Below are 71,452 nucleotides of genomic sequence, written 5' to 3'. Positions count from 1 at the left end.
AACAATAAAATACAGTACAGTAACAAAAAATAAAATACAGTAGTTTGTACATGAACATTTCTCAGTTTCCACAAAACAATTCAACTCCCTCTAGGTCCTCTGCCATCATGTTCCAGGAACTGAGCTCTCCACCCCAACCCAGAGTTCTTCACTTTGGTGCAATATACTGACTCTAGTCCAAGGTCTGATTTATGTTTTTTTATTTTTCAACTTCTTTTTTTAAAATTTATTACTGGTGGTTTAATAATGATTGACAAGGTTGTGGGATAAGAGGGGTACAATTCATACAATTCCTACCACCAGTGTGGCATATCCTATCCCCTCCATTGGAAGGTTCCCATTCCTTATCCCCCTGGGAGTATGGACCAAAGATCTCTAATGGGTGCAGAAGTTGGGAGGTCTGGCTTCTGTAATTGCTTTTCCAATATTCATGGGTGTTGGCAGGTTAATCCATACCCACAGCCTGTTTCTACCTTTCCCTAGTAGGGTAGGGCATGGGTAGGTGGGGTTCCAGGAAATATTGTTGAGGTCATCTGCCCAGGAAAGGAAATCTGGCATCGTGGTAGCATTTTCCAATTTCTGCCTCTGAGTCAGATCATCCCATATTTATCCTTTTCTTTCTTACTCATCTCATTTAACAAGACTCCTTCAAGCTCCATCCAAGATTGGCTAAAAATGGTGAAGTCACCGTTTTTAATAGCTGAGTAGTATTCCATTGTGTATATAGACCACAACTTGCTCAGCCATTCATCTGTTGTTGGACAGCTGGGTTGCTTCCAGGTTTTGGCTATTACAAATTGTGCTACCAAGAACATATGTGTACCCAGACCTTTTGGATGGATGTGTTGGGTTCCTTAGGATATATCCCCAGGAGAGGGATTGCAGGCTTATAGGGTAAGTCCATTTCTAGCCTTCTTATTAAACTCTTGTCTGATATATGGCATATAAAGATCTTCTCTCATTCTATGAAGGGTCTCTTTGTTTGGATATTGGTTTCTTTTGCTGTGCAGAAGCTTCTTAATTTGCTGTAGTCCCATAGGCTTATTTTTTTATTTGGTCTTCTTTGTAATTGGATTAATTGAAGATGTCTTTAAATTTTATGTGGAAAAGAGTTCTGCCACTATTTTCCTCTAAGTATTTGATAGTTTGTGGTCTAACATCCAGGTCCTTGATCCACTTGGAATTTACTTTTGTTTTTGGTGAAATTTAGTGGTTCAGTTTCATTCTTCTGCATGTTTCAACCCATTTTTTTCCAACACCACTTGTCAAAGAGACTCTGCTTTCCCCATTTAATAGTCTGGGCCCCTTTGTCAAAGATTAGATGTCCATAGGTGTGACAATATAGTCTTTTTTTAGCTACCAAGTAGTACTCCTTACAGTATATTTCCCACTGTGACTACTACTTCTCCTCTCCTCCTCCTCGAGCTCCTCCTTCTCCTTATCGACCTCCTCCCCTTCACTTTCTTTCAAGAAAGCTTTGGTTGCAGTGGTTTCTTTCATTGTCTCTGCCTTCTTTGTCTCCATCTTAAAATAAAAGTGTCTTGAAGCAAACCTCCATTCTCACTCACCCAAACCTTTTGTGCCATTTACTTGTATACGTAGTATAAATTTCACAGTACATTAGTATTTTTGCTTTAAACAACCAAGTATGTTTCAAAATTAAATATCAAGGTTGTATTTTATTTTTATGTATGCTTAATTTTTTATTATTGATGCCTATGAATGTTTTTAAAGGTTTTATTTTTCCTCGATATAGTTCATCACTTACCTACCATCTCTTACTCTGGTAGAATCAGATTTCTACTTTATTTTACTTTTCTTCTGTACTAAGTTTCTCCTTTGACTTCATTGTAAGATTGGCGGTTAATGCTTTCAGGGAGAGTGCGACAGAGCGGGGACAAGAGGCAAAGGGAAAGACACCATAACACCACCCCACCATTCATGATGCTTCCCTAGGTGTCATGCATGGTGTTCCTATGTGGTTCTGGGGCCCAAACTTAGATCCTCACACATGGCAAAATATATGATCTTTTGTAAATTACCTCCTGACCCCTAGATTCTTTCCTTCTTCTTCTACTTCTTCTACTTCTTCCTCTTCTTCTTCTTCTTCTTCTCCTCCTCCTCCTCCTCCTCCTCCTCCTCCTCCTCCTCCTCTTCCTCCTCCTCCTCCTTCTTCTTCTTCTCTTCCTTCTCCTTCTCCTTCTCCTTCTCCTTCTCTTTCTCCTTCTTCTTCTTCTTCTTCTTCTTCTCTTTGTTTTCTTCTTTAAATGTTTTTGAGCTTTATTCTGGGACTTGGCTAGTTACTTGTCTAGTTACTGGGAAGCAGTTATATCTTTTTAAGACTTGTTTTCAATCTTCTTACATAGAATCAAGACCACCTCTCATCTAGGATCATTTTCCTCATTAATGGGGAGGCAGTGAGGTGTTACCAGTGATTTTTTAGAATGAAGTGCTGGGGAGAGAATCCAGAACTTTGCATGTGTCCCATGCCACTGAAACGTCTCTGTGGCCTGGTCTTTTGCCTTATAATCTGAGAAAGAAACAGAAAGCAATCAAAGCACTGCTGCACCAGTCTTGGAGTATCCTTGGCACTGCCCACGGCGGCCTCATGTGGTGCTGGGTCCCTAGTCCAGGTCCTCACGTTTGGAAGGCATGAATCTTACAGGCTGAGCCACCTCCCAGACACCACACATGATGAGATTTATATTTAAGAAAACTGCTGGTCTCCCATACCTACGGACATCTAATCTTTGACAAAGGAGCCCAGACTATTAAATGGGGAAAGGAGAGTCTCTTCAACAAATGGTATTTCAAAAATTGGGGTGAAATATGCAGAAGAATGAAATGGAACCACTATATTTCACCAAACACAAAAGTAAATTCCAAGTAGATGAAGGACTTATATATTAGACTAGAAACTATCAAATACTTAGAGGAAAATATTGATATAACTCTTTTCCATATATATTTGAAAGGCATCTTAAATGATACAAATCTAATTACAAAGAAAAACAGATAAAAAATAAACCTATGGGACTACATCAAATTAAAAAGCTTCTGCACAGCCAAAAAAAACACCACCCAAAACAAAGAGACCCCTTACAGAATGGGAAAAGATCTTTATCTGCCATACATCAGACAAGAGGCTAATAACCAACATATATGAAGAACTTGTCACACTCAACAAGAAAACAAATGACCCCATCCAAAAATGAGGAGAGGACATGGACAGAATATTCACCACAGAAGAGATCCAAAAGGCCCAGAAACACATGAAAATATGCTCCAAGTCTTTGATTACCAGAGAAATGCAAATCAAGACAACAATGAGATACCACTTCACTCCTGTGAGAATGTCATACATCAGAAAAGGTAACAGCAACAAATGCTGGAGAGGTTATGGGGTCAAAGGAACCCTCCTGCATTGCTGGTGGGAATGTCAATTGGTCCAACCCCTGTGGAGAGCAGTCTGGAGAACTCTCAGAAGGCTAGAAATGGACCTACCCTATGATCCTGCAATTCCTCTCCTGGGGATATATCTTAAGGTACCCAACACACCCATCCAAAAAGGTCTGTGTACACATATGTTCTTGGTAGCACAATTTGTAATAGCCAAAACCTGGAAGCAACCCAGGTGTCCAACAACAGATGAGTAGCTGAGCAAGTTGTGGTCTATATACACAATGGAATACTACTCAGATATTAAAAACGGTGACTTCACCATTTTCAGCCGATCTTCGATGGAGCTTGAACAATTCATGTTAAGTGAAATAAGTCAGAAACAGAAGGATGAATATGGGATGATCTCACTCTCAGGCAGAAGTTGAAAAACAAGATCAGAAGAGAAAACACAAGTAGAACCTGAACTAGAGATGGTGTATTGCACCAAAGTAAAAGACTCTGGGCTGGGTGGGAAGGAGAGTAAAGGTCTTGGAAAAGGATGACAGAGGACCTAGTAGGGTTTTTATTGTTATGTGGAAAACTGAGAAACGTTATGCATGTACAAACTATTGTATTTACTGTCGAATATAAAACATTAATTCCCCAATAAAGAAATCTAGAAAACAAAACAAAACAAAAAAAGACTATCTTGTATCATTTGGGATTAAATGGATGGAACTGGCAGTAATTATGTTTAGTGAAAGATAACTACCAGAGAATTTTACTTATACATGAAGTATGGAGAATTGAAACACATTTATTTGGTAATATATATATATATATATATTCAACCCATATCTATAATTTTGGAAGAAATATGGTGGCTACCTTTGGAGGAACACAGAACTTTGTGTTGGGAGTAATGCAGAATTATACCCTATTATTTTATAATCTTGCAAACCACTATTAAATCATTAATTTAAATGGCTATTATAAATAAACAAATTGGCAAGTTCTAGCTCTGCTTTGACTCTCAGGCACCCGCTTGCAGTATGCAGGCATGCAGGTGGGTTGTAGAAAGTCTAAAATCCTCTCCCCATCCTAAGGAGAAGCCAGAGGGCAGGCAACAGACAGAGCAAAGAGCCCTAGAGTCCTCCCACACCTGTGTCACAGGCTCCTCCTCCCTCCATGACCTGCCACATGTCTCTAGCCCTCTTTGTGACCCAGTGTCCCAGGACAGACAATGGGGAAAGTGGAGGAGAGCAGGCATTTAGGTGAAGACTTATTCTGCTTCATGTTGGGGCAGGACTGGCTTCTTAAAAAGCACCCATAGGGAGAGGTGTGGGTGGGGCGGCTGGGAAAGGTGCCCAGCCAGCTCTTGGTTTGCGGAGGCAGGTGGGGGGTGGGGGGCATAGGAGCTGAGTCAGGCACACCCCTTTGGGTCACTAAAGTGCTAGTGTCATTTTCTATGAAACAAATCATTTCTGAAACAATTGGGTGACTCTTATTGATACATCAGGGGTGCTGGGCCCTGGAGAGATAGAGCTTTTCCTGGGATTCTGGGTGTCAGCTCAGGTCCAGTGGAAGGCTATTCTGCCTACTTTGTCCAAACCACATTGGCCTTTCCCCTACTCACACTTGGCCACGCACACAAGGCCAAGGGTAAGCTTACTTACTATCCTGGCAGCCGGTGTCCACAGGGACCACCGTGATTGTGAAGGGGGTACCTCTCTTATGTTTGTTGATGAAATGGGAAGCAGGACAAAGCCCTGAACAATGAAGTCAGAGGCAATGGGCCAGATGTACCAAGGAGGCACCACCTGGCTCTGGGTGAAGTCCTTCCCGTCTTATGGTGACAGAGTTCAAAAATGAACAGAAATTCTCAGGTTGTTGGCCATTATGGAAATGTTTCACTAGAACTGGCATTCAGGGTCTCCCCTCAGAGGAAGCAGGAAGATCTCCATGTAGGTGGGTGGGAGGTGGACCTAAGCAGATGGCAGGTCAAAGACAGGTAAGTTTTTACAGATGGGGGGTCTCACTTCTGCCCCTCTCCCATTGTTCCTTCCAGAAAGGAATGCCCATCGGAACACCAAACAAGCCAGTACCCAAGGTTGCCTGAGCTTCCCAGCTCTTGCCAGACCCTCTCTCTGGACCAGTGTCTCACCTCCCTCTGCACCTCCCTCCCCACTCCCAACACCAGCCAAGAGAGTTGTCTTCCTGCAAATCCCAGTCCCCCTTCTCCTAGAGCCACACCACACCCTTCAGCCTGAAACTCTCTGCCCAACTTTATTTTCACTCAGCAGAAGTGTTGGGCACACCACTGGCCTGTCTTAGATCCCAGGTGTAAATCCAGGTCCAGGGGGAGGGAAACCTGGGGAGTTCATGCTTTTTAGTAACATAGTTCTTGGGAGGCAAACAAAAGCCAAGGAATGGGGCAGAGGCGTGGGAAGCCAGGAGAAGCAGCACGGTCACCATCTATTTAATCATCAACACTCTGATCTTGTGGGGTTATCTGGGAAGAGGCTATGAGAACCTGAAAAACAGCAAGACTCCCCCCAACACACACGCGCGCACACACACACACACACACACACACACACACACACACACACACCAGGCCTTTCAGCAGCTGCCAGTAGGGAGGAAGTGAAGGCTTGTTGGAGTCTGCTCAGGCCAGCCTGAGCTGTGTCTGGGCTGGTCATCTGAAAGATCCTGGGGCCCAGACGAGGAGGCTGAGAGGGCTCCCACAAGGGGTCCTGCACTCCACAGACAGAGAGTTCTCAGCATGCAAGTGAGGAGGGCTGAGTCCAGTAATTGGCCTGCTAACTGTTCAGTGCAGTCAACCTATAATTAAACACCCATCACCACCAGCCATGAGCTTTCTTATGGGCATCCTCAGAACAGTCTGGCCCCAGGCTTCTGAACCAGAAGAGGGACCTCTTGCCCACTGGGACCACTTGCTCCTGCCTTCCCCACTCTCTCTCCCAAGCTCCCAAAGGCACAGCTGCCCTTCCTTCTCGGAGACCTAACGGCCTGTCCCTCTCTTGCTCTGGGAGCTACTTGCTGGGGGTTTTCTTCCTACCACACTGTGCTCCACAGTCATGGCCCCTTCTTCTAGAATCTACAGCTCACTTGATGAATGAATGAAAAGATACCTGAGCTAGGGGGATCCCAGCATCAAATCATAGTTTTTAAAATCATTTTATGAGGAGATGGGGGCTGGAGAGATAGTATAGTGGTTATGCAAAAAAGGCTTCCACGATGGAAGCTCTGAAATCCCAGGTTCAATCCACAGCACTACCATAAACCAGATCTGAGCAGTGCTCTGGTAAACAAACAAACAGACAGCACATATTATGAGAGGGAAAGTATTGGTTTGCATTATAGCTGTGGACACATGGGTACAATTTCTCATCTCCCTATGACAGATGTCTGCAAACACTCATACCCCCAACTTAAGTCCTCATCTCCCATCACGCACCAGGATCCCAAGGTCCCTCACTTCTAAGACTGCCCCTACTCTCCCTTCTCCTCCTTCTTCTCCAGAATCCTTTTTTTTTTTTTTTTTTTTTTTGGTGCAATACACCAAAAACAGTCCAACTTTCACCTTGTGTTTTCCCTTTCTGTCTTTGTTTCTTAAGTTCTACCTATAGGTGATATCATCCCATATTCATCCCTCTCTTTCTGGCTTATCTCACTTAACATGATTCCTTCATGCTCCATCCAAGACGAAATGAAGGAGATGGCATCATCATTGTCAACAGCTGAATAGTAGTCCCTTGTGTATATGTACCACAACTTCCTTAACCACTCGTCTGCCAGTGGGCACCTGGGTTGCTTCCAAGTCTGGGCTATTGCAAATTGTGCTGCTGTGAACATTGATGTGCATAGATCTCTGTGGATGGGTGTTTGTTTCCTTTGGATAAACCCCCAGAAGAGGAATTGTCTTTCATACAAGTCATGTACATACTTAGGAATTGCCCTGTCATGTGTGTGCTAAGCTCTGGATCACATGTAAAAAAACAAAACAAAACAAAAAACAAACCTGAAGCTGTGCCCACTCTGGCTGCAGAACTGCAACTGTCTGGATTCTTCTCCTGAGCCTTTCCAGATAGCCCTGGAGCTGTTCTTTGATGCAGATAGCCGGGTGGACTTCTAGCTGGGGAAAGGCTTGGGGCTGTCTACTCCTAGGGAGTGGGGAGAGGATGTGTCCCCCCAGCTCCTCACCATCTCCCTTCTACTGCTGCTGAGTTTTTTTCCCCCTGGGGAGGCTGAGTCTGCTTATAGGCCTCACTGGAGAACCAATGAACTGTTTAAAGTGGCAGGTGGTGGGTGGAGGCCTGAGAGAGGTTCCTTCCTCCCCACCCACCCCACCCCCACCCCAGTATGTGCACCTGCCCTCACCACTCTTCCTGTGGACCTCCTTGGAGGCAAAGCAGCCCCTCTCTCCTGAGGGCTGCCCCCCCCCCTTCCTCTCATTTCCCAGGTGGAGTGAGGAAAATACTCTTCATGAAGGATGAAAGGCTAAGGGAGGAGGAAGAGCTGCTTCAAGGCCAGGCTCCTGTGGGCCCTAGATGGGAGTTCCCAGCCTTCTCCAGGAGGTCCTCCTTCCTTCTGCAGGTCCTCATCCTGGACCCTGGAAGGTTATAACCTCTATGCATGTCCATGAATCCAGCTGGGCCCCTGCTATGTGGTTCACGTCTGCTGACCAAGTGGAGAGAAGCAGAAGCAGGGCAGGGCAGGGTTAGGGAAGTCACCCAGGTCACAGCTGACAGCCCCCCTCCCACTCAACCCCACCCTATGTGCCTGCCAGCTCCACTGTTGGCCAGGGGCACTTGTGAATCTTACAGGTGAGGCCAGGAGCAGGGGCCTCCATGAGGGCCAGTGGGTGCTGCTAGAGCAGGAAAGGCTACTGTGCCTCAGGGAATTGAGAAGACACTGTGGAGCAGGTTTCTAATTTGGGTCATAAAGATTACAATGGAGTTTGCCAACAGGGAAAAGGAAGAAGCTGTGGATGGGGTTGTGGCATTGCTGGCAGATGGGGAAATGTACCACACTGTAGGACTATGAAGGAACCAGTTCTTATAATCATCTCATAAATTTTATTTTAGAAAGTGGGGCCAGGCAGTGGAACACACATTACCAAGTGCAAGTACATGGGGCTGGAACCAGGATCTTTACACTGGTCCTCGCGCTTTGTGCCATGTGCGCTAAACCCGCTGTGCTACCACCCAACTCCTTTCCTGTCTTTTAACCTCCACCCCGTCTTTCCCAATAACATTTCAGGCCACTCAGTTCTCTCTATCTGGACAAATATTTCCTTGAATCTACTACCTTCTCCCTCATACACTTCCTCTTCTACAACCAATCCCCTGATGTCTTATCTAGACTTCCTTCCTTCCCTCCCAAATACTCCAGCCTGGCTTTTGCCCTAACCACTCAACTAAAAGATATCTTTGTAAAATCGTCAATGACCCAGAGGTTGCTAGCTCAAATACATCTTTTTTTCTTTCCAGACTCATCTTTTTGATGTTCTGGAAGACTGAGATGCTAGGCTTCAAAACTCCCTACCCTTTTTTCTATAAATTCTGCAGCCAAATCCTCTCCTCTCCTCAACCTAGGGCTATTCTCCCACCCCACACACATTCTTTGGCCAGGCGATCCTAACCACATCTGAGGTACTAACTCTACATCTGGGACTTTCAGACAGGTACCTCAGGCCCAGACGTCACTGAGCTCCTGGCTTGGCTCCTGCTTGGGTAGCTCAAAGGTACATAAACTCAACGTGTCCAAACTAGAACCCCTGTCATAAACTCCATAACTGGTGCATCTCTGGTGTTATTTTTCTCAGTGAATTTCCCAGACCACAAATAGAGCTGCCTTTCTGCCCTTGTTGGTTAGTGCTATTTATTCTGCCTCTGAAAAGCATCCTTCCTTCACTTTTCATCTCCATCCCTACAGGGTCAAGCAATCATTGTGTGATCTGGTGACACCTGTCATGGGACAATACTCTCCTCTCTCTCCTCCTTCTTTAAATTAATATCATTTTAATGCCAGGATTTCCACCCCCTGGAACCACATCAATGTCACCACAGAATTTAAGATCATAAAGGTCTGAGTCTCACTCCAGACTCAGTAAAAACATCTCCAGAGTTGGACTCCAACCTTCTTTATTAAAGACTTCTTGGTTAATCCTCACCTTTAGTGGGGATCCAGACTCACTGGTCTAACTGGTCTACCCACATGCAAGACTACTTCGCTCCATTTTCCATTTTCCATTTTACACACCTCAGCCTGAAGGGTCTTTTCCTAAAGAACACATGACATCACCCCCTTGCTCTTGGGGTAAAGATCAAAGCCTCCTGGGCCTGCACCTCACTCTGCCTGCCTCCTGCCACATTGGTTTCTGCCCGCTCTGGAACACCTTCAGAGATTCCAGACCCTTGATCTTTTCCGGGTGCTTTCTTTCTTTTCATCTTCATTCCTTTATTTTTTTCTTTCTACTTCATTTTACAGGACAGAGAGAAATTGAGAGGGGTGGGAGAGATAGAGAGAGACAGAGAAAGATAGACACCTGCCTCATTGCTCATGAAGTATCTTCTGTAGGTAGAGGCTGGAACCCAGGTCTGCAAGTGTCTATCTTTCTCTCCTCATCTCTGTCTTCCCCTCCTCTCTCCATTTCTCTCTATCCTATCCAACAATAAAAAGAGAGAGAGAGAGAGACAGGAAAACTCAAAGTGTAGAGCAGGATCCAGTGCCCTGGGAGGTGTTTTTGGGATACCTCCTCTATTATAGCAGAAGGAAGGATGAAAAGATTGGTTGCTGAGGTGGATAACTATGTCTTCTTAGACAAAGGAAGGGAATAGTATTAGTATTATTGGTCTACTGGGAATTAAGAGAGAGAAAGGGAGAAGGAGAGAGGGAGGGAAGGAGAGAGAGAGATCTGGGTGGGTAATAAGAGGACTGGGGATCTGAAGAGCTGGGTTGAGCTTGCAGGGTTGGTTGTGGTGAGATGAAGACTGGAGAGTGAATAGGCCAGAGAAGCAATCAGTCAAATGTGAGGTAACATGACAGACCTATAGAACATGCAGATTAAGAATTTATAGTAAATTCTGAAGTGACTCTCTGAAATTTATAATGACTATATTATATCTATGATTTATTTCTGTGCATCAAGTTATCCCCAAAATTTGGAGGTAGGACTTTAGGCACAGCTTAGCTCAGTGCCTATGCCTCAAAGTCTCTCTCAAAGTCATATCCCAGATGGCAGCCAGGGCTGGGTTCTCATCTGAAAGTTCAACTGGGGGAAGACCTGTTTATAGTCTGAGTAGCTGTGGTTCATGTTGGTAAGATCTGGGTTCCCACAGGTTGTAATCACAGGGGTCCTCAGTTCTTGCTGCTCACTGACTCAAGTTCTCCTTCAGTTTCCTGTCATGTGAATAGTTCCTAGCATGGCAGCTAGCCTCCCTCAAGGAAAGTGAGAGGGAGGGAAGGGATGTAGTCAGAAGCCATTTAGTCTCCTTACGACCTCCTTCAAAATTGTATCCACCTTAGTCACACAATAGAAGCAAATTGCCAGGCCCAGCAAGTATCAAAAGGAGAAAATTGCACAAGGACAAGAATAGCAGAAGTAGGGTGATGGGGGGCCATCACATAGGCTGGCTGCATCCTTGTTGCACACCATGTGCCAAAGAAGGGCTCCTTTTGTGTGGAGCCGTGGGTACCAAATAAAGGGATCTGGGTTTCAGCCAACAGATGAGCATCACCACTGATTTAAAGGCAGGAGGGGGAGTGGGCATATTTTTTAAAAGTTTTCTCTTAGGGTGAATAGTGGCTTGGCTGGATGAAAGTTTAGGTAGACTAGTCAGTCAGCATTAGCAATAGTCTTAATAAAAGATAGTGGGTTAAACTGGAGGTTGAGATTCATTATGGGGAGAATAGATTTGAGAGAAAACTGATTTCATCTTACAGAGTTCTCAGCTAAGCCCCAGATGAGCCCTCCAGTGAGGAGTCAAGAGGTCTTGGGCACTTTAGATGTTGGAAGAGAGAGTAGCATGGAATCTCTCCAAGGAGAGGGTCAGCTATTTTCATGCTGGTTATGGGGGTGTGCAGTGGGGGTGTGAGGGAGCCTCTGAGAGGCTGGCATCTGGAGATGAGTTGATTGATTCAAGTAATGTGAAAGTTTTTATGTTACAGAAGGAACTTTAGGACAACAATGCAGAGTTCGTGAGGGGTGGGCTGATTCATAGTCTCTAATTCAGCAGGAAAATTTAGAGGATAAGAAAGAAGGAAGGAGGATTGTTGGGTAGGAAGAAGTCAGGCAGGGCAGACTAATGTAGGGTTCAGTCACAGAATTGTTGCTGAGGGAGCCAGGCTGGAGCAAGGTTCTGGTGCACACTCTCATGTCATCTGGCACTTGAAAATTGACAGGACACTTCTAGGCAGATCCTACTGTCCAAATATCACAGCAGAGTGGGGAGGCAAGCTGGGCAGGAGGTGCTGCTGACCTCCAAGTTAGAGAGAGAGGCTCCTGGCATTCAGGTGACTTGTTCAAGTTTATGTAGCTGGTGTGCAGTGGAGCTGGAGGGTGAGAACCCAGGGAACCTGGAGCCAATTTAGGCTTGTCCCTGTGTCACTCTGCTGATGCATGTGCCTGCAGGAAGGACCCATTTCTCTAAGGACACAGATGACAAGCTGGGAGCAGGACTTCTATATCTAAAGAAACAGAGGAATCCCAAAAGAACAACTGGTGAAGAATCCCAGAAAAAGTGCCCCAAATTAAGAATTCCAGAGGAAGAATTACAGATTAAGGATTCCAGGAGAAAAATTCCAGAAGGAGAAGAATTCCAGAAGATGAATTCCACTATTCTAGTCCCAGAAGAAGAATCCCAGAAGTCAGGCTCTGGATACCGCTTAGGAGAAACAGGGAGAGACATGTGTGATTTTTGAGGATAAGGGATATCTGGTGGAATCCGAGGGTAGCAAGCAGGTGGGGGGAGACTAGGAACCTGTAGTCATTGTCTCTGGTCTCTTTCTTTGCCTCTGTCAGTGCCTGTCTCAGGGCTCAGCTCTCCCCTCTCTGTATCTGCCTCACTCTCTCTCCTCACTAGGACTCTTAGCCTCTGCCTGTGCATATACAAATGAAGAGCCACCCCAGGGCTCTAGGATAATGACAACAGTGAGAACAAACCATAACAGAAACTCCTAGATGTCTGACCAGCTGAAGCAGAGTAGCCTCAACCAATGCCCCTGTGGCTTGACTCTTGGGAAGGTCACTGTGAACTTGGACCTGAGAGCTGGGTTCCTGGGATGGGGTAGAATAATGTCCATTCTTAGCAGAGGTGGTCCTCAGGGATATGATGGAAACTCCCCCTTCAGGGATGCTCTAGCTCCAGGGCCTTTGCATTTGTTGTTCCTCCCTTGGCTTTGCTTCACACACAGCTCCATAAATTATTCCATCACTAGTCAAGTTTCTGGACAAATGTGACTTTTCTTAGCTTCTCATTCTCACCAGCACAATTTGGCACCCTTGGCTTTGCTCACCACCCACCGGGCCTCACCACACTCCACCAGGCCGAGTATGAATTTTGTTATTAACTCACTTTCGACTGGGTATCTTCTCCTTCTAGAATGCTAGCTTCACCAAGGCAGAGATTTTCAAAGGTTTTGTTGTTCAAGATGTTCAAGCACATCCTAGGTACCCAGGGAAGATGTGCTCAGTGAGCTAGCAAACAAGTAGAGTTTGTCATATCTTCCCATGCCTGCAGAAGCGGATGTATCAGGACAGATAGTATGGGTTGGGAACCTGTGGAGGGTCCCCGAATGGGTGGCAACACAGGACTTTGTATCCTGAGCTTGACCGGGAGGAAGGAAGGCTCTCAGAGGTGAAGTGAATGCATATAGACACTCTCTAGAACAAGGGAGAGCAACCAGGTCTCAGGAGATAGTTCATCCATTGATGATAGTTCATCCATTGATGGTGGACTTGCGGGGCTGGAGCAGTGAAGACACAGGTGCTGGAGCTGTTTCTCTCCCTCCAGAATAAGAACAAGTGAATAAGCTGGGCCCTGGAAATAAGAACAAGTGAACAAGCTGGGCCCTGGAAACTGATTGGTAGTATCACGCCTGTGTGAGGCCCTGAGTTCATTCCCCAGGGCCACATTTAATAAAAAAGTATTGAAAAGGCAAGGGTTCAATCCCCAGCACATGAAGTTCCTAGGGCAGAAATAAATGGAATGCCATGGACAGTGGAGCAGTGCCTGGGTATCTTTATTTCCCTCTCCCTCTCTCCCCATAAAGAAAAATGGCATGTATAACTGAAAACTCGATTCAGCAATGGAGTGTATACCCGAGGCCCTGGGTCCATTCCTCCACCCACTCACCCCAATATTAATACAAGCAGTAGAAATATCTACTATATGTATCGTTTTGCAAATAAAAGTAGAATTACCTTATGATCCAGCAATACCACTGTTCGGCATTTATCCAAAGATACTCAAACACTAATTCAAAGGGGCATGTGCACTCTTATGTTTGTAGCTGTGTTATTCACAAAAACTGAAGAATGAAAGCAGCCTAAATGCCCATCAACAAACAACTGACTAAAGAAGTGATAGGATATATACTCCATGGAATATTACTCTATAATAAAAAAAAACACAGTATTGTCCTTTGGAATAAAACAGTTGGAACTGGTGATTACGCTTATTGCAATAAGAGGTGAAAGACAACCTCCAGATGTTTTCACTCTAGAGACCTGATGCACATGAAAAGAAAAAAAAATCAGAATCAAGCTAACAGTTCCTAAGATTTTTGAAAGTTATGGTGGTTATCTTTGGGAGGTGGAAGGGCAGGGACTCTGGTGGTATAATCTCACAGTCTTCTAACCTCTTAATCACAAATAAAAAAATAAAAATAAAATGCATTTTTTGAACAGAAGTGTTACAAAGGCAGATTAGATCCTATTTAGTCATTCATTCTGATGTTAAAAGATGACTTTCTCATGGCCCCAGGACCGTCCTGGGTCCCAGGCACCATGCTTACTGTTCCCAAAGCCTAGGTGGTCCCCAGTGAGGTCTGTCCCTCAGCCATCTTGATTCCCTCACCCTGGACCCAGCTGCAGTGCTGGGAGACAACTACAGACTGATGTCATTTCCTTCCTTCTCTGACCATTAGCACCCTCAAGTTTGGGATGGTTATAATCAAGTAAAAGTTGTTTGTCATGATTTCAACAGGAGAAAAAAAATAATAATAATAAAACCTCCACAGGCTCCAGAAATTTCATTCCAGGGAAATGCCTGCAAAGAATTGAAAACAGGGACTCGAATGGACATGTGTGTCCCTACGTTCTGGTGTCACCATTCAGACGTGGGAAAGGATGAGAGGCCAAGAAATGGAGAGACCTTCCTGTACATGAGGTCCTGGGTTCAGTCCCCAGCACTTCATGGAAACACTGTGGGACACATAGATGGTGGGATGGTACAGTGGTCTCTCTCTCTCTCTCTGTGTCCCTCTCTCTCTCTCTCTCAAAGAAAGAAATGAAGGGGCTGAGTGGTAGAGCAGCAGGTTAGGGTTAGGGCAGGGGCTGGTGTAAGGATCCGAGTTTGAGCCCCCAGCTCTCCACCTGCAGGGGAGAAGTGGTGAAGCAGGTCTGCATGTGTCTGTCTTTCTCTCCTCCTCTCTGTCTTCCCCTCCTCTCTTGATTTCTCTCTGTCCTATCCAACAACGGCTATAACAACAATAACAACTACATCAAAGGCAACAAAACTGGAAAAATAGCCTCCAGGAGCAGTGGATTTGTAGTGCAGGCACCCAGCCCCAGCAATAACCCTGGAGACAAGAAGGAGGAGGAGGAAGAGGAGAAGGAGAAGGAGAAGTAGAAGGAGAAGAAATTCACCCTCAGAGGCCACTTAGTGGTATTGCATTTAAATGAGACCCTGAGTTCATCCCCTAGCACCATTTTTTCTACTTTTCTTTGTATTGTTTAATTTTTTTATTATCTTCATTTATTGGCTAAAGACAGTCAGAGAGGGGAGGGGGAGAAAAGGGAGGGAGAGAGACATCTGCAGCCCTGCTTTACCACGTGCAAATCTTTCCCCCAGCAGATAGGGACCAGGGGCTCACTTGCACACTGTAACAGCAGCTGGCCCCAGCATCATTTCTTTTTCAAGGTGTACTTAGAGATTGCATGGTGGTGTACCTGGTAGTATGCACATGTTACAATAGTCAGGGACTCAGGTTCAGGCCCCCAGTCCCCACCTGCAGCAGGGGGAAGCTTCATGAGCAGTGAAGCAATCCTTCAGATGTCTCTCCCTTCCTCTCTCCCTCTTCCTTCCCTCTCAACTTCTCTCTGTCTCTATCCAAAATTAAAAAGTAAAATGAATATGTACATTCCTATTATCTTGTAGTCATATAAATCACTATTTAATTAATATGAGAAGGGAAACATTGATGGAATGTCTCCAACTTTTCAATACACAAACCATAGGCTGAGTCTTTGAAATGTTGACTCTCCTAAAAGCTTAGACCAAGAGAGCAGAAGCAACCAGTGGTGTTACTTTATAAAATACATACATATATATATATATATATATATAAAAACAACATCAAAGGGAAAATTATGGTGAGGTCATGTATGATACAGCAAATCCTAACAATGGGATTTTCAAAGTCAATCCAATTGTCAAATAATTTGATTATAGCAATAACTATATATTGCCTTCTTAAACCCTAAGACAGCAGGAACCTCCCACTTCCTCTATAAAGCCCAAATTTCCCCCAGTCCTGGAACCTCTAGGATGGGTCTCCCTTTCCAGCATGCTTCTCTCAGTTCATACCAACTGATACTGCATCTGCTGATTCCATCTTATTCAATGCTATGAATACCACCTCAGCATGCTTCACTTCAGAATGTATCCAGAGACATCAGGCATGGAATGCCAACCCTTCAGCATCATTAATCGGGTGAGACCTTTCCTTTCTCATAGGACTCCTTAATTCCTTTTTGGGTAGTCCACTTCCTAACAAAGCTTCAAAACCCAGATATAGACCAGGTCCCATGAGATAGGGCAGATGTACACATGTATCCATAAATTAGGGCAAAATATATACCTGAAAACAAAAATGTGCAATAGTCTGCAGTGAGTCAATCAATGAAGCAAGCAAGTAGAAAGACCTAAAAAGACACCTTAAAGTACCTAATGAAATAGTTCCTACTTAGACCTAGATACCCTCCTCACCTACTTCCTATTACACTTCCCTCAGTCACTCCAAAGCTAACCTTATCTTACTTTGGTAAGAACTACAAAAGCTGAATAAGGGCAAAAGACTGGCATAGTTTAATGATGAATCTTTAGTCCCTATCAGACCATCCCATCAGCTGGGATCCTAGCCAGGGATCCCTGGGATTCCCACAGACATGATGGGCCTAGATCTCGAATAGATTCCTCTCTCCATTATCACTGGTCATCTCCATCAGGAACAACCTGATGAACCCCTTTGGGGGTCCCCATAGGACCTTGCCTTCAATGTGGATCAATAATGATAGAGAATGTTCCATCCTCCAAAGGGGGGTTGGATAACATACTCTATCTACCACCTAAAGAAGATGGGTCCTGAAATTGGTGCAACTAGGAACGTTCCTATTCATGACCACAGAATGCAAATTCAGACCTACAGGGATGTAGAGGTTACATAGGCTCTTATGCTGAATATGGGCCCCAGATCAGATCAATGAGGTTTACAGTCAACAATATTTATACACTTTTCCCATATTTGGGAGCTATTTACTTCCCTGCTCCAGCTTTCTATCCCTTTTTCCAGTCATGACATCATCTCCTCAGACAATAACCTAAGTCCACCTGCATATCAGATGTCAGGCTCAGGCAAAAACTAATGAAGTCATGGGTCTTTTGGAATATACTTAAAGTAGACCTACTAGCTATTTCCAAAATGGAGACCCCAAATCTTCATCTGCGATATTCCAACCCTTAGGTTCATGATTAGTCAACAATTTATATGGCTTTATATGTTAAATTTTTTTCTGCCTCCAGGTTCCAGATGCTACCATGATGCCAATCAGACTTCCCTGGACAGACAACCCTACCAATGTGTCCTGGAGCTCCTCTTATTCAGAGCCCTGCCCCACTAGGGAAAGAGAGGTAGGCTGGGAAGATGGATCAACCTGTCAATGCCCATGTTCAGCGGGGAAGCAATTACAGAAGCCAGACCTTCCACTTTCTGCACCCCATGGTGACCTTGGGTCCATACTTCCTGAGGGTTAAAGAATAAGAAATCTATCAGGGGAGGGGATGGGATATGGAGCTCTTGTGATGGGAATTGTACCCCTCTTATCCTATGGTCTTGTTAGTGTTTCCATTTTATTTATTTGTTTTACTTTTAATTTCTTTATTGGGGGATGAATGTTTAACATTTAACAGTAAATACAATAGTTTGTACATGCATAACATTTCCCAGTTTTCCATATAACAATACAACCCCCACTAGGTCCTCTGTCATCCTTTTAGGACCTGTATTCTCCCCCCCAACCCACCCCAGAGTCTTTTACTTAGGAGCAATATGCCAATTCCAGTTCAGGTTCTACTTGTGTTTTCTCTTCTGATCTTGTTTTTCAACTTCTGCCCGAGAGTGAGATCATCCCATATTCATCCTTATGTTTCTGACTTATTTCACTTAACGTGATTTTTTTAAGCTCCATCCAAGATCGGCTGAAAATGGTGAAGTCACCACTTTTTAAAAAATTTCTTTATTGGGGAATTAATGTTTTACATTCAACAGTAAATACAATAGTTTGTAAATGCATAACATTTCCCAGTTTTCCATATAAAAATACAACCCCCACTAGGTCCTCTGTCATCCTTTTTGGACCTGTATTTCCCACACACACACCCCAGAGTCTTTTACTTTGGTGCAATACGCCAATTCCAGTTCAGGTTCTACTTGTGTTTTCTCTTCTCATCTTGTTTTTCAACTTCTGCCTGAGAGTGAGATCATCCCATATTCATCCGTTTCTGACTTATTTCACTTAACATGAATTGTTCAAGCTCCATGCAAGATCGGCTGAAAACAGTGAAGTCACCATTTTTTTATAGCTGAGTAGTATTCCATTGTATATATAGATCACAACTTGCTCAGCTACTCATCTGTTGTTGGACACCTGGGTTGCTTCCAGGTTTTGGCTATTACAAATTGTGCTGCCAAGAATATATGTGTACCCAGACCTTTTTGGATGGGTGTGTTGGGTTCCTTAGGATATATCCCCGGGAGAGGAATTGCAGGATCATAGGGTAGGTCCATTTCTAGCCTTCTGAGAGTTCTCCAGACTGTTCTCCGCAGAGGTTGGACCAATTGACATTCCCACCAGCAATGCAGGAGGGTTCCTTTGACCCCATAACCTCTCCAGCATTTGTTGCTACCTTTTCTGATGTATGACATTCTCACAGGAGTGAGGTGGTATCTTGTTTCCATTTTATAAATAAATTTTTTTAAAGTAAAATGAAAATATTCTAAAAGGTATTTATTTTTGTCACAAGATACCATGTCTGACCCTAAGCATGCTAAGCCAAGTCGATGAAAATGTACTAAAAAGGGCAAAGTCTCAATGATTCCCTTTTGTGCAGTGGCTAGGTCACAGAAACCTACAACAGTCTCCGTTTGGGGGATGATGGAAAGTTCTGGAAATTGATAGTGAAGTCTGTCTCTTATTACGGACATACTTAATGCCATTAAAATGTCTAACAAGGTACATTCTATGTATGTTTCACCACAATAAAAGGAGAGAGAAAATAGGCAAGAATTTTGCACCCGGTAAGATGTCCAACACATGTCAGATTCCTTATTGCCATGACTGATAATGAGGCTTTGCTGCCATGAGCAAGTGTTCCAAAGTTCAGACAGGCGCCGGCCAGTGGCACACAACTTCCCAACACTACCCTCTCCAGCCCAGGGCCTGTGCTCACGCCCATAGCCACCCGCAGAGTGAACGGCTCAGATGAGGAAGGAGTGAACTGGAGCCAAGATTCCTGAGGCCCTGGTTTCACAGAAAGTGCATGTTCCTCCTGGAATTTTGTCATTCTTGTGAGCAACTTGGGGATGTGAGATGGCCCTGAGAGGCTCAGGGAGAGGCTGGTATGACGAGGGATCCACCAGAGCCCAGGTCCCCCTGCAGGCCCTGACAGCAGTCACTCTTCACTTAGCTGGCCTGCTTCAGCGTCCTGGCTAGGAATGGGCTGGTCTCTGCTTAAAGGGTGACCCTGGCACCCCAAGGGTGACATGCCCAGGGTCAGGGACCCTAGCCCATCCCGACAAAAAAAAAAAAAGAAAAAAAATCTGTCACAGTGAGGTCTTACTGGACACAAAGGAGGGCTGACATGACTCAGTGGCTCCCCAGGAGGGAAGGGACACTTTACAAAGGAATTTGGGTCAGGGTGTCTTCTGATGGGTCTGTTCCATGTTTGGGGTACCCCGCCTCTTAGGTGCACCCCTGAATTTCCTGGACTACATGTAGTTTTTGTGGGGAGACTCCCATCAGATTCCCAAAGGACACCCCACCACCCCACGATGATTTTAAGCCACCATTCCTGAAGCTGGGAGGGAGATGGCTCAGTGGGCAGAACATAGGACTTGTGTGTGTGAGGCCCTGAGCTCTACTGCCAGCACTGCCTGTGTTGGAATGTTGCTCTGGCTCTTTCCTTCTCATATTAAACAGACTGACAGGTAGATAGGTAGAGAGACTGACGGAAAGATAGGTAGGCAGACAAGAGGATACTAGGAATTTGAAACATGCTCTCACACCCAGCTTTCAAAGACATGTGGAGCCTAACACATCTGTGGGCAGCAGTTCAACATCCGTGGAGCTCATGGTTCAGTCCCCCCCCCCCATTCCACATTTTCATTAAGCAGGGAGGCTTTGTCTCTGAGCACAAATGCTGACCTCAAGTGACAGCTCCTCTCCCTGTGGGCCACTGCCCCCCGACCCTGAGCTTTTCAGGGAATGTGTAAGTGCCACACCCAAGTCACCCTCCAGCCCAGAGCAGAGTCCAGAAAAGAAAGACCCCCCCCACACACACACACAGGACCAATGTCCCTTTAAGACTCTTCACATCTGTTTTAGTCCCCAAACAGAGTCCTAGGGATCAGCTAGCCCTGAGGCCCCAGGCAGGGGAGGGGCAGGAGGAGAAGGGTCAGGCGAATGGGGACTTGAAAGGCTCTGAGAAGTGACTCAGACATTCCAGTGGGGCTTTCATTTTTCCTTTCTGTTAGTGTGTTAAATATAATTGTACTCATTTTTTCCAGTGAGCTGATAAACAGTGATTATCCATGGCAGCTCAAAGCTGGGGCTTCGAGGGTTGGCCCCTACCCAGATCTTTCTCTCTTTGCAGCACCCCCACCACCTCCTGCTGACTGCTGACTGCTGACCTCTGAACTCTGACTGCTCCAAGACTGCAGGCTTGGAGGCTGGGTCCTGAGGGTGTCAGTGGAGGTGCCAGTGGCAGGGGCCCCAGGAGGCACCCAAGAGGGAGCCCTGGCAGGTCCCCAATTCTACCCTCTACATCAGATCAAGGACAGTCATTCAGAAAGAGATGGGTTTGGGGAGGAGGGTCGGGGGCAGGCAGTGACACACCTGCTTAAGCACACATATCCCCATGCACAAGGATCCAGGTTCAAGTCCCTGTTCCCTACTTGCAGGAAGGATGCTTCACAAGTGGTGAAGCAGGTCTGCAGGTGACTTTCTCTCTCCTTTTCTATCTACCCTTCCCCCTCAATTTCTCTGTCCTGTCAAATAGAAAGAAAAGAAAAAAAATGGCTGCCATGGATTCATAATCCTGGCACCAAGCACCAGTGATAACCCTGGAAGCAAAAAAAAAGAAGGGACAAGGGGCAGATGACAATGGGAATGCTTTCTTTAATGAAGTGTTAGGGAGTGGACCCAGGGTCTCAAGCATGCAATAAAGCATAACTAATCAGCCTTCCTGGCCCAGCTTTTCATGGTTTTGAGAGAGACAGACAGACAGAGACAGAGAGAGACAGAGAAGTCAGAGAGGAAGTAGCACTCCACCAACAATGAGCTTCCTCCAGTGCTGTGTGCAGTACTCCCATATGGTGCTGAGGCCTCAGGCATAGAAGGTGTGTGGTCTGCTGTGGGAGCCATGTCCCAGCCCCATGAACGTCCTTCCCACATGTGTCCTCCCCTGTGCCCTCTTGATGGTGGAGTTGTGTGAATCCATGTGGGTGTTGAAGCCCCATGTCCCACACACAGATCTGCGTTGACCCTCTAATTGAGGAGTCTCCCTCCCCCTGAGAAAAAACTGGCAGGGGGTGGGGACAGGGTTTGGAACTGGAGCCCAGGACCATCTAGCTCTCAAGTCCTTCTGCAGTTGCCCCACAAGGAGAAGGTCTCTGTACCCAGTTGGGGGAGCCCCACCCCACCCCACATTCCCTGGCATGTCACCCAGCAGAGGGAAGGGCTTGTGGTGGTGTCCCCACCAGCTGGGCTGTAGAGACAACTGCTCAGTGGCTGCCCCACCAGGACCACCCCCCCCCCAGGGGACATTCGCAGCTTCCCTGAGGACAGAGGTGCTCCTCAGGGGACAGAGCACATGTGCCACTCACATGCTGGTGACAGGCCCTAGCATCCAGTCCAGGGGTGGTTTCACAGGTGCAGAAATCATGGCTGAGCTGGAATCAGGAATCCAGCACTTGATGTAAAGACAATAAGATAAGCCAGAAGGAGAAGGATGGATATCGGAAATGCTCACTCACAGGGGGAACTGAAGAAACAGGGACAGAAGGGGAAAACACAAAGTGAAACTTGGGCTGGGTGTCCTGCATTGCACCAAAGCAAAGGACTCTGGGGAAAGAGAGGAAGGAGGAGAGTTGGAGGAGAGCTTGGGGTCCTGATGCGTGATGGTAGAGGAGGACCTAAGTTAGGGGCTGAGTGGTTTGCAGACACTCGTCATGGGAGATGAGAAATTGCACCCCTGTGTCCACAGATATACTGTGAACTGTTAAATCCTAAATAAAATTATATATATATATATATGTTTTTTAAAAAGGCACTTGGCAAGGATCAAAGGAGAAATGAAAGGTTGGAACTTCTTGGCACTGCCAGCTGGGGGTGTTTGCTGAAACAGAAAGAAGGAAAAACAGACAGGTGCGAACAGACAGAGTGACTGAAGTGCTACTCCAAGTTCCAGGCAGTGGGGTTAGTCCCAGGGATGGGGATGGTGGATGGATCTGGTCACCCAGCAGGTCACTTTGCTAGGACTTTCAGGGTTAGAGCCCAAATTTCTGTACTTGGAAAACCACCCAGGCAAGGCAGTGAGGACACTTCATCTCCTGCCCCCAGGCCGGGCAAGAGCAGGAAAATGGAGCAGCTCAGGACAGGCAGTATCAGGCCCAGAAGCCCACGAGCGGTCAAGTACCTGGATTCTGTCCTCCTCTGTCAGAAATGGCTAGGAATTCCCGGTACTCTGAAATAGCTGGAGGCCGCCTACTCCATGTCCTTCCCAGCTCTGCCCTCCATCCCTAATCCTCTGCCTGCTCCCCACTAGTTTCATCCATTTGAGCCCCTGGGGAGCTCCAGGGGCCTAAAGGGTGAAGGGAAGGGGGGGCAGGGAGAGCTTCTTAACTATTTTGTATTTTATTTTTTCTTATCATTTTGGCAGCTGGGAGTTTTAACTTTTCTCAGAAGACTCACTTAAATTTACAAAATAAAATGAAGGTGGTCACAAAAGTAATCAATTATGCTAAGATAAAGCTATCAAAACAAGACTTTAGGGGGGCGGTGGTGCACACTGTTAAACTCAAATAGTACTAATTTCAAGGACCCAGGTTCAAGCCCCCCAAATCGCCACCTGCAGCAAGGACGCTTCACAACTGGCAAGGCAGGTCTGCAGGTGTCTTTCTCTCTCCTATCTATCTTCCCTTCCCCCCTCAATTTCTCTCTGTTCTATCCAATAAAATGGAAAAAAAATGTCCACCAGAAGCTGTGGATTTATAGTGCTAGCACAGAGCCCCAGTGGTAACCCTGGAGGCCAAAATAAATAAATAAATAAATAAATAAATAAATAAATAAATAAATAATTTTTGTGGGCCCAGGCAGTGGTGACCTCAGACCGGCACACTCAACACCATGCACTAGGATCCAGGTTCAAGGCTCTGTCCCTACCTGCAAGAGGGATGCTTCATGAGCAGTGGAGCAGTGCTGCAGGTGTCTCTCTTTCTCTCTGTCTCCCACAAAAATAATATTTTTTATTGCCACCAGGGCTATGGCTAGTTCTCAGAGACAGCACTATGAATCCATCACCCCTGGCAGCCATTTCTTTCTTTTTTCTTTTCTATTTATTGGGTAGGATGGAGAGAAATTGAGAAATGAGGGGAAGATAGAGAAGGAGAGAAAAAGAGATAGCTACCTGCAGACATGCTTCACCACTTGTGAAGCATTTCCCCCTACAGGTAGGGAGAGGGGGCTCAAACCTGGGCCCTTGAACATGGTAAAATGTGTGCTCAATCGGGTGCACCACCATCCAGACCCTTTTGTCTCCCCTTTATTTCCTTTATTGGGGGATTAATGTTTTACAGTTGACAGTAAATACAATAGTTTGTACATGCATAACATTTCTCAGCTTTCCATGCAACAATACAACCCCCACTAGGTCCTCTGCCATCCTGTTCCAGGACCTGTGTCTCCCTCTTTATATCTCTGTCATCTTCAATCAAAAAGAAAGATAAGGGAGAAAAGGCCAGTGGAAATAGTAGCATCACGGAGGCTTGGAGCCCCACCAATGATCCTAGAGACAATAAATATGTAAATAAATAAACACATAGTAGTCCAGATATGGGCTCATCCATAGTGCTGGGGATCATATCTGGACCTCTCAAATGCAAGTCCTGTGTGGGACAGCTGTACTGTCTCCCCACCGCCCCAGAAAAGATTTTGTACAAACCACACAGGTCCAAAAGCTCAGCTATCCTCCTTTATTGGTGTTTTGCCCAGTGGGAACCAGCAGCTGTGTGGCTGTGAGGTGGCTGCAACTGTGAAGGAAGCTGAGGATGCCTCCAGGGTCCTGGGAAGATGAACCTACCTGTGACAGTCACAGGTGCCGGGACACAACTGTGGCTTCATCCTACAGCTCACTGCCCAGCAGCAGGAAAGGCCCAGTCACACTTAGTATGTAATGAAAATGGAGATGAAAGTTTTGTTTCATCCAAGTTCACAGGCACCTGAATTTTATCCCCATATTCCCAGTTTTTAAAATACTGTGAAAGAAATGGAGAATGAGAGACAGGGAAAACACACACACAGGTGAGAGAGAGACTGACTTTGCCTTTTTAAATGTAATGCCAGGAACTCAGGGCCTGTGCATGCACGATACTACTGCCCAGGGCTAATGCTTTCATCCTTTATTTCAGAGAGAAAGAAAGAAAAGAGGAAAAAGGAGAAGGAGGAGGAGGAGAAGAAGAACAAGGAGGAAGAGGAAGAGAAGAATAAGGAGGAGGAGGAGGAGGAGGAGGAGGAGGAGGAGGAGGAGGAGGAGAAGAAAGAAGGAGGAGGAGGAGGAGAAAGAGAAGGAGAAGAAGGAGAAGAAAGGAGGAGGAAGAGGAGGAGGAGGAGAGAAACACCACAGCCCATGGTGTTCCCATGTGGCTCCAGAACTTGAACCCAGGGCCCTCACATATGCAGACCTGTGCTATACTATGTGAACCCTCTCCTTGCCCAGGTGTCCTATAAACTGTAGAGTGCAGCTTATAAGTGTGTCCTATAAACTGATCAGTGTAGACCCTGGAGGTTCAGGGATGGTTTGGGATGGGCAGGGTGTTGGAGAAGTTGGCTAGCGCTAGATCATTCCTCAGCAGACAGTTAGGACAGACACAAACAGGGGTGAGGTGGGAGTGGAGAGATTATGGGAGGGGGGTCTGGTGTCTGTCCAGGAGCTGCCTGCTGGGGCTCAAGCCACTTTGTCGGAGAAAGCTAGCACTGGGGTCACCATGACCTCCTCTTTTCAAATCCTCACCCCCTAAATCTGCTGCATGGAAGGTCAGAGTTTCTGGATGGGACTTGAGGGGGTAGGCTGTCTCTTCCACCTGGAGCGATCTCTGAAGAGAGAAGAATTCCAGGGTCAGTCTAGGGCCAGGCCACAGATAGGCCAGGGAGAGGCTTTGCTGAGCAGACCTGCCTTTCCAGGCTCCCTAATTGACACAGGACACTGGGCAGGACCCTGTCTTAGCAGGGAAAGTCCTCCTGGGAGAGAAGAGGCCTTCAGCCCTTCCCAGGAAGAGTGGGTTTTCAAGTCATCCTCTGCAAGAGAGGAGCGGGGCAGAGGCCCTGGGAGTCAGGGCACACAGGCCCAGATAGTGTCCTGTCAGACTAATGAACTCAGGAAGTCAAGGCCTAGCAGGGCACCACTCTCCACCCTCCCAACCTGGGGACAGCACAGCCTACAGAGTGCCCCTGCAGAGCAGGGCTGCAGACCCCAGGTTATTTTTACCTCCTGACTTTGCTGCTGCTGGTGGCTGGTTCCAGCCTGCTGCAGGCCTACAGAAGGATTTCCTGTGCCACTTCCTCCCCCTCCCCAACCCTTACCCCACCGCAGTGGTCCAGAGGCATCTCAGAGCCAGACTGACCTTGGAGGGGGCCAGGGATGGCATGGACCTCTTGGGCATGTCCCCCCAACCTCTCACTGCTGTCCAAGATGCTTCCTCTGGATCCTCTGCCCTATTTCCTCTGCAGTCACCTTAAGGGACTCTCTGTAGTTGTCCGTCCTCCCCTCACCTCCCCCCCAGCTCTGTAAAGTGAAAGCACTCTTTTTCTAGAAAGCCACCTTCATGAGAGTGCCTCTCAGACTGTTTTGACTGTGACCCAGAAAAAGAGAAACATTTTTTTTCTCCCATAGTTGTATAGAGGCATCCCAACTCAGGGGCAGTACAACTATGCTTCAGTGTGCGTAATATTCCTGGGTCTATTATCCTGGGATCTTTCCCCCTGCTCTTTTTCTTTTTTAATTATTAATTGTTTTTTAATTTTACTTGTTTAGTTTGATAGGACAGAAAGAAATTGAGAAGGGAAGGGGAGAGAGAAAGGGAGAGAGACTCCAGAGCCCTACTCCAATAGGAAAAACAGAAACAGGCTGGAGGTATGGATTGACCTGCCAATGTCCATGTCCAGTGGAAAAGCAATTACAGAAGCCAGGACTCCTACCTTCTGTACCCCAAAACAAGTTTGATCCATAGTCCCAGTGGGGGAGAAGTGATAGGAGGAAGAGGATAAGAGGGCTCTGAACTCCAGCTCCATCAGGACCTGCAGAGAAGAGAAAGGAGGGAAAGGGGAGGGGTATTTGGATGTAGTAATAAGATCATGAGTGGCTTGGAGGGGAAGAGAGGACTGGAGCTGGAAGAAAAGGGGGGGCAATTATGGACAAATGCAGAGAGATAGTTGTAGAGATGATAGTTAACCCATGTCTGCAATCTTGGGAGAACCACGGTGGTTTGCAACGGAAGGATTGAGGATTCAGAACTCTGGTGGTAGGAACAGTGTGGAATTATACCACTGTTGGTATATAATTTTGTAAATCAATATTAAGTCACTAATAATTTTTTAAGAGAGATACCTGCAGCACTGCCTCACTGCTCATGAAGCTTCCCCTGCAGGTGAGAAGTAGAGGCTTGAACCTGGCTCCTTGTGCATGGTAATGTGTGCACTCAACCTGGTGTGCAACCTGTTCCAGCCTTTTTTCTATTTTGTTTTTTTGTTCTTTTTTTTTAAATATTTATTTTATTTATTTATTCCCTTTTGTTGCCCTTGTTGTCTTATTGTTGTAGTTATTATTGTTGTTGTCGTCATTGTTGTTGGATAGGACAGAGAGAAATGGAGAGAGGAGGGGAAGACGGAGAGGTGGAGAGAAAGATAGACACCTGCAGACCTGCTTCACCGCCTGTGAAGTGACTCCCCTGCAGGTGGGGAGCCGGGGTTCGAACCGGGATCCTTATGCCGGTCCTTGTGCTTTGTGCCACCTGCGCTTAACCCGCTATGCTACAGCCCGACTCCCCTTTTTGTTCTTTTTAAAGAGCTCGTTGCAACCCATGAATGAATAGATTTCTCAGCCCCATAAAGATTTGTGATTTCATTTGGAAAAATACCATCCCAGATAACACATTCTGGCAGTGTTTCTCTTCTCTAAATGAAGAAGGACATTCCAGTTGTCAGAGACCCTTGCTTGGGGGGTTGGGGTGTACCTCTGTTTTAGTGAAGGAAGTAGCAGATCAGCCGCTATCCACATGTGGACAGCCTAGCAGTGGAGAAGAAATCTTAGAGGTGATAGACTCACTCTTGTCTCACCCCAACTCCACAAAGTCAGTTATGGGAGCACTCACACCAGAGAAAGTGGCAAATGCTGCCAGTCTGGAAGAGTCCCCTCACCCCTCACCCCCACCCCCACACCCTCCCTAGCTGCCCCTTCTCTCACATTGACCTGAATCCTTTGATTCTAAACCTGCCAGCTCTGGCTCCCAGATCTGTCTGTTTCCAAGCCCTCCACCTCAGTTTCCTCATCTGCAAATTACCAATGAGCATGCCTCCTTTGTGAGGAACCACTGAATGCAGAGCACATTCTGGTTAATAGGAGGGGCATGGACGGGAAGGAAAGAAATATGCAAATAATCGATTAACTTCTGAGATGTGACGGGAAAGACAAAGTCCCCAAATGCTATCCCCTTGCATAACTGCTGTCACTGCTGAATGCAGTTTGGAGAGAGAGGAGAGAGAGAAAGATCCTAGTCTGAAATCAGACCTTGCCTGGGGCTCAAGTCTGACCCCCATCACACTAAGGGCAGCTTTTCTGTCTCTGTTTCTGTCTCTGTCTTTCTTCTTTCCCTCCCTCCCTCTCCCCCTCTCTGTTTCTATCTTTAAAAAAAAAAAATGAGGTAGCTATGAAGTAGGAGCCATTTTAGATTGTGCTCCTGGAGAAGCAATTACTGAAGCCAGACCTGCTACCTTGTGCACCACAATGACCTTAGGTCCATACTCCCAGAGGGATAAAGAACAGGAAAGCTAGGTAGCCAGGTGGTAGCACAGCAGATTAAGCGCAAGTGGCGCAAAGCACAAGGACCGGCAGAAGGATCCCGGTTCAAGCCCCCGGCTCCCCACCTGCAGGGGATGCTTCATAAGCGGTGAAGCAGGTCTGCAGGTGTCTATCTTTCTCTCCCCCTCTCTGTCTTCCCCTCCTCTCTCCATTTCTCTCTGTCCTATCCAACAACGACATCAATAACAACAACAATAATTACAACAATAAAACAACAAGGGTAACAAAAGGGAATAAAAAAAATCTTAAAAAAAAAAAAGAACAGGAAAGCTATCAAGGGGGGGAATGGGATATGGAGTTCTGGTGGTGGGAATTGTGTGGAATTATATCCCTTCTCATCCCATGATCTTGTAAATATTTCCATTTTATAAATAAAAATTAAAAAAAAAAAACAAAGAAAAAATCATGCTGATTGTCTTAGTGTTCTAGAAGTCAGGAATCCAAACTTGGTGTCACTGGGCTAAAACCAAGGTGCTAGCAGGGCTGTGTCTCTTCTGGAAGTTTCAGGGAGACTTGATTTCTAATGTCCAGGGTGCCTGCGTTCCCTAGTGGGGAGCCCAATTCCGGTCCCTGGAGAGCAGCTTGTTCATTTTAAATCTCTCTCTGACTCCAACACTTACCACTCCCCCCCTCCCCCACACATCTTGCTTGATGAGCTCTCTCTGGCTAGACCCTGTTCCCCCAGACAGGACAGGCTCTCCCAGCCCAGCTGACTAACCACCTTAGTCCCACCTTGGGTCTCAGTCACCACTTATCACATACCACCTCACCCACAGGATCCTGGGGTCTGGGTGTGGCCATCTTTGGGGGCAGGAGGAGGCATAATTCTGCCAACCACAAGGATGGATAACATTTTAAAATCTCATTTTTAGTGATCAGTTGGATGTCGACTTGAAAACACTAAGACTTCAAGGGTCTAGTTTCATTCCTATGACCCTATATGCATCTATAACTTCCTGCACCTACTACTGAAGTTCCTGTAATCCCCTCTCCTTCCCTCTGCTGACCACCATAGTTTTCACAGAATCTAAGAGATGGTCTGGTCACTATTTTTTATTTTTTGTCCATTTGTTTCAGTTATTTATAGTCTACATCTGAACAAAAACATCTGATAGATATCTTTCACCTGTTTCACTGAACACCATCAATATCAGTTCCATCTATTGTATCCCAAATGATACAGCATTATCTTTTTAATGAGCGAATAAAGTCCATTGCATGTATATCTCATAACCTTTTATCCAGTCTTCCCGCAATGGGCATTTAGGTTGCATCCATATTTTGGCTGTGAATAGAGCGGTCATGAGCATAGCTGTGCATATAACCTTTCCAATAAATGTTTTCATGCCTTTTGGATAGGTACCTAGGGGTGCTACTATTGGATCATAAGGTATTCTATGTATTATTTATTTATTTTAAAGATTTTATTTACTTATTAATGAGGAAGACAGGAAAGAGAGAAGGAACCAGACATCACTCTGGTATGTGTGTAGCTGGGGATAGAACTCAGGACCTCATGCCTGAGAGACCAATGCTTTATCCATTTTGCCATCTCCCAGACCACTATTTTTATTTATTTTTTATTACCACCAGGGTTATTGCAGGCACTACAGATCTTCCGTTCACAGCAGCCATTTTTCTTTCTTTCTTTTTTTATCTTTTTATTTAATTTGACAGGACAGAGATAAATTGAGAGGGGAAGGAGAGATAGAGAAGGAGAGAGATAACTACAGCCCTGCTTTACTACTCATGAAGCTTCTCCTCTGCAGGTGGGAATCAGGGGCTCAAACCCAGTTACTTGTGCATGGTAATGTGTACACTTGGATGTGAGGGTGATCTGGCTGTGACATCTGTCACCCCACTGATTGCCAGGGTTGATTCGGCTGATCTGGCTGGGTAGGCAGGTGTCCCATTCCTTCCTCACCGCTCCATATGCATCTCTCCCAAAGCTGTGTGCTCAGTCAAAGAGGACGGCCTTCCCCGAATAGAGACGGACCTGTCTTCAGTCTAGGGTATAGAAGTATAGTTGTGCTCCCTACTAGAACCCTCCACATAAGTTCTCAAGGTAATGTGTACACTCAATCATGTGCACCACCACACAGCCCCCAGGTATTCCATTTATATTTAATATTTCTTGAGTACTTCTAGGTGGTTGGTACAGTGCTAAGCATGTTCCTTGTTTTTGGGTATTGGGACCTCACTATAGATCTATGAAGGGGGCCAGGTGGTGGTGCATCTGGTTGAGCACACATATTACAATGTGCAAGGGCCCAGGTTTGAGCCCCCAGTCCCCACCTGCAGGGAGAAGGCTTTGTGAGTGGTGAAGCAGTGTTGCAAGTATCTCTCTCTCTCCCTCTCTATCACCCCCTTTCCTCTAGATTTCTAGCTGTCTCTACCCAATAAATAAAGATTAATTTTTTTTATTAGATCTGTGAGGTAGCTGTCCATTTTATTGGTGAGGGAATCAAGACACAGAGAAGGAAAGGAACTCACCCAAGCTCACACAACTAGTCAGACAGGGTACAACTACCCTAGGGGACTGTTGTACAGAGTTAATATGACCTCGCTGAAGCCTCCTTTGATGACCCGAGGGCCAGGATGTAACAATGCCCCACACCCATCAATACTGTCTACCACTGGCCACAGTCAGGTGCCTTTGGGTGAGCTGACTGGTGAGTTTCCAGGGGCTCAGATGTTAGGTGAGTGGGTTCCTTCTCAGAGGGCCTTCTGTACCAGGCAGTGTCCACTCCACACTGCTGACCTCAGTCTCTCTCCCTCTGCTCCAATCCAACTAGCCTCAGAGACACGTCTCTGAAAAGCTCAGCTAGCTCTACTGTAGGGCCTTTTCCTAGACTATGCCTGGCCTGGAGTCTCCCTGCACTCTGTAAAACGCAACCATCACTTCCATTGGGGTCTCTGCACAAGGATGGCCTCTTTAGAAAGAGCCAGATGGGCCTTCCCTCCTAGCTCAGCTTCTCCATGTGTCCCCAGGCAGAGGCAGCTGGCAGGTGCAGTGACACCACTGCACCAGGACTAGGCACATGCAAGGCTGTGGTTTACTCCAGAGTTTGAAAACGGGCGTCTAATGTGTGATGTGCTGGTCCATGTCTCTGTGCATCAGAATAGTCACTAGAGGACTTGCTTCTTGACAGTTGCCCAGACAAAAAAGTTCTGCTCTGAAATGCAATTCACTTGCAATGTGTCCTTGACTGCTTATGTGTTATGCAGTGATGGGAAATGTTTCCCTCTTCTTTCTCCAGTACTTCAGTGGGCGGAAGGCATGACCTTCTCCCTGCCTTTCCCCCTCATAGTGAAGAACAAAAGAAGCATTTCCAGTAGGGAGGCAACTTTGCCTTGAAGCTCCCTGTGACCCTGGCAAGAAGAGAACCCATCACTAAAAGCAGAGAAGGCAGAGCCAGTCCCCAAGCTGCCAGCTGGCCAAGGGGAAGAAAGCAAAAACCTTGACTTACAGAGTATCAACTAAATGCCTGGTCTTCACGCCCCTGAGCAGGAGGTACTGGTCTCACCTCCATTTCAGACAAGAATGTTGGAGATCCTGGGTCTTAAAAAACTGGCCCCAAATCAGATAGGGAGAGGCTAAGCAGGACTTCAGTGTAAGTCAGCCAGAATCACAACTCATTGTCCATTTGCAACCTGGGAAATGTTCAGGAGGGAGGAAGAAGGTGAACTAGAATGGGACAGTGTTGAAATGGTTAGTCAGTCACAGAAAGGGATTTTTTTCCTTAATGACTCCAGTTAGAGAAGCATATGGTGTGGCCCAGGAGGTAGTGCAGTGGATAAGCATTGAACTCTCAAGCATGAGGCCCTGAGTTCAATTCCTGGCAGCACATGTACCAGAGTAATGTCTGGTTCTTTCTCTCCTCTAATCTTTATAATTAATAAAAAAAATTTTTTTTTTGTCTCCAGGGTTATTGCTGGGGCTCAGTGCCTGCACCATGGATCCACTGCTCCTGGAGGCCATTTCCCCTCCTTTGGTTGCCCTTGTTGTAGCCTTGTTGTGGTTATTATTGTTGTTGATGATGTTGTTCATTGTTGGGTAAGACAGAAAGAAATCGAGAGAGGAGGGGAAGAGAGAGGGGGAGAGAAAGACACCTGCAGACCCTCTTCACTGCCTGTGAAGTGACTCCCCTGCAGGTGGGGAGCTGGGGGCTCGAACCAGGATCCCTATGCCGGTCCTTGTACTCTGCGCCACGTATGTTCAACCCGTTGCGTCACCACCAGACCCCCATAAAATATTTTAAAAAGCATATGGGAATCATAGGAGAGAGAAATAAAAAGACAGGATTCCCATCCCCGTGGAGCTATTTGCAGATGGATATCCAATTTCTCTAGCATGATTTATTATTCAATAAATAGTCTGTCTTCATTGTCTTCCAACTAACTTTTTTCTTTTTCAAAGTTCTTTTGACAACCCTTGGTCCTTTGCATTTCCATATGGACCGAAGACTTGGATTTTCAATTTCTTAAAAAAAAAGAAAAGAAAAGAAAAGAAACTTACTGGGATTTGGATTGTATTGAATTGATGGATCAATATGGAAAGGACCTTAACTTTACATCTTCAGATCCATGAACATGATATACTAATCTTATGCACATTTTAACTTGTCTCAGCAAGATTTCAGTTTTGCATATCTTTTGTCAGGTTTATCCCCAAGGTTCTATGTGTTTGTTTGTTTTGCTACCAGGGTTATCATTGGGGCTCAGTGACCAATTCACCACTCCTAGTGGTCATTTTTGCCTTAGATTTTTTTTCTTCTAATTTGATAGGACAAAGAGAAATTGAGAGGGATGGGGCAGAATTGGGGGAGAGAGAAAAATGCCTGTAGCACTGCTTCATCACTTGGGAAGATTTCCCCCTGCAGATGGGGACAGGGGGCTTTAGCACTGTAATGTGTGTGCACTGTACCAGGTGTATCACTGTAATGTGTGTGCACTGTAATGTGTGTGCACTCTACCAGGTGTATCATCCCCCTCCCAGGTTCTTGATCACTGCTAGCATGTAAAAGTTTTTTTTTGTTTGTTTATTGTTTTTAGATCTTGCAACCAGGTTGAACTCACACATTAGTTCCAGCATCTTTGGGGAGATTTCATAAGGTTTCTACATAGATGATATACTCTGTAGATTAGGATAGTTTTCTGAGGTTTAATGTTCAAGGAGACTTTTGGGAGACAAAGAGGGACCATTCGAGATGAAGATTCTTGAGCCTGAAAATTATCCTGAAGGAAATGAAGTCACAGATTGGATGGTTTACAAGGGTCAGTGTGAGAACCCCTGGGTAGCCTATTGGTGCTGGCCTGCTTCTTCAGCACACATTACTTGGGTAACTGCACTCACCAGATGTGGGCTGAGTGAAGAAAGAAGAGGTATCTATCCTCAGGTTAGAAAAATGTCCCAAATGCTCTTCCCTGAAGCACCTTTTCACTCTCACCTTGCACAGCGTCTTTTCTAGTTATGTCTTTCTCTTCCTCCTCTACCTCTTTTTTCAAAAGGGTAAAGAATAGAGTGGGAAATTGGGTTGGGGAGGCTGTTCAGAGATGTCACACATCAACAAAGCTCTGAGTTTACCACCCAATTCCATCTAAAAGCAAAGACCAAACCAAAACAAAACCATGGAGAGGCTCACCCTTCAGAGCACATGTTACAATCTGTGAGGACCAGATTCAAGCCCCAGGCCCCGCCTGCAAGGGGAAAGCTTCATGAGTGGCGAAGCAGTGCTGAGGTGTCTTTTTCTCTCTACCTCTCTCTTCTTCCCCCTTCCCTCCTGATTTCTCTGTCTCTATGCAAAAATGAAATAAATTTAATATTCAAAAAATAAGATAGGACTGTGCTAAGTCTCCCCAGGTGATTCTAATAAGCACAAATACCTGCCCCCCCCCCCAGCCCATGGGAAGCCAGGCGTCTGTCAGTACAGCCAAATGTAGATGTTTTAAATGCTCTCCAGGGGCTGAGGCTGCATTGGCCCAGCTGAGAAAACTGTACCAGAAAGACAACATCTTTTATTCCACCTCTGACCGGCTGCCCTGGCGGAATCAGTCTGCCAACCAACCTCCCCAGTCATGCGTGACTCCCCAGTCCCTGTGAGAGCCCACATGGCTTCTAGCCCTCTTGGCTTCCCTGGAGCAGAACACAGAAGGAAACCAGACCAGAGTGGAAAGCATTTTCAAACTTTATTTACAACTGTCACAGTGACAAAAAAGTAGTTTGAAAAAAAAAAATGCTAGTTTCTCCCTGAGCCTCATAAAAGAACAGATAGAAGTTACAGGAGGTTCATCTTACAACAGGCATTTTTACTGAAATACTAGGTTTTTTTTTTCTTTTTTTCAACACGATCAGTTAGAAATACACACAAGTTACTTAAAAAAAAAAAAAGTAACACAAGAGGAAGCCAGATGGGAGCTCAGCCACTCCAAGAGGGGCTGGGTCCCCCAAGGAACACTCCGGGGTCTGGTTTTAGTTGTCAGACTCCACATGGTCATCCAAAGCTGTCTGGCGACAGGCAGAAAAGAAGAAACCACCACCCACCCACCCCCAAACACACATATACACAGAGTAGGTTTGTTATGCACTTCACAAGCACGTTTCCATCACATGGGCAAGACAGGGACAGTAGACACAGGGGAGCCGAGGGGCACACGGGTACACAGGAAGTTCAAAGGCAAGACCCCATCCACAAAGGGAGTTGCAGGCTGAGAAATGCTGCGGCGGGAGAGAGGCGGGAGGGCAGGCTCTCTGCAGCCCCAACAGAACAGGAGGAAAGAGCGAGAGAGAACCCCCATGCACGGTGCAGCTTCCAAGATCCTGTAGTTCCCCAGGGGGCTAAAAAGAGTTATTGCCATCAGTGGGTGAGATACAAGCAGACAAACAGCACTGAGACACAGAGTGGGTACGGGGAGCTCCCCAGAACCCCAATCCTGTGAACTTGCCCACTCTCACCGTTGCCCATCTGCCTCAGCACTCTCAGAGTCACACTAGCCTTGAGGTATAAAATACATCTCTACGTGCAAGTTCAAAACTGGGGGTGGAAGTCTGGGGATATGGACGGGAGGCCTGATGGACCAGGAGGCGCCGGGCCCCGGGGAGGCTCTGGAGCCCACCTCTTGGCCACGGTCCTGCTCTGAGATGAGATGGTTTGAAGAGCTTGCCCTACAAACTCCTGCTCCAGAAGGTTCTTAACTCTGACCAGAGGCTCTAAGACCAAGGAGAACTTTCTCCAGCAGCTGTGCCCTTGCAGGGGGCAGGTGGGAGGGGGAGGCAATGTTCAGGCCCCTCAGCACCCTGTCCTTCCACCTGCATGAGAATCACCCAGGAAGATGCCCGGGGTCCCATGACACCCTTAAGTGTCCCCCGAGCCCCAGAGCTCACTATCCCTCCAGTAACCCTCAGCTCTGCCAGCTCTTGGGACCTACATAAAAGCCCCAACTCCAGCTAGAAAGAGAAAAAGGCCAGGGTGCCCTCCAAGTCTGGGGGGTGGGGGGGAGTGCTGGAAATGGGCTGGCCCCAGCGAGCCTGCTGCATTGGGCCTCTGCTAGGTGCAGCAAGTAATACTCTCCATCCACCCCAAAGGGCTAGGGCCAGAAAGGGCAAGTCAGAGGGAGAGAAGCACAAAAGCACTGCCTCTATTTAAAAAAAAAACCCTCTAGATTTCGGGGTGGGGGGAGGTGGGGGCGCGAGAATCCCTAGGAACTGCAGCAGCAGGGAACAGGGAGTCTGGAGACCATCCTCCAAGGCTGTTTTGCAGAAAGCCAAGGTCTTTCCCATACCCCATCTCCTTCCCCATACCCCCATGACAAACCAACACCCCTGGAATCAAAGCAAAGACCAGCAGTGGAGAGAGATGGGGACTCTGCTGTCTGAGCTGGGGTCTCTGAGCATAGCTAGCTTCAGCTGAGCTCTGCTGTGTCTCCTCAGATTCGTGCATTTTATCTCTAGAGCTCTATGTCTGTCTGCAGGCTTTTGCACAACAGCACCCCCCCACCCTTACCTACTGGACTCCCCCCAGCGCCCCGAGCCTGCTGGGGTTCAGATAGTGATCTCTCTCCTAGGTGTACCGCTAGCCTGCACCGAACCCCTGCAGCTTCCTTTCTCAGAAGGCTCTGCAAAGTGCAGACCAGGGCTCCACTACCCACCCCCCTGCATATATTTAAAAAAAAAAAGAGAGAGAGAGAGAGAAAAGAAAAGGAAACCAACTCAGTGATTTGCAGGTGCAAAACGGAAGCCTGAGCTTGCCATTTTCAGAACTCTAGTGGCCGACTCTCTCCTCCCATCACTCTGGGGAAAGGACACAGTTTGGGTGCCGACTCTGCCGCAGGGGGCCCCGGGGGAGCTGGCTGGGGCTCTACTGCTCCTTGGTCTCCTTCACTGTCTCTTCACAGTTGTCCTGCTCATCCTCAGGGACCAGGAACTCCTCGGGGGGCCACCGCAGCTCCCCGCTCTCCACCTCCCCCTCTGTGGGCTCCACCACGATGGAGGGCAGGCGGTCCTTGAGTTTGCAGCAGCGGTCGAAGTCAGAGGGGTCTGGGAAGATCTGAAACAAAGCAGAGAGAGCACTAGGTCAGGGTGACAGACAGATGAGGGAGGGCGGGAAATGTCTGCCTCCCATTTCCTGTACAGGTGCAGAACTGAGCCTGTGCCGGGGCCGTGACATTCCCTTGGGAAATGGGGGGGGGGGGGTAGGCCATGAGGGCAGGATAGGGGCCTCAGAGGACATGACCCCCAGCTAGAAACTGCAAGCTTTCAGGGCAGAGGCACCAAGTCCAAGAGGAGGCGCAGATCTGTTTGTATTTCCTGTTTGAATTCAGCTTGAGGGAGAAGAATTCTAAGGCACAGGCAGTTAAGTCATGTCTCTATTTGCAGCAAATGGTACAAAGCACACGGCAGGGACAATCACGGGACAATCGTGGGCACACCGGCTGTGCCAGTCACCAAGAGCCTCACACGTATAATTTTGTTTTCTCAGCAAATAAATCGGAAGGATTATACTTAAATCTTATTTTGCGAGACAGAAGCAATTCTTCTGTCAAAAGCAGACCATGACATTACAAGAAGTGAGAATAACAGCTCTCATCGATATAGACAGGAATATCTTAATAACATTCTCTTCTCATCTCCCTGCAATAGGCGTCTGCAAAACACTCTCACTCCCAACCTACGTCCTTCTCCACTGTCATCACCAGGACCTCAGCCCCCAGGCCCCTCCCTCCTTTCCTTTATTCCTTTCCTCCTCTTTCCCTCCCACCCCCCCTTCCTTCCTCCATCCCTCCCTTCCTTCCCCAGATCCTTTTGCCTTGGTGCAACATTACCAAGCCCAGCCCAAGTTTCACTTCGTGCTTCCCCTTTCTGCCTGGACAGTCTCTTAATAAATCAGATTCAGAATCCATAAAAACCATGACCAGATGAACCTATGGTTTGATGTCTCTCATCATTATTGAAAAGTTCTTAGAATGTATCTTCAAAAAAAAACCTTATTTTTAAAATTATAATCTATTTTTAAAAATGTATCTATCTTTACAAGAGAGAGAGAGAGAGAGAAACCAGAGCATCACTCAGCTCTGGCATATGGAGATGCAGGGGATAGAACCTGGGCCCATACATGCAAGCCCTGTGCGTGGATGTGCTCAGTTCTCTCCTTGGCCCTAGAATTTATCTGCTTATGAATTACTTTTGACATATTTCCTTTCCTCTTCCACTGGGGTAGCAAATATGTGCATACCATTTTTGTTGTTTAATAGAGAAGTAATGATTTTCACTTGGGTAAAATTTTTCACATTTCAGTAGTGTCTGTACACCAGCCTAGGTTTCTGTTTAAACTACTTCACTCATGTCAAAAATAGATATTGTGGGGGCCAGGTGATGGCTCTCTCTCTGGGACAACAATATTTTACAATATTAGAGGATGGAACATTCTCTACCATCGATTTGATGTGATCTGGGGCCCATATTCAGCTCAGGAGCCTAGGTGACCTCTGCATCCCTGTACATCTGACCTCACATTCTGTGGTCATGAGTAGGAACATTCTAAGCTGCCCCAATTTCAGGACCCATCTTCCTCAGGTGTAGCATAGAGTATGTTGTCCAGCCTCCCTTCAGAGGATGGAACATTCTCTACTATTGTTGATCCAAGTTGAGGGCACGGTCTTATGGGGGCCCACAAAGGGGTCTATTGTGTTGTTCTTGATAGAAATGACCAATAACAATGGAGAGAGGGATTTATTCGAGGTCCTGGCCCATCAAGTCTGTTTCGGAATCTCAGGACTCCCCGAATAGGGCCCCAGCTGATGGGGTGGCCTGATAGTGACTAAAGAGTCATCGTTAAAGTATGCCAGTCTCTTGCCCTTGTTCAGCTTTTGCAGTCCTTGCATTGATGAAGTTAGCTTTGGAGTGAGTGAGAGAACTGTAATAGGAAGGAGGTGAGGAGGGCTCCCTCTCATTACCATGCACAAGGACCCAGGTTCAAGCCCCTACCCTCCACCTTCGGTGGTGGTGGGGGGAGCTTCACAAGTGGTAGAGCTGTGTTTCAGGTATCTCTCCTCTGTGTCACCCTCTATAAGAGAAATAATGTATGGCTTATTCTACCTTAAAGGATAATTGCTTTGGAGGGAGGTTGCCAAAACTATTCTGCCTGGAAATGAGTGTCAGTACAAGGAGATTCAAACCCAGGTCCAGTTGACTCCTCTCTACCGCCCCGCCCCCCACACTGGGTTCTGCTCTCACTACAACTATAAGGCCAAAGTCATGCCAGGGTCAAGGGTCAGGTGCTGTGTCTACTTCCTGCACGTCTGTGTACTTCAAGGGTCTATTTCTCTTCTGAGTCCCGTCAAGAAGGGCTTTTTACTTAAGGCCTCCTCAGTGCCTTGCCCAGAGTCAGGGGGCTGGGGGAGGAGCCCACACCAGGCTATACAGACAGAGCCACCTGGGCCTCTGTGGATTGACTACAGCTGACCCAAATTCCTGGCCCACCCAGCAGCTTAAGAACTTAATCCAGCTGGGCTCTGGCCATTTAAGGTCCTTGGTGACACAGCTCAGCTTCAAAGCAGCCTCTTAACTGAGGATCTGGAAGGTCACAGAATCAGACAGTTCAAGGTCAACTCCTCCAACTTCTCCATTTAATGGATGGGAAAACAGAGGCTCAGAGAGGTCAGGAGACTATCTTGGACTCACACAGCTCCTAAAGGAAGGACAGGGGAGTCGGGCTGTAGTGCAGCGGGTTAAGCGCAGGTGGCGCAAAGCACAATGACCGGCATAAGGATCCTGGTTCGAACCCTGGCTCCCCACCTGCAGGGGAGTCACTTCACAGGCGGTGAAGCAGGTCTGCAAGGTGTCTATCTTTCTCTCCTCCTCTCTGTCTTCCCCTCCTCTCTCCATTTCTCTCTGTCCTATCCAACAACGACAACAACAATAATAACTACAACAATAAGACAACAAGGGCAACAAAAGGGAATAAATAAATAAAATAAATATTAAAAAAAAAAAGGAAGGACAGAGTGAGTGGAGAAACCTCTGAAGAGGCCCTGGCTGTCTGGGGACACACACCACAGCAGAAACGTAGAACAGTGTCCCCTGTCCCTGTCCCAGGAGGTTGACATGCCCTTCTACAAACCTAGGCCCTTCCCAACTTCCTGGTGTCCTATCTAACTATACCCCAACCCCAAGCAGTCAAGTCAGTGACTGAGTCACAGGCCAGGAGGGATCTTGGGACCCTCGTGTCTCCACAGAACCGCCCCAGTCCCCGCAGGCCAGTGGTTATTAACTATTTATCCAATCAAGTCCTATTGCTGGGGATTAAGCCTTAGCCAGCTGTACAACCAGGCATCATTAAAGACTTAGCACTCATAAACAGGATGGCCATGGCTGCTGAGAGGTAAAACACGCTGGGGAGGGCGTGGCCAGGGAGCTATGTGGCTCACAGGCATAGGCAGCAACTGGAGAGCAGGACCTCCACTGTGGCTTCTTCTTCTGATCTGGCCAGCCCAGCTAGGGGCACCACACAGGCCTGAGCTGTGATGCAGGGTCAAGGTCAAGAGGCCCATGGGGGCCCCTTCTCATGTCTCCTGTCAAAATCCTCTGCTCACAAACCAGGGGAGTGAAGAGGACGTCATTGAGCAGAAAGCAGGGTGCAGTTTACAAGACTCTTCCAGAGAGCACCTTGCTTAAGCCACACTCGCCACTCTGCCCCCTACCCCTACGCCAGCACCCCCAACCCCAGGGCTCGAGAGTCACACTGAAGAGCCAGATTAGACCCAGGTCTGCATTGTGTAGCACCTGTCCCTTCTAGAAAATGAATGGATGCCACTGGACAAAGATACCCACTTCACAGACAGAAAGGTGACCAGAGAAAGGGGGTGGTACTCAGGGCTCACTACCCCCAAGGCTTCTGGGGGGCAGGGGGTAGCTCAGGCTCCAGGGTGAACCTTCCCCAGAAACCTGTTCTCAACCATGAGGAGGATCAGAGACAGAGCTGTAAAATAGCAAGAAGTTGCCCCCAGAGCTGTGAAACAAGACCTCAGGCCCTGCCTCCACCCTCAGCCCCCTCACTGCATCTACTCAACCATAAAAAACGGTGCTGGGACTCAGACCATGGCCCCCCACAGCCAGTAAGAAGAAACTGGGCTGGAAGCAGGGTGCAAAGCCAGTAGTGTGGGGGTGGGGGGTGGCAGGGAGGGGACAGTCAGGCCAAGAGCATGTGACTTTCAGGCCAGGAATAGGGCCCTAACTGGAATTTTGTGGGGAGTGTTCAGTGGTGGTGGTGATGGTGAAGGGAGTGGGAGCAGACCCCAAAGCTTCACCACAGCCCTATCTTACAGATGAGGAGACCAAAAGAAGGGAGAAGTGATGAACTCTGTGCAGTGAGAGCTGAACAGGGACCCAAACACAGACCTGCAAGCCTCAGAAGAGGCCATCATTTGAGACAAGCCACAGTATCTGGTCTCTTCATGTCCTTGAGATCACTTGTGTCACCCCCCCCCCCCCAGCAAGTCCTGTCACTTCCCCCTCTGCCTCTGTTTCTCCTCCCGAGAAGCCAAGTGACCTCCCTGTCTCACACGATGGGAACAAATTCTTGGCACAGGTAAAAGATGCTGAAACACTCGGAGGCCATGTGCTAAATTCAAATTGGAATGTCCTCTTTGGAGCAGTTTCAACAGGGCTCCAGTAAGTCCTCAACCTTTCCAAGTGCAAGGCAGCCCTCCTCACACAGTAATTAAAATAACTTCAAACAATGCCTTTCAGACCAAGAGCAGCACAATTAAGTCTTTTAAGTCCTTGGAGGTAAGTCTGAGCATTGAACTTTTGATACAGCTTAGCTGCCAGAGAACTTTGTTCCCTGGGTTGTTTAAAGCAGGTGCCTTCAGGAAGAAAGAAAAAAAAAGAAGAAAGACTTAATCATATTTTTAAAAATCACTACAATAATCTAGCCATTCCATCAAGCGATTTTATTTCATGATCAGGTAGCACCCCATGGATGCCTCTGAAAAATGTAGCTCTTTCTCTTAAAAAAAAAAAAAAAAGAGAGAAGGAAAGAAAGAAAGGAAGGAAGGAAGGAAGGAAGGAAGGAAAGAAAGAAAGAAAGAAAGAAAGAAAGAAAGAAAGAAAGAAAGAAAGAAAGAAAGAAAGATCCTAGAATCGGGAGCCTCTCATTTCCTTACATGCAGCCCAAAAAGCCTTGTGAAGTGGCTCTGAGTATTTCTGCCAGTGCTATCTTATCTCCAACAGCTGCTTAAGAGACTGACCCCAAGGAGGTCAAGATTTTTCCACTAAGTCATGCTTTTTAATCATCTAGGCAGCAGAAAAATGAGAGGTTGCAACTGCAATTTGGCGGGGCAAGGAAGGCAGTGGAAAAAAAGACTCAAGTCCGACCTGCCAAGCACATGACAGGTAGGGCTGTGTCAGGGTGGGGCCGGCCAGCCCAGCCTGCTGTGTGCCTGCAGGGGCTTGGGGGTAGGGGTGGGGGGTTGAGGCACCCCTGCTCCAGAAAGCAACAGCTTCTGGGTGAATCTGTTGTCCCAAAGCGCCCCTTCTCTCTGAACTGGTGAGAAGCAAACACCGCCCCGCCCCCCTCAAAGCAAACAAACAAAAAAAGCCTTTTCTCTTCTTTTTGCAGCAAATGCCCCACCCCACTCCCAGAGGCCCAATGAGGAGGCTGGGGAGGCTCAGCCAGGCTGGTGGGACCCACCCTCATCCCCAGGACAGCCTGAATCTAGAAGCATCTATCTCCAGCTGGGATGCTCTCAGCTCAGTCCCTTTCTCCCCTGCCAGTGCTGAACTCCACAGGCAGCCATCATGGGGTGGGGTGGGGGTGGGGGTGGGCTGAAACTCATAGGCATCAACTCCTTCCTTTGCACTTGGAGTCAAGTCTCCGAAAGCACATACACACCCAGAATATTCTGGTAGCTGTGAGCCCTGCTGAGTAGGAACAGCAGCATCCACAGTGGGCGAGGGTGGCACCTGGGGAAATAGCTTAGGCTGTAAAGCACAGGGCCTGCAAGGGCCTCCATCCTCTGTACCACCTGTGTAGGAAGAACAGGGCTCTGCAACCTCCCTCCTCACTGTGTCTGTCTTGCTCACAAAAATAATAATTTATAAGAAGTCAGGCTCAAGCTTCCATTTTTTTCTTTTTTTTAAAAAAAGTTAAACTGCGGTGAAGCAGGTCTGCAGGTGTCTATCTTTCTCTCCCCCTCTGTCTTCCCCTCCTCTCTCCATTTCTCTCTGTCCTATCCAACAATGACAACATCAATAACAACAATAATAATAACCACAACAATAAAATAAGGGCAACAAAAGGGAATAAATAAATAAATTAAATGTTAATAAATAAATAAATAAAATGTTAAATGTTAGATGAAGGGTTAATGGTTTCCAGAATAGTCTATAACACATAGGCACAGACTCTCATCTCCCCTTGACTGGTGTCTAGGAGACAAAACAGGATTTCAATGTCCCTTCATCCTGCCTCTTCCTCATTCCCCAGAGTCCTTTGCTTTCATGCAATATGCCACACCCAGCCCCAGTTTCACCTTATGTTTTCCTCTACCGTTCTTTGTTCTTATGGTCCACTTGTAAGTGAGGTCATTTAGTACTGGCCTTTCTCTTTCTGGCTTGTCTCACTCAACATGATGCCTTCAAGTTCTGACCATGATATTCCAAAGGAGATGACCTCGTCATTTTTAACAGCTGCATAGTTCTCCATGGCATATGTGTACCACAGCTTCCTTAGCCGTTCAGCCATCACTGGGCAACTGGGTTCCTTCCAAGTTTGGGATATTACAAACTGCTATGAACATTGGTATGCGTAGGTCTTTCTGAATATTTAATTTATGTATTGACTAGAGACAGAAATTGAGAGAGAAGATGGAGATAGAGAAAAACCTCTGGTAGTGCTTCCCTGCTCATGAAGCTTCCCATGCCCCTGCAGGTGGGGACTAGGAGCTTGAACCCTGGTCTTTCAAATTGCAACATGTGTGCTCAACCAGCTGAGCCAATGCGAGCCCCTAAGCTTTTATTTTCTTTATTCCCCTAGAACCAGTCTCTCCCATGTGAAATTTCACTGCTTCCAAGCTGCCTTTTTTTTTCCCAGATAGGGAGAGACACCACAGCACTGGAACTTCCTCAGAGCCAGGGTACTGCCATGTGGTAATGGGGCTGGGATCTGGGTCACACACTCAGCCAAGCACAAGCGCCGCCCAGTGAGCTATCATCCAGTCCCAGCCTCCTTTCATGTTTGTGCACATTTCTGTGACGCATTATATGTAGCTATGACACTGAGTTTTGCATGGAGCCATGGTAGTGCAGAGGTGAGTGGCTAACCATGAGGACAGTGAACACAGGGAAACACAGGGAAACACAGGGAAATGCAGGCTGTCTGGGGGTGGCCCGACCTGGGCAGCCTGGGAGCAGGGCAGCCTCCAAGCAGGGCAGCCCAGGGCAGGGAACTGTGGGCTCCTGGGATTGAGGAGGTTTCAGCAGGTTCTCAGCTTGAAAGGATGAAAGTTTCCTGGAGTCAGCTCCCATTTCACCCCTGCGGGGAACTGAAAGGCAACACCAGAGCTCGAAAGGCCCGAAATTTAGGGGCCTGGCTATCAACTGTCCACCTGGAAGCCAGGTGACCCAGACCTGGGGTGGGGAGAAGAGAGGGAGGTGGCTGGCACCTGACATGGAAAATGTGAGTGATTCTGGAGGCAAAGGCCCTGAGAGACAACCAGAGCCACTACCCCAAGGCCTGAGGGCTCCCCGAGAGCAGGGAGAGATGCTAATAGGGAAAGCAGACACCTGCATGCCGAGGAGATGAAAGGTGACTAGCTGGACACAAAGGGCTGAGACCAGCTCTGCAAGCTGAGACCCTGTGAGCTCTGGACAGCCTGTCCCTCTCACTGTGGTGCAGCAGAGGAAAGAGGCACCTGGGATTGGGTGGGCAGAGAGGGACAGTGAGGCATAGCGCCCCTGGAGAATATCCCAAAGCCCAGTGAGGCCCCCTCCTTCTCTGATTCCAGAAGGGAAGACTGTAATCTCAGAAAAAGCATGGCTCCCTCCCCCAGCTAGACCAGCAGAGCAGACTGTAGAGACCTGGCATTCACCTGGCTCCTATGACCTCTGTGACCTTCGCCCAGCCATGCTAACTGCTCAGGGCCTTGGTGGGCTCCTGAGGAAAAGGAGGAAGGGAGTTCCACTTCACAGGACTGTTGGGAGGCTTATGGGAGTTTGAAAGCCAGCAAACTCAAAACGCAGTGAACACCCTCTCCCCCATACCCCTGCCCCTCCTTTTTTCCTCCCCTATAAAGTGGGATTAATGCTAAATCCCCTCGTACAGGGCTTTGGAGAGAATCACACATAGGTTTGTGTGAACCTGCTCTGCAAACATTACATTCCTCAGGATGCTTCTATTAGGAAAGCACGGGGCTGGGGGATGAGGGGAGAATCAGAGCAAGGGACTGGAGAGCTATGGCTGGGGTTGTGGAGACTGGAGCAATGCTGTGGCCTGGGAATACACTTCTGTATTCCCAGGGCAGGGCCAGGCCAGCTGGAAAGGGGGCCACCGCCTCATTGAGACCCCAGCCTTCCAGCAGAGGATTCCCACAACAGAGCTCCCTGCCTGACCTTGGTAAGCCAGGCCCTCCTGCCCCTCATCTACCCAATGTCTGGGTTTCTTAAAAAAATAAAAATAAAAAATATATATACATATACATATATACATTTCAAAATCGTCCACTTGTTTGTGTTTCTGCCCTCCCAGGAGAAGCTAGGCTGCACTGAGCAGCCTGAACCACCGAAAGTGGACAGACCAGCTGCAGCCCAGTCAGATGGAAAACACACCCTCTGACCACACGCCAAAGCAAGCAAACAGGGTGGTGAGACACCTGCCACCTTATCACCGCCTTCTTCCTCCTCCTTGCCATACCTTGTATTTTATTGACTTTCCAAAGTGAACCCTGGCAGGGAAGGACAGAGGAATGATGGAAGAAGGGTCTCCTAGACTCAGCAAGAAAGAATAACCCCAGTCTCATCTCCTGGACTTAGCAGGAAATAACCTCCAATCTTACCTCCACAGCAAGGCCCCACACTCTGTGCAGCTTTGATCCCCGGCCTTTGCCCACTGTTCCCCAGGATGGAGGCTTCAGGACCCCCACCTGACCCTCTCCTGCCCTTCCCTGGTGCCTCTAATCCTCCAAGGGCTTGAGGCAGTGCCTTGGGACTTCCTAACAACTGTTCAATCTCCTTCCTTTGGATTAAAGATGCTTAAGCCTCTGGTCTTGAAACTTAAAAGAAAAGGAAATCCTCTGGATAAACACTGTTTTCCATAAACATCTCTCCCACACACACTCCCCATCCTGCAAGTGCAGAGTTCCTGACTCCTAGGAATTAGCACTAATTACCACCCATCACCCTGGGCACCCCCACCCTGAGCCGGATGGGGCTTTTAGAACCTTAAAAGGATGTTTCTTGGACTTCTCCAGGGTGGTGAGAAAAGACCACAGCTGGTTTATGGGATTTCAAATACCCACGTGCTACCAATAGGCTCATGGTTGGTCCTATGGTAATAGGTCATTCTCCAAGTCTTGTCCAGTGACCTCTGCTGGGTCGTGAGTCACATGGCCTTGTGAGTCACAGGGCCTCGAGGCCACCACCAAGACTGCCCACTTGCTTCCCGGCTCCCACTCTCTCCCGGTGCTCATGAGCTAACTCAGGTGGCCAGTCTCCCTGGACTCAGTCATGGCACCACCGCTCCAGACCCAGACAGCCTGCTCCCTTCATCAATCGCTATCGAACAGGCCATGGCCGGTGCGCCGCTATGTTCCATGGCTGGGGAGCCAGAGACGACCCGAACTGCCCCTGCGGCTCCAGACAGACTATGACCCACATAGTCAACGACTGCCACCTCTCCAGATTCAAAGGAGGTCTCAAAACTTTACATCAGGCTCAACCTGACGCTGTTAACTGGCTACGGAAGAAGGGCAAACTCTAGAAGAAGGTGGAGAATGTCCACTCTACAACTTCTGGGATGCACCTGCTTGCCCCCATCATCCGTGAAAATTCTCCACTTGGGTGGCATTCACCCATAACCTCCACCTTACCTTGTCCCTGCTGAGGTCAGCAGCTAACTCAAGTGTCTTTGCAGTAAAGTCATTTATCCTGAGTGGGGAGACAGCTCAGCATTAAGCACATACCCTGCATGCCGGGTGGCTCAGAAGCCCCAGGTTCAGTCTCCAGCATTGCCAAGCGATTGAACTGAGTGATGGCCTGATTTCTTTCTCTATCATTCATCAAAACAGTGCCCAGAGAAATAGCTTGTCTGGTAGAGCACAGATAGGATTTGCATCTCTCAGGATCTTAGTTCAATCCCCAGTACCACAAGTGCCACAGTAATGCTCTGGCTTCTCTCTCATACACATGTGAAAGTATATATGAAAGAAGAAAGCTTAAAAATCGAGATAGTCTTGTATTGGTTTTTTGTTTTTTCCCTCCCTAACTAGAAGTTTTTCATGATAATGAATCTTGTCCAAGAGGCCTGGAGATTTCAGCTACTCAGAACTACAGCTTTGATGTTAAACCACAAATGGGGTCACAGACTTAGAGCTGTGCCCTAGCAGAAGCCATGTCTATTACCAGGGAACAGGGGTCCTACTGTCCCCCCAACCAGGGACATTTTGTTCTGCTGAGAACGTAGGCTTTCAAAGCTCAAATCCCATCAGGGACAGTGTCCATGGAGCTCAAAGATTTCCTGAACACGACTAAGCAGTTCTCAGTTGGTCTCTTTTCCAGTGTTGACACAAACCAGCTCGGGTATTTGGTTCATAGCTTCAAAAATGAACAAATCAGGTCTATCACTTCATGAGAAAAGACTGGACTGTATTCGTTACCAAATGATAAAAATTGAGCTTTCAAGTAAAAATGAGAATGTTGGCAAACTGGTAGTAACTAAAAAGGACTGATGAGTGGGGGTGTGGCACCGTGGAGTCAACCTATTCCTCACCACCTCACACTCACAATTTAAAAACGCCTTCCTGAAGGGCCCTTGATGCAGCAGCGAAAATGAGTCTTTATTAAATAAGGCCCACGGCCTTAGTGCTCTATGTGATGGGAAGGAAAGTCAATATGAAGATTCTGGTCACATCTATTAAGGCACCAGGGTTGTCTGGAGTGACAGTCCTTGATGGCCAAGCTGTAGGCTGGACCGGCCACTGTCCCTGTGGACACTATTTTTATATGGAAGCATCAGTAACTTCTGGGGATTCCAACATGGGTATCTAGTGAGTGTGTTCTCAAAAATGAGAATTCAACCAGGCTGTCACTTCAAGGGAAGTTACAGGCAGAACTGGTGGCCAGTGATTAAAATTGAGACATCAAACAAAAATCAGAGTGTTGGAAAATGTGTATCAATTGCCTCCCACTCAAGAGCTTCCTGGTGTGACTGGTGGAGATACTGAAAAATGTGATTTTTTTCTTTAATGTTGTATACAGAAATATGTCAACATCTGAAAGATCTGCATAACTCAGTGAACCTATCTTTCCCCAAATGACCACCGTACCACCTTAGGAAGCCAAGTGTGCACAAGTGCAAGAAGGAAAGAATGGATTGTAATGCCAGAATCCAAACTGGCTTGCTTTAGAACCTTTGAAGAAATTCCTGCTTGTTGAGTTTTGGCAAAATATCAAAGAAAAGTATCTGAAAAGGTCTTGAAAATATTTCTTGCTGGGTTGACAAGATGGCTCACCTGGACAGTGCTCTCTCTCTCTCTCTCTCTATCTCTATCTCTCTCTCCATCTGCTCAGCAACGGGAAATCCTGATAATGATAAAAGAAAAAAATCCCTTCTTTTCTAACCACTTATCTGCACACAGCAGATTGTCATTTATTTCAACCAACACCCATTACACAAAAAGCAAAGGCAAAAGCAGGGAGGAGTCTCTAGCTGTCTTCTAGCCAGACACTAAACAGCTTCACAAACACGTAAAATAATGCCTTTCTCCTCACAGATCTTTTTACTTTGTAGGGGGGGTTGTTTTGAAAAACACATTTATTTGTACTACAGGTGCTTATTTTTTTTAAATTTTTTTTAACTTTTTTTTATATTTATTTAATTTATTTTTTCCCTTTTGTTGCCCTTGTTGTTTTATTGTTGTAGTTATTATTGTTGTTGTTGTTGTTGGATAGGACAGAGAGAAATGGAGAGAGGGAGGGGAAGACAGAGAGGAGGAGAGAAAAATAGACACCTGCAGACCTGCTTCACCGCCTGTGAAGCGACTCCCCTGCAGGTGGGGAGCCGGGGTTCGAACCGGGATCCTTATGCCGGTCTTTGTGCTTTGCGCCACCTGCGCTTAGCCCGCTGTACTACAGCCCGACTCCCTACAGGTGCTTATTTATATTGACATTCAATGTGTCATTCTTTCAAAGGAGTAAACAAACATTTAAAGTATTTTAAAGATTTACTGTCTCTCTTTATGAGGAAAAAATAAGCAAGCATTTCAAAACTTATTTTAATGTCAAAAGATCAACTCTCTTTGGGCGGTGGGAATTGTGTGGAGTTGTACCCCTCCTACCCTATGGTTTTGTTAATTAATCCTTTCTTAAATAAAAATAAATAAATAAATAAATAAAAAAAAAAGATCAACTCTCTGTAAACAGATATCCCCAGAAGTCCTAGGAAAATTTTTTAAAGAACAATAAAATAATTAAGTGCCAATTGTTTGAAAATCATGAGTTTGAAGAGGGGGAAAAAGCCTCTCAGGAAGATGGCTGCACAAGTCAGAGTTGATGGACCACACATATGCAAACCGGGAAAGATGTGAGGGGAGTATACAGGTATATGCCAGTATTTGAAGGGTGGCCATGAAGCAGACAGAACAAATGTTTAACTCCAGGATGAAGGATTTTACCTGCAGAAGCTCTAACAAACTCCCCCCTAAGCAATAGGGAAATCAAGGCCCAAAGAGATGACCACAGAGATGGTGGCAGAGTCAAGACTACAATCCCATTCTTGACGCACCAGGTTAAGCGCAAGGATCAGGGTTTGAACCCCCCCACACCTTCAGGGGGGAAGCTTCACAAGGTCTGCAGGTGTCTTGTCTTTCTCTCTCCTTATCTCTGCTCCTCTTTCAATTTCTCTCTGACATATCCAGTAAAACATAAAAAATGGCCATCAGGAGCAGTGAATTCATAGTGCCACACTGAGAGCCAGCAATAACCCTAGTGGAAAAAAAAAAAAAGAAAGAAAGAAAGAAAAGAAAAGAAAAAAAAAAGAATCCTGTTCTCAGTCTATACTCTTGGGCTTACTCAGCCGCCACTCCCCTCAAGGCTTCTATATTGTGGGGGAAAAGCACCTTGTAAGTTTCAGGAGGGTGAGAGGCAGGTTCTTCTCTTTCTTTTAAAAATGGAGGAAGGGATGGCAAGATAGCTCACCTGGGAGGGTGCCTGCTTGACCATACAGAGGGTCCAGGTTCAAGCCCAACCCAGCTTCATGGGTATCCCTCTCACCCTCTCAAAGTCAGCCCAGGGGGTGGAACCCTGACAGGAAAAGTGGAAAAAGAAAACTGAGAGAGCTAGTCTTCAGGAAGTACAAATTTAGAAAAGCAGCTCAAGGAAGTTGAAGATGTGGAAACTGATTTCCTGAAAAAGTCTCCGCTCCCACATCCCCTGGAAAGTTTGTTTCAAGTGAGGCCCAGGGCAGCTGTGCTCTGACCCCAGCACTGGCTACAGTGTGAAACTACATTCTTAGCAGCACTATAGGGAAGAAATTTGGGGGAGAAAACCCTCCAATGTTAAAGCACCAAAGAAAACAGCCCAATGGGTTCCTGATGCTTCAATTTCCATTTCCAAAGGGGGCCAAGGATCAGAGAAACTGATAAATCGTTGCCTGGTATTAGCTGGTGCTCAGGAGTGTGTCTGTCTAAGAGAATAAACTTCCAGTCAAGGGGGGAAAAAAAATCCCCTCATGGGAACGACAGTGAGTCAAGCCTCAGGAAGCTGACCACTGTGTTCTTACTCCTTCATGTCCACATTCGGGCTCAACTCACTTGTTTAAAATACACATATATTTTTTAAAATGAAACTCTATCATGACCTAAATGGAAAATTAGTATTGCATGTCCTAGGGAGTCATTATAAAAATGCACCAACATTTGGGACCAGGGTGGCCCAGCAGTAGAGCATTTGCCTTGCGTGCATGATGGGATTCTGAGTTCATGTCCCAGCAAAACAATGCTTGGGTCTCTCTCTCAAATAATAACAATAATAATAACAATCAGTTGAAATGTTAATACATAGCATCTTAAAAGCTTTTCTGTGTACCACCTAAATTAACTTTGCAGACCACAAGCTATCTACGCACCCTGGCCTGGATTGTCCACTTGTTACAGAGCACTGGGAAGCTTGCAGAGTGGCTATGGAAGAGAGTCCTGAGCACGGGGCCTAAGAGAGATTCCACTTATGCTCAGAGTCCTAGTCACCCTGGACCCCAGGGGAGCAGGATTTCTAAGCCATGACTATTCCATGTGACAGACCTGAAACCTCCAGGAAACCAAGGTGGCTCAGGAGGAAAGATGCACCTGTTTAGCCCTTGCAGGTCTCCAGGCCAAGGTCACACTGGGCTGACTGTCACTAACAGACTAAATAAACATGTTCACAACCTAGAGAGCCTGTCGGGATATAGGACAAGAACACAGACTGCCAGCTATATTTTTTGCAACATTGGCTAAGCGATGCTTAAATGCCATTATGGTCATCACCTGTTTGATACAAGCAACATAATTCAATCCCATACACTTACACACAGGCAGACATCTTCAGACTCTCCATTATCCCATCTTATCTTACCTTAGACTTACACCCCTGAGGTCCTACCTGCTGGAACAAAGACTGGAGATATGTTTTCACTTGCTTTCTATGTCTAAGGTAATACACAATCAAGAAGTCCAATGATGCCGAAGTTCAATCTCTTTTAATCAGAAATTCTACTTCCAAGAATTTATTCCAAGGAGATAAGGCAGGCCTATGCAGGGATTTGTGTATTTCGACAATCTAAACATCCCATAGTCCATAGTAAGAAGTGGTACATAACCCCACCAATGTGTCCTGGAACCCCACACCTCCCCATAGTCCTACCCCACCAGGGAAAGACAGAAACAGGCTGGGAGTATGGATCGAACTGCCAACACCATGTCCAGCAGAGAAGCAATTACAGAAGCCAGACCTTCCACCTTCTGTACCCTGTAATGATCCTGGGTCCATGCTCCCAGAGGGATAAAGACTAGGAAAGCTTCAATGGAGGGGATGGGATATGAAACTCTGGTGGTGGGAATTGTATGGAATGGCATCCCTCTTACCCTATGATTTTTTTTTTGTTAATCATTATTAAATCAATCAATAAAAAAAGAAGTGGTACATAACAAAACAATATCCCATTTACAAGGAAAGCTGAGTGCCATGAATACAGGCTCAATGCTAAGTGCTACAGCATATACAACATTAGCTCACTTTCATTTCTAAAGTCAAAGGCAGAGACAAACCCTGAAAGTAAACATACCAAAATATCTTGATGACGGGAACACAGAGTGTTTTTTTCTTTGTTTTTACCTTTTGGTATTTTCCTAGATTTCTAAAAGGAATAAATATTATCTTTATAATTAGAACACAACACTTGTGATACACACATACTGTTTGAATCACAGATTACACTACTAAGATTGGACTCTAAGGAAATAGTATAAACTATGGTCAGATTTACATATATGCATACATATGTAAGTAAATTGTGTTATTATAAGAGCAAAGTATATGCTGTTTTAATAAGTGAGGAAGGGTGAATCAATCATGTTTTAACCTCATGCTAGAAGCATTTACATATACACAGTTGCTAGGCTGTTAGCACTGGAGAATTGTTATGTGGTAATGATATGACACCAAAGACTGAGACGGTGATAAATGAAAAAGCGGAACACTGTGATCTCAGCTTCACAAAAACACAAGTGCAGGGGAAAAGAAGGCAAGAGTCCAAAGTGCCCATGATTGCTCAACAATTTGTTTGGCTTTGTATGTTAACTCTCTTTTCAGTCACCAGGTTCCAGGTGTCATCAGGATGCTGGCCAGGCTTCCCTGGATTGAAGACCCCACCAATGTGTCCTGGAGCTCAGCTTCCCCAGAGCCCCACCCTACTAGGGAAAGAGAGAGGCAGACTGGGAGTATGGACCGACCAGTCAACGCCCATGTTCAGCAAGGAAGCAATTACAGAAGCCAGACCTTCTACCTTCTGCAACCCTCAATGACCCTGGGTCCATGCTCCCAGAGGGATAGAGAATGGGAAAGCTATCGGGGGAGGGGGTGGGATATGGAGATTGGGCGGTGGGAATTGTGTGGAGTTGTACCCCTCCTACCCTATGGTTTTGTTAATTAATCCTTTCTTAAATAAAAAAAAAAAGAAAACAAAACAAAAAAAAAAAGAGTCCAAAGTGCTAATTGTGTTTAATGCATGATGAGCTAGATGACAGGTGAACAGAAAAACAAAAATGGGGCTGGGTGGTGCCGCACCTGGTTAAGTGCACATGTTACAGGGCACAAGGACCCAGGTTCGAGCCCCCCGTTCCCCACTTGCAGGGGAAAAGTTACACAAGTGGTGAAGCAGTGCTGCAGGTGTCTCTCTGTCTCTCACCCTCTCTATTACCCCTTCCCTCTCAACTTCTGGCTGTCTCTAGCCAATAAATAAATAAATATAATAATAAAAAAATTTTAAAAAGAAAAAGAAAAGAAGAAAAACAAAACCTTTAGAGAAGAAAACAGCATTCCATAATGGACATAGGCTACTTTAAATTTGAAAAGTAAGCCTATAAATAATAAAAACAAGTATACTTTATCCATGAAAGCATGAAGTTTCCAAAAAGGCAGAGAAGGATGAGACAATGTTATCATAACCAACATGCTCTAATCTAAAATAATCACTACTGACAGTTAGCTCTGTGTGTGTGTGTGTGTGTGTGTGTGTGAATGAGGAGTTTGAGTGTGTGAATGAGTATGAGAGAGTATGGGGTGATTATGAACCTGTGAGTGTGTTCACACAGGTGTGAGCCCTTTGGATGAATCCCAGCAGCCCTCTGGCTTCTGTCCACAGGTCTCTGTGGCTGAGCTTGGTGCTACCTACACACCGTGGGTCAAGGGTCACCCGATAAGCGGGTGGTGTAAGAGGATCCTTCAGGAATTCAGGGAAGCCAAGCATGGGCTCTACATCCAGGGTGAACTGATGCTTCCAGCTCCTCCAAAGTAAAGGCAGAAGGTGAACTCAAGGGATACTATTCACACTGTGTGTGAACCACGAATCCAAATCAGGTCTACCTAGCTTAAGTCTGTTCTATTCCAGAACCTTCTTTCCCATTGGCCGTGATAAAATTCCATGAAGTGAACAGCAAGCAGCCAGTACAGCTTCAGTTACGTGTTCAGGCACCTCCTCCACACAGTTCCCCTGAAAGGAGCTCCTGGTATCCCAAGGACTTTAGTTGAACAGAGAGGGGGCCAGAGGAACACACCAGATTCCTTGGATGTCAAGTTGCTAAGACAACAGTTTTTGGAGAAACTTTGGCAAAGTCTTTTTCAAGATGGGTTCATTAAGGGGCCAGCCCTTGGCCTAAGCATAAAGCATCTAACACAGGAACTGATTTACTGATAAAGAGCCCTTCTAGTGGGGGGGTGGGATGGGGTGGGTGGAAGGGAGGAGGCCAGGGTATGCCTGGGGAGCCAGGTCAGCTGCAGAGGTGGGACTGGGGTCTGGAGACAGGAAGGTGTGAAGCCCCAGCCGCTGAGTCCCATCAAAGTGGGGCCTATGTTCACTCCCTGAGTGGATTCTGTCAGGTCTCCAGCCTGAAAGATCATCTCAGGACATGCACTAGACACCCCAGGAATAGCTCCCGGCTCCAGTCACAAGCCTCACCACCCAGACTCATCTTGCTCCCGAACAATACAATACAATCCTCCTTCAGCCCGACCAGGAGATGGGGTGGAGGGGAGAAACTGCTGACCCTCTCAAAACCTACAATGGGGTGGGCTGGAAGGCCCTGGGATGATTCCCAGGGCATGAGAGGTAAGGGAGGGGGGGCCCAGCTGGCACCCAGCACTCACTAACCAACTGTTTGCAGGACACTGTGCTGTGCCCAGCACTGTGAGAACAAAGAGCAACCTGAGACGCACCCAGGGAGCCAGAAGTGCACCCCCTAAACACATACACACACAGAAGCATCAGGCCTCACACAGGCCCTTTGAGGGGAGGCTGGCCTGTATGGTTCCAGTGTGCCACATGCTGGCCTGGGAAGTGAAGGGAGCTTGTTCTCTCTCTCTGGCCATGCTACAGACACCCTGTTGTGACTGCAGCGTGTGAGATGCAGTGGGGGGCAGTGGGAGGGGTCCCCTAAGGAAATCACTGCAGCATTCTGCAGGCCCTAACCCCAGGGAGCATCCCAAGCTAGTGAACACCAACATTTGTGTCCAGATCTCAGACCTGGAAAGAAGGCAAAGGTTCTGGATCCTTCAGACAGAGAAGACTTGATCTGAACAAAGTGGGCAGTGACTGGACATGGAGCCTGTGTCATGCAAAATAAATAAATAACACACGACTCCTTGTGCTTCTGAGCCACGTGGCCCTGAGTGCCTGGTCTGCTTCCACAATCCCGGACTCTGCTATGGGGATGGAGGGGAGTGGCAGTGTGTGTGTGTGTGTGTGTGGGGGGGGGGGGGTCCATGGTTCCAAGGCTCCTGCCAAGGGTTTTGGAATTTTAACTTCATGCCTCTCCAAGGACAACCAAGGCTTCCTAATTGCAATGTGAGACATGGCTTCCTGGGGCTGCTCCGCAGGGCCTTTGAAACTGTTGTGAACATGGAGGACAAAGCGCCCTAGTCAGGGATAGCCACTGGGAGAAGGGTGGGCAAGAGAAAAAGCCTAATAATGCAGTTATTAGGCTGCTAGGCTCTGTATAGCACATCCTGGGGAGCTGGGACATGGAGGGAAGGGGGAAGTAGGGTACCACCTGTTTGAGCATTCAACCCCGGGAAGCAGGCCCAGCCTTTCACTTATTTCAGCACAGTAGTGACACAAGGGGATCAACAGAGAGAGAGCCGAGACCCAGGGGCTCAGAGAGAAAGGCTCAGTGCATCCATGAGAGTTGTTGCTTCTGATACAGTGAGGGCCTGGGAGACGGTTCAGTGGTTAGAGCACAGGACTTGCATACAAGAGGTCTGGGGTTTGGTCCTTGACACTGAAGTGTTAATAGAGTCATTAAAAAAAAATAAATACATTTTTTTATGTGATGCTGTGGAATGAATCCAGAGTCTAACACATGTTAAATACCACTGAGCCATCTTCCTGGCCCATTTTTTTATTCTTCAGTTTTTTGAGAGAGAAAGAGGAGAGATGCCACAGCACTACTCCACCATTCATGGTGCTCCTTTGTAGTGTCAGGGCTCAAAGCCCAAGGCCTCATGCACTCTGCTGGGTGAGCTGCCTCTTAGACTCAGTTAATAAATCTCTTTTGAAAAGTTAAAAAGACCTCCCAGCCTGGCCTATGCATCAGCCCTGACTGCAAGGTGCCCAGACCCCGGGCTACTTCTTCCTCATTGCCACTGCTGAACGTCAGGCTCTTCAGCCCTCCTGATGAGGAAGCTGAGGAGAACAGATGGTCACTGTGGGACTTAGGAGGAAGCAGTTATCAAGCACTGTGGCTCATCTTGGTTTGATCCATCCCCTTCCTGGCTCCCCGGCCCGTCCTCTGTCTGGTGCTAAGTGGCTGAGGAGTGAGAGCAAGAGCGAGGGAAGGAACATACATACACGGCAGTCAAGGGGACAGTTGCAGGGCTGAGCAGAGAGGAACTGAAAAGCCCTGGGAGGCTCAAGTGATCAGATCTCAGCCCAGCGGCCTGAGAAGGGCCACTTCTCTAAGGAAACCCAGGGCCACATCTCTCCAGGGTTAAGCCATGAAACTGCAGAAGCCTGGACATGTCCTGCTGGCAGGGGGTGGGGGGTGGTTAGCAGCCCAGCTAGTGTCCAAAAGGCTGGGACCCTTCCCCATGTAGCCCCTCACCCTGCAAAGGCAAAAGTGAGATGGAGAGCCATTCGAGGGGCATTTCTCAGAGCTCCTTGCCTCTGAATCAGGCAGGGAGAGGGAGGCAGGCATTCCTGCCTCATAGCTGGATGAATGAACACCCAGGTGGGGGTGGAAATGCAACCATCAGGGACAGGAGTATAATAGCAGAGACCCCCTCCCCCAACTCAGCCTGTGAGCTGGGTACCCAGTAGTGTACCCACTTCCTCTCCCACCATCACCCCCTGGGTGGGCATCAGAACCCTTGGCAGGAGAGTCTGTGGTCAAGTATTTCCTGCACCAAACTATCACGAGGGTTCCTGTCAACTTTCACGCACACTCCAAAGCAGGCACTGGTTTCCTAAGCACAGTCTATATGGGGCTGGGCTTCCCAGGAGGATCAAAAGGCACCTCTCAGAAGCCTGAATAGGTGTGAGGCACAGAAAACACCCTAAACTTGGAATCAGGAGGCTGGACCTCACTAAAACCACTCAGCCATTCACTCTACAACTTCCCTGTGGGGTCAGGGAGGGATGTGGGGTGGCTGACAAGCACAGAGAAGATGACGTGTCACCTTCGGCCTCCAGGAGCCAGGCAGACCCTGTATACCTGGGGCAGCATTGTTTCAAAATGCAATATGCCACAGGTGTTGAAAGGAGAAATGAGGTGCCGTCTGGAGACCAGGAATCAGGACTGCAGGGCAAGGGGTCAAGTGATCAGATCCCAAATGCCTACTGCCCTTTATGACCTTGCTTCAAGGTCAAATCACAAGTCTGACACTCTGCCTCATCTCCCAAGTTGGGAGAGCTGTCTCCTCCCCACTCTGGGAAGGAGAGCTGGCAGCAGGGCGCCACAGTCTCCTGGCCCTGGGTCTGAGTAAAGCCTAAGCACACCCTGCAGACAGGTATTCCAAGGCCAAGGGCAACCACAACCCATCCCCAAAGCTCCTGTGGATTGTGCTTCATTGGATGTCACCAGCTTGGAGTGCCCAGAGGCTCAGAGCAGCTCACAGCAGAGCCCTGCACCCTCCAAATAAATAGGAGTAACTATAGCTGTGACATCATTAGAAAAGAAATGGGGGTGCCTTCTAAAATCCTAATTGATTTCCAAGGCCCAGCCTAGGTCCAACCTACTTCTTGTAGACCTGCCCCTCACTCCATCCAGGAAGCAGGGACAGAGTTCCTGGGCCTGCTACAAGCAGCATAAGGGAGGGGTCCAAGGGCCCTTCTCAAGCAGCCTGGAGATGCAGACTATAGGACCTGTACTCACCCCTCCCAGGAAGTGTCTGTGCCATAGTTGAATGGTGCTCTGGTCTCTCTCCCATAAAGAAAAATAAAAACATAAAATCTGCTTTAAAAAAAAGTGGGGGCTGGGCAGTAGTGCAGCAGGTTAAGCACACATGGTGCACAGTGCAAGGACCAGCATAAGGATCCTGGATAGAGCCCCTGCTTCACAAGCGGCAAAGCACGTCTGCAGGTATCTATCTTTTTCTCCCCTTCTCTGTCTTCCCCTCCTCTGTTTCTTACTGTATTATCCAACAACAATGACAGCAATGACAACAACAATAAACAACAAGGGCAACAAAAGGGATAAAACGGCCTCCAAGTGGAAGCACCAAGCCCCAGCAATAACCCTGGAGACAAAATAAAGAAAAAAAAAAAAAAAAAACCAAAACACACACACAGAAGGCATATTGACAGCTGTATCTGGAAAGGTTCTGTGAGGGAAATCTAAACCCCAGAATGGAAAGACAGTCCCACCTATAACCACAGAGAGATTCAGTGGCATGGGAACTGTACCCAAGGCCCCAGCCAGAGGGCAGGAAGCTTCTACCCTCCCACAGACGGTGGGGCCTTCAACCCACTCCTCAGATCCACTGGTGCCAAGAGGAATATACAGGTACCAGCAAAGAGCATTCTCCCAGCCTCCCCTTCTCCCACATCTACCTCTGGCTCCCCATACTGGTTTCCAGCCAGAGAAAGGGTCTTGATCATACAGACCCTAAACAAAGGGGCCTTCTGGAGCTTCCCAAGAGTACCTGGGAATGACACAGCTGCCAAATGCCGAGTCGGCTGCCCCAACCCTTAGCTAGAAGGGCCAGCTTGGATCAGGTTCCTTGCCTTGCACCCACCCAGGCCTTCTACTTGTGTCTTCTTTTGCAAAATAAAATGCCACAGGACAGTCTTGAGAGATAATAAGCCAGAGTAGATGTAGATTCTAGGCAAGCGCCAACCCAAGGCACAGACTCTAGAAGCCACGTCAGAAGACTAAGGTATAGAGTTAGAGGCCCTATCAGCCTGAGTCTGCTTCCTGGTCTGAGAATCAGAGAAGGAACTCCCACCTCCAAGTATTGGTCAAGAGAAAGCAATTCATATCCCCAAAGGTTAAAGTCCTCAAAGGGGGTCCTCACATCCCTAAGAATCTTTCCCAAACTGGACACTCTAACATCTGCCCTAAGCCCTAAGGTCTTCACTTAGAAGCAGACTCCTTCCCCCTGAAAATGTAGGGATCTGGGCCCTCTCCCCAGGAGTCTAAGGCAGTTAGTGTACTCACCTGCTGGTAACTGGAAGTGACTCACAGCCAGCCATAGGCACTGGGACAGCTCCAGGCTGAGGAGCCCAGGAGCCCCTCAAATCTCTGTTGGGGTCTTTCTGTCTTTTGAATCCACCACATCTGACAATCACTGAACCAGCCCCCAGTATGTCTGAGACATGAATAGCTTCCTAAGTTTGGACATTAACTCTGTTGGGATGAGCCGGGCAACCATGAATCTGATGAAGAAAGTAGCATTTGACACAGCTATCAGCAGAAATGTTTCTACTGCCCAAGGCACAGCTGGGAAGAACGTTCTGGAATGAACCAAATGCACAAGTCACTGCCCCACTTTGCCAGGTTGAGTGAGACTCTGTGGTGGCCTGCTTAACCACACCAACTTCTCTCTGCTAAGCCTCGACTGTGTCCCAGGCATTAAGAGGGCCTCAGACACAAGGTTCATCAGGTTAACCCTTGAGGGAACTTCTGTTTTTTGCTCCCACTTTGTAAATGGAGAAACTGAGGCTCAGCAGCACCAGGAGACTTCCCCAAGATCACAGAGCTTTTCCAAGTAGCAGTAGGAATACAAACCTGTGTCTCCAGCCCCAGCAAAAGCCGCCAGGCTCCAAGACACCCAAAGCAAACCAGCTGGGAACTCACCTGGTAGGACAGGCCATCCTTCCGGGGGCTGAGGCCAATCTCTTCCATGGCTGGGGTGTTCATCATAACTTCGGTCATCTCCACGGATCTCAGGCTGCCAAGAAACCCAGACCAAAAGTCAACAAACACTAGCAGTTTCACATTCCGACTCTTCTCTTCCTCTTCCTTGGGTTAAATCAGGGGACCTTCTGGGTACAGGAGGTGTGCAAAACAAGCTCACATCCCCAGGAAGTATCTCCTAAGCCCACTCCACCCATAAAGCTCATTGTCTGAGCACCCTTCTGTCAGACCACCTCTCTCCCTCCTCTCCCATTCTCTCTACTGATGGCAGAGTGACTGTATTTCAAGTGACAGAACCAGAAAACAAGACAGCAGGTAGCTGGGTTCGTCTGCCTATGTTAAAACCAACCCAAGCCTTCTCGAGCGGCAAGGCATCATACTATTATTATATAATAATAACAGGCTGGCCTCAGGGAAACCAAGTCCAACAATTCCGCCTCCCTCAATTTCTGTCTACTGGTGCCGAGGCTGCTACTTTTCTGCAAAATGCCCCACTTACGGCCCCAAGGGGTCAGCTGGCTGCAAGCCTCACATCTGCCATCCCACCCCCTTCTCCAGCCCCAATCACAGCAGCTGCAAGCTCACAGCTTGAAAAACATCCCCTGGATTAAAAGCCTTAAGGATGCCTGGACTCTGATTGCAAAGGAAATTTCCAGAGGGGCCAAACTGGCCCACCAATGGCAGACATGTGAAAGTGCTTTGTCCTCTGGAAGCAGGACACAAATGCCCCATTATCCCCGCACATGCCACGGCACAGACAGGACATGCCAAAGTTAGTGTACTAGACCTGCAACACAACCACAAGCCTGCACCCCCCCCCCCATCCCCGCCCAAAGAAGCAAAGCTGAGCACTTCACCGCATGGTGACACACCAGGGACACAGCACCGAGTTTCACTGCACAGTCACTCCATGAGGCTGGGTTTGGAAAGAGGAGTGGCAGCAGGTTCTGGCCCCAGTTCTGCCATCGAGGAGCTGGGTGATCTGCAGAGTACCCAACCTCTCTGAGCCACAGGTGGCTAGTCTGTTGTCTGTTACAGGAAACTGGTTATGTGTGTCTCGGTTATGCTACAAGAATGGGGGGAGGGGGGGGGAGAGAACGACTGCAAACTAAGAAGGGCTTATCAACTAGAAAACAACCTCCAACCTTGTTTTCTAAGGAGATTAGAGCCTAATGGGCACTGTCTCCCACTCATCCGGGGCAAGTGTGTGGCAGGAACTGGCTGCAACCTCCAACACCTTTCAAAGTCCCACCCAGAGAGCAAGCATCTCTGGGCACTCTGGGGAAAGGGCACAGGCCTGGGGGCGGGGGCTTTTCTACTTTGTTGTGAGAATTCAGTTTGCTCTCAGCGGAGTTAGGTTGGGTTGGAGGAGGGGGCACTAAGCGAAGATGCTGGGGTTGCAGACAAATGAGGGTCTGGAGCTGGACATCCCCAAAGGAGAAGGCAGGAAGAGCATCCACCCCCTACCCCTAGCTCCAGTCGGCTCCCTGCGGGTTGTAGAGGGGCCCTTCCCGTGATCGGGGGCTTGGTGCTGGCCCAAGAAGTTGGAGCTAGAAACACTAACTTTCCAGGTCCCGGACCGAGCGGGGCTGAGCCGTCCACGCCCGCACCTGGAAGCGCGCCCCGGGACACGGCGCTTGCCCTCCCGCCGCCCGGCCTCCTCGCCGGCGCAGAGAGGAAGCAGCCAGCGCTTATCCCCAACGGCGGAGGCCTGGCTCCGGCACTAGAGCGACCCGGAGCCCCCAGCCCATCCCGGTCTCCACGCAGGGTTCCTGGAGGGCGCCCATCCCAACCCAGACCCCCGCAAAGGCGCGCCCAGGGTACTGGGCTCCGGAGAAGGAAGGGGTAGGGAGGGCGCAGCGTGTGCAGTGGCGGGGGCCTGGCTCGGGTACATATGGGGACAGCGCCTGCACCCGCCGAGCCCCGCGGCCGCAGCCAGGACGAAGAGACTTGCATACACACTGAAAGGAAGAGGGGAGGGGCCAGGAGGGCAGAGCCCCCCGCAGCTGCTGGGGCGCGCCTCCGCAGAGCCCGGCTTCCAACCGGGGTTCACGCGCGCCCTGGTCCCCACCCCGCCCCGCCCCTACCTGCCGGCAGCCCGCCGCAAACCCACTCCCTGCGGCCCTGGAGCGGAGAGTGGCCGTCCGCGTCCTTTGTCTGGGGGCCCTCGACCGCCGCCCTCACCCCAGCCGGGACCACCTTGACACCGACTCCTTCGGGGGGTGGGGCGAGGGGCGTGGGGCCGTTGCCGGTCGGAACGGAGGAGCTACTCACCAGTGCAGGGGAAAATACACAGACATGAAGTCCTCGGGCAGGTGACCCACGCCCTTGGGACTGAGCAGGGTCACTGCGCGGGGAGGGTGCCGCGGCAGAGGGGGAGCAGCGGGTGGGGGCGCCTTCCCCGGACACCAGGAGCCAGCAGGGAGGGAACAGGAAGGGTGCTGCTGCCCTAGCTCGCGGCCCACAAAGAGCCCGGGAAGCCGGCTTTATAGGGGCGGGAGGGGTGGGGCCTAGGGACGCCCCGCCCCCGTTCCCACCCCGGGAATCACGTCACCAAAATCATGAATGGCCTCAACTGGGCGGCTCGGCTCGGGGACGCGCGCCCCGGCTCTGCGCGCCCTCCCGCCACTCCACACGGACGCGCGGGGACACACACAGGGTTCAATGTCACGCTGCTGCCGGTGAACACCCGGTGGGTGTCGGGGGTGCAGAACCCTAGAGCCCCCCCAGACGTGGCCGCGCAGCGCTGAAGGAGGACGACATCCCTCTTGAGTCCTCAGTGGCAGCCACTCGTGTCCCTAGCACGCACCTAAGGGCTCCTCTTAAGCCTTCACACATACCCCCAAACGAGGCCTCTCTCCAGCACCGTCCCCCACCCCTACCCCCCACTCTGGGGCGTTTAATCGTGCAAAGGGTAGCAGCATAGGCGAAGGGGGCCAGAAGGGGCTCGGAGCCGGGGGTGGTGCCCGTGGGAGTCGCTTGAGCTGGGGAGGACTGGTTTGCAGCCTGGAGCCCCCCAGGGGGAGTTTTTTTGGGGGGGAGGGCAGTGATGTGGTGTCGTCATAGGGTTTTCCCAATGGACACGCGCGCTCAGGGCAGCGACACTGGGCAGGGGACCTGGGGGAGGGGTGCCGAGCAAGCACAGAGCAAGCAGCAAGCACACACAACCAGCCGCGGTTCCCAGATATGCGCTCAGAAGAGACTTTGGGTGGAACCTCGCCCACCCTGATCTGCGCCCTCGGGACCTGTCCCCAGGGCCTGGCCTCGCAGAGAGAGCCTGGAGCTCCTTGTCTGTGCGTGCCCAGCGCTGCCCCTCTGTGGCGGGAACGCGCGCTCTTCAGAAACTTGGAAAATGGCATTCTTCCCTCCCACCTCACTGGGCACTGGGTACAGGAGGGCTGTCAAAAAACTGGGACGATTTAATGAAGTTTGCAAAAGACAATGACGGTACTGAATCTATGTGTTGATACTCGAAAATCAAAAGTCAAGGCAGATGGTTCATCAGCAGAATGCATACCTTCATGCCTAGGCCCTAGATTGGATCTGCACTAAATAAAAACAAGAAAAAAAGGGGGGTGGGGACGGGGAGGTAGTGAGTGCACATACACTATCAAGTGCAAGCATCTGGATTCAAACCCCCCCCCCCCAGTCCCTACCTGCAGGGGGGAGGCAGTCTCTATTTCTGTCAATCTATCTATCTATCTATCCCTTCCCCTCATTCCCTTAAATGAGTGCAAAAAGACAAAAATTAATAGAACATCATCAGTAGCAGCATGGTGCTCTGCTCTGTTTCTAACTCACAATAAAAATCTTAGGTCTCGGGTGGTAGGATGGATGGCAAGGGTGTAAGGATGGAAAGGCCTTGAGGAGACCCTCCTAGATTTTCATCAGTCCTTCCAAGCCTACCCAAATAAAAATGACAGGAACAGTTGTATGCTACACCACACTGTTCTTGAGCATTCCCACGCACATCTGAGTTAACACAGTGCACGCACATCTGAGTTAACACAGTGCACTTCCTGGGAAATCGATGTTTCAAGAAGAGCCCTCTAAGTGTCCCTTTCAGCCACTGAAGTCCAGGTGCTTCTTCCCCCCAACATAGGTCAGAGATTGGTTTGCACTGTCAAGTCCCACCTCCACTCTGCTCATCTGGAGCTTGAGTCCTGGGAGAGGGGTGTGCTTCCATGGAGAGAACTGGCAGTGGGTGCTCCAGGTATGGGGTGACTGCTGGCTTTGATGGAGAAGCTTCTCAGAGCCACTGGCCAGCTCTGACATGGCCAAAGAGGGGAGAGCCAGTCTCCAGGTTGGACCTTGGGGAGCATGTCCAGTAGAGTGTCTACACATGCTGCCTTTTCTCCCCATCCCAGTCCCTGGTGAGGCCTGAAGGGAGTTCTTACCCCATGTTTCTATCCGGCTGGCCTCACTTAGCATATCTGTGATGGTTGCTTACTGAAACGCTTAACCTAGAAAGCTGTGCCCATCATACACATCTCAGGTGTCCCAAAGGCCACCTGCTGGGAAGGTGGAGGATAGACCCCACCAACAGATAGCTAGATGGTCACCAGAGAATCCTTTCTCAAGGCAGAACTTTGGGGCCCCCCTAAGGCCTCCTCGTGGGGAGACTGCACTAATGCCCAATTTGACTAAATGTTGGAGTGAACAACAAGCCTTGTGTTGTGTTGGGACCCCAAATCTACACTGTCTGCTTACTCATTTGAAAATATGGGAAGTGTGGGGTTTATTTTTAACAAAATGATAACCAGTTTGCCCGGTATAGTCCTTCCTGTTTCTTAAGGCGTCTGCACTGTCTGGATCCTCCAAAGAATGTAATATAATTATTAAGCACCACATAGTGTGCAGCCCCCAGTTGAAACTACACAAAAGGAGGTAGAAAGGGTGGGGAGCTCCTGGGCTCAGGCAGGGACTCCCCAACCCTGCTCAGGGCCACAGCATGGCCTCCTCTTCTCAAAGGCCAGGCCAGTGCTCATGCAGACTGGCTGCTCCTCCCTGGCTTTTCCGAGATGGGCTCTGTCCCTGCTGCCTCTGAATAAATGAAGAAATGGAAACACCAGCGAGTGAAGTTACCACGAGCCCCAGCACCTCCGAGCGGAAAAAGACCTTCCAAAGCGGCCAGTCCAGTCTCCTCCTCTTACAGGTGAGAAGACACCCGCGGGATCGGATCAAATGGCCTGTCCATGTTGCCAGCTTGTGGAGTCAGGCAGCTGGAGCCTGAACGCAAGGCATTCAGACCACCCCAGTCAGAAGCTCTGTTCCCCAACCAGCATGCAAGGAAAGAACAAGGACTTAGTGGCAGAAGTCAGGCTCAAGCTCTGGACTCTGATGCTGAGGAGATAGCTCAGCATTAGAGCACAGGACTTGCATCCATGAGGCCCCAGGTTCAAACTTGGGTGCCAACATAAGCCATAGCTGAGCAGAGCTCTGACACCTCCTTCAACCTCTCTCTCTCTCTCTCATAAAAATCAATATATATTGGGGGCCGGGCAGTGGCATACCAGGTTGAGTGTGCATGGTAATATGCACAAGGACCTGAGTTCCAGCCCCTGTTCCCCCAGCCGCTGAGGGAAAACTTCACAAGTGGTTAAGCAGGTCTGCGGGTGGGTTGTTGTTGTTGTTGTTTTTGCTTTTTTGTTGTTGTTGTTGTTTGTTTGTGTTTTTACCAGAGCACTGCTCAGCTCTGGTTTATGGGGTAGTGAGGGAGATTGAACCTGGGACTTTGGAGCCTCAGGCATGAGAGTCTCTTTGCATAACCATTATGCTACCTACCCTTGCCCTGCATGTGTCTTTCTTTCTCCCTCTCTATTCTATTTCCCCTTCCCTCTTAATTTCTCTCTGTCTTATCTAATAAAAAAAAAAAAAAAAGGAAAAAATGGCCACCAGGAGTAGTAAGTTTGTCCTGCTGGCACCAAGCCCTAGCAGTAACTCTGGTGGCAGTAAAAGTATATCAATGCATATTTGAGAAAATCTGCACTCCAAAGCTCCACAGGTCAGCATTTACTGAGCAGCTACTAAGATCAGTTATTTATTTGATTATGAGAGAGAGAGAGAGAGAGAGAGAGAGAGAGATATTCAGCTCTGGCATATGCAGTACCAGGGATTGAACCTGGAACCTTGCAAATGTGTGTAAGTACTATGCTCTACTGCTGCTATGTTATGTCCTTGGCCCCCTCTCTTTCTCTCTCTCCCTTCCCTGCCCCTCAAAAAAATAATAATAAGCGGAGTCAGGCGGTAGCATAGCAGGTTAAGCTCACGTAGCGCAAAGCACAAGGACCGGTGTAAGGAACCTGGTTCGAGCCCCTGGCTCCCCACCTCCAGGGGAGTTGCTTCACAGGCAGTGAAGCGGGTCTGTAGGTGTCTCTCTTCCTCTTCCCCTCTCTGTCTTCCCCTCCTCTCTCCATTTCTCTCTGTCCTATCCAACAACAATGACATCAATAACTACAACAGTGGCAACAAAAGGGAATAAATAAATAAATATTCAATAATAATAATAATAAGCAAAACTGCATCAGGAAGTTCCATCAGTAGTATCATGTATACACAAGACTGTGAGTTCAGCTCCCTCAAACTGCACTTTTAAAAGTTCTCCGTCTAAATTCATTTGGCAATCCCTTCCTGCATTTTGCTTCCATTGGGGCTTGCAAAAAGGTGATATTTCATTCCTCTCCTGGAAGCAGTGGAGCTGGCCTTCTTTTTGGCAGAGAGAAACATCCCACAGCAGCCACCAGCTGAGATGCCATCAGACCTGTTAGCAAACTGGTGCTTCCTAACAGCCATGAGACAGAGGCACTACTGTCCCATTTCACAGGTGAAGGGGCAGAGGCTCTGAGAAGCTGAGCTGAGCTCTGGCTCCACGGCTCTCAAATGGCAGTATCAGATCTGACTCTGAAGCCTCCTGGCTGTCAAGCCCACATTTCCCCACGATACCACACATAGCTTGGCCTCTGTGCTTTTATTTGTGTTAGCAGCCAAAGTATAAACTGAGTACAAAAAATGCAGCTTCCAATAGCAGCAGCCAGGACTCCTGGTGCCCGGCCAGTAGGCAGAGTAAACAAATGTCCACCCTGGAAATCTGGGAGCTTCTTCAAAACACCTGTCAAAGAAAGGCTTGGTGTTTAAAAAAAAAAAAGTTGGTAGGAGAAGGGGAGTTTCTAGACAATTTTTCAGTGAAACTCATTTGAGTATATAAGAAATCTGAAAGACAAGACTGTGTGTGGGTTGATGTGAGGATAAAATGTGATAATGTTATGAAAACACTGGTTAAGTCGGAAAGCACTGAGCAGACGAAGGCCTTGTTTTGAAGGTACTGGGGGAAATTGGGGTTCAGCAGAGCTGACCACATCGGCTTCAGTTTTTTCACTCATTCAAACACAGAATGCCCCATCCCTGCCAGGGGAGCCCCTAGACTAAAGTTTCCAGCTTTTGTGGCATGGGGGATAGACACCAGAGGCAAGTGGCACACTTCTGCCTGCCTCTACCCTCACATCCTCAGGGTCCCTCCAAATTTGGAGGATCCCAGTAAGCACTCCCAAAAGGCTCTAGGACCTAAAATAAATGAGCAGGGCCTAAGAGTGTGAGCAAGTTCCTACACCCCAACTACGAGGGGAAGAGCAGCCCCTACAGCAGAGCACCCCCAACCCACTAGGTAAATTCTGCCTTCATTGTTTGGTTTGGCTGTGAGTCCTCAGGCCAGTTGCTTGAGATCTCTGGGTCTCAGGTTCGTAAAGCAATAAATCAGGCACTAGACAGACATTTCTTTCTAGCTCTTGGGCAAAGAGGCATCATGGTTTATAAATTCTCCAAGAAAAGTGTTTTGTGTCTCTTCACCAGGGCTCTGTGGCCTGCTGTCAAGCCTGTGGATATTCTTGTCATGGGCCATCTCAGGGGGAGTCTCCTGTCTACCCAGAACCCTCAACCCCCACTACACACCATTCCTACCCTAGCCCCAAAGGCTGTCAGATCTGTCAGCTCAGGAACTCTTGCCTTCCTCAGTATCAAAAAGATTCAGCATGGCCTTTTGGCATTTTCTTTATTTCTATCCAGGGGTCTTTGAACCAAAGGGATTTTTTTTTTTCAGAGAAAGAAAATTCTCTGGAATCTTTAGGGTCCAGGCTCTTAAAAGAAAACATTGAAAGCTGGAACCAGTTCAAGGCTCTTGTGTCCAATTAAGGAAATACTCACATTCCTGTCCCAGCTCTGGCTCTCTCTCACTTTCTACACCCACCCAGGAATGCGCTTCAGCGGCCAGAACTAAGTAGTAACCTTACTATCACCAGGACTCTGCAGATCACAGGGCAGAGTACTCCAGGGGGTGGGGTGGATATGACAAGGACCAGGGGCCACAGGACAACCCCAATTTCCTTCCTACTATCCCATCCCCACCTCCTCACTCCCCCATCTCATCAAGACCCCCAAACCAGGGAGCAGAAACTTAGTACCTGTGGGGTTGTGGAAAAAGAAGCACTAACTAGGGTTCTTGCAGAGACAAGCACTTTCGGTTTTCTTTTTGGGTCCACAGGATGTCAGCTTCTTCTTCCTTCCTGGACAGCTGAATGCTTGCTGGCTTCAGGGTTGAGACCCTCCATGGAGGACCAGCCAGTGAATTTTGCACCAGGGAGCAAAATTCACACCTCTGCCAGCTCTGTAACTGGAGCTCACATCAGCTCTCTGGAGTCCCTGGCCTACTTCACACCCACAGGGTGCCTGGCTTTGGGATCCCATGGCTGGGTCCATGTCACACCTTCCTGCCCTCCCCATGCCTCTGCCAGCAGGGATTAAGCACCTACTTATATGCCGGGTGGTGGGGGTGCCAAGGACTGGCTCTCAGAGAGCTTCAGCTTAAGGGAGAGCTATTCCCATGGCTCCTAGAACCACCCCAAGTGACACAGGCTCTAAGTAATAGCAGTGTGCCTGCCAGACCACCAGAACCAAGGAGCCCAGTTGGCCCCCAAGCTGGGCCAGTGCAGACTGCAAGCAAGAAGCTGGGCCTCCACCCTTTCTGCCTGATTTGCCACCTCCAGGTTCCTGTGCTTGGCATGGGGGAGGGGTTATGGGGGGACCTTGGGCATGGGGATGGAGACCAGGGTGGGGGGACCAGGCACCTGCCCCCTGAGATCACTTTATCCCTGTTGCTGTAGAGAGATGCCTGTGCAGGTCCTCTTGTCTGAAGGAGTGAGGTGCTGACACCATAATAGAAGCTCTGTGGGGACCAGGATCTTGTGTGTCCAGGGCTGTACCTCCATCACTGGAAAAGTGCAGGCACATAGTAGGCCTCTTAAAATAGTTGCTGGAGTGAATAAAAGAATGTTTGGTGTCAGGAGAAGCTAAGGACAAGGTTGTCACCATGAGCAGGCCTCACATGTTGGGTAGAAGTCAGAGGAAGGCAGTCCTGCTGCCTCACCAAGAACAGTTTAAATGCAGGCTGGGAGACAGTCACCCTGTAGAGCACAAGCCTTTCTGTGCACAAAGAACCAGGTTGGAGCCCTGGCATTGTCTAGGGAATGACCTCCATAGATGGTGAAGTCATGATATGTTGTCTCACTTTCTCTAAATAAAAAAATAGGGAAGTCACCCAGCAGCCATACATGCTCAAAGTCCTGGGCTCATTCTCCGGCACTGCATTAAAAAAAAAAAAAAAAAAAAAGTTTAGCGGAGGGTAGACAGCATAATGGTTATGCAAACAGACACTCATGCCTGAGACTCCAACGTTCCAGGTTCAATCCCCCACACCACCATAAGCCAGAACTGAATAGTGTTCTGGTAAAAAAAAAAAAGAAAGAAAGAAAGAAAGAAAAAGAAAAGAAAAATTTAAAAAGAGAACAGGGTAAGCAAAAGCTCCAAGGTAAAAGGATCTGCTAAGGTGTACTGAGAACCAGGACTGAGCACCATAACTAATGTCTTGGAAGGGGATGCTGAAGCACCTCCCCACCCTCTACAAGATTCCAAGTGGTAGACAGTAGGTTATAGATAAGCACAGAATTTATAGTAGCACAGGCAATGGCGCACCTGGCAGAACATACAGTAGTGTGTAAGGATCCAGGTTCAAGTCCCTAGTCCCCGCCTTCAGTGGGGAAGCTTCACAAGTGGTGAAGCAGGGCTGCAGATGTTTCTCTCCCTGCCCCATCTTTCCTTTCCCTCTCAATTTCTCTCTGTGTCCAAAATAAATAAATAAAAAGTTTTAAAGAACAATTAAAAAATTTTTTTTTCCAGTAGGGGAAAGAAGCCCATCACTTCCCTTAGCTTAACAAATCTCGTGTCCTTCAGCTCTGCAAGGCTTGAGCTAACAGCAGTGTCTCCCCCATGGAGAGTTTCTAAGCAGAAGTGTTAAGTAGGTCAAGTTGAGTTTATGAGAAGTGTGTCTTCAGAGCTTCCCCTTTCCATTCCGCAGCCCGTCCCAGCACCCACTCATCTGGAGAAGCCTAGTGCTCCCTCCCCCTGCTGTCCTCCCCAGATCCCAAACCAAGCCCTCTCACCTGTGGAAGTTCATATCCTGGCTCCCTGACCCCTGACAGCTTCAAGCAAACTTGAGCTGACAAGCAAATTCACATGATTGCAGGAATGACAGTGCTCTAGAGGGCTGCCTCCCTGAGTCTGGGCTCAGAGTGGCATGGGAGAGGTGTGTGTGTGTGTGTGTGTGTGTGTGTGTGTGTGTGTGTGTGTGTGTGTGTGTGTGTGTGTGTGTGTTTTCAAGTCCCCACCACCACTAATACATGTACCACCTGCAAGGGAGAGGCCTCACGAGCAATGAAGCAGTGGCTACAGATGTCTTTCTGTCTCCCCCTTCCCTCTCAATTTCTCTCTCTGTCCTATTAAATAAAAATAATATTAATAGTAATAAGGAGAAAAATGCTGCTGGAGCTTGCAGGCAGACTCATCGTGCAGACATGGAGCCCCAACATTAAAGTTGGTGAAATTAAAAAAGAAGAAGAAGGAGAAGGAAGAAGAATGGAGGTCTCTCTGGAGGAAGTGATGGTTGATGGTAAAAGTCTGAGGGGAGTACCACCAGGAGGAAGCTGAGGAGGACTGAGAGTGACAGGGGGCATGCTACCAGGGGCACACATGAGGTGACTCTTGTCCTCTGCCACAGCAGAGCTGTGAATCCTTGAATCAGAGCTGTGAATCTCATGCAGGGCTGGGAATCCTTGACC

General features: G+C 48.0%; 1 protein-coding gene across 1 annotated transcript; it reads right to left on the bottom strand.

Moving 5' to 3' along the window:
• Positions 1-34,648: 34,648 nt before the first annotated feature.
• On the bottom strand, positions 34,649-64,692 carry LBH (LBH regulator of WNT signaling pathway). Its single transcript, XM_016188498.2, has 4 exons — positions 64,688-64,692; positions 62,565-62,774; positions 60,231-60,324; positions 34,649-37,024 (listed from the first exon to the last, which is right to left on the bottom strand). The coding sequence occupies exons 1-4, from the start codon at positions 64,690-64,692 to the stop codon at positions 36,836-36,838; spliced, it is 498 nt and encodes a 165-aa protein (XP_016043984.2). The 3' UTR covers positions 34,649-36,835.
• Between the last annotated feature and the right edge of the window lie 6,760 nt (positions 64,693-71,452).

Source organism: Erinaceus europaeus, chromosome 3 (genome assembly GCF_950295315.1).
Source record: "Erinaceus europaeus chromosome 3, mEriEur2.1, whole genome shotgun sequence".
In the NCBI taxonomy this organism is placed as follows: Eukaryota; Metazoa; Chordata; class Mammalia; order Eulipotyphla; family Erinaceidae; genus Erinaceus; species Erinaceus europaeus.
Note: the sequence above shows the minus strand (reverse complement) of the source record. Positions and strands in the feature narration are given on the sequence as shown.

Bases quoted from the DNA above. Each gene is read 5' to 3' on its own strand.
- LBH (XM_016188498.2), bottom strand. The intron at 60,325-62,564 runs GTGAGTAGCTCC...GTTTCTTGGCAG, and splicing joins GTGTATTTTCCCCTGCACTG to CCTGAGATCCGTGGAGATGA. The intron at 37,025-60,230 runs GTGAGTTCCCAG...GCTTTGTTTCAG, and splicing joins AGGATGGCCTGTCCTACCAG to ATCTTCCCAGACCCCTCTGA.